General features: G+C 35.1%; 2 protein-coding genes across 2 annotated transcripts; both read right to left on the reverse strand.

The window, feature by feature from the left end:
- Window positions 1-23,243: 23,243 nt before the first annotated feature.
- Window positions 23,244-24,254, reverse strand: LOC149541058 (uncharacterized). Its single transcript, XM_089802782.1, has one exon. It carries the CDS (start codon window positions 24,252-24,254, stop codon window positions 23,664-23,666), a length of 591 nt encoding a protein of 196 aa, XP_089658908.1. The 3' UTR covers window positions 23,244-23,663.
- A 38,116-nt stretch (window positions 24,255-62,370) lies between these two features.
- Window positions 62,371-63,453, reverse strand: LOC149541059 (uncharacterized). Its single transcript, XM_089799791.1, has one exon. The coding sequence runs from the start codon at window positions 63,165-63,167 to the stop codon at window positions 62,580-62,582; it is 588 nt and encodes a 195-aa protein (XP_089655917.1). The 5' UTR covers window positions 63,168-63,453; the 3' UTR covers window positions 62,371-62,579.
- Window positions 63,454-72,089: the final 8,636 nt, after the last annotated feature.

Consider the following 72,089-nt stretch of genomic DNA (forward strand, 5'->3'; position numbering starts at 1 on the left):
GTGTAGTGCAATTTGAAATGATTTGAGGATCACAAACAAAATTTGATGTACCATTTGTTCATGCAAAGTTTCTTAAGTGAATTGAAGAGCAATTTGACAACAATTAAAGTGCGAAGCAAGTTTGTGAAATAAAAAGTTGCAAAAGACCTAAAATCATGAATTTGAGGTATTTTATAGAATATTGAATCTAGTTCCTTGAAGCATTTATAGTTATAAAGGAATGACTAGTCAAAGAGTGCATGATGTTAGTGACATACCAAGATACGAGTTCAAGAAACATCCATTTGTTTCTTTACTAGATGAACCTATATGTACATTTTCAAAAGTTCTAAAAAATGTGTTACATGTAGAGGATATAAGGAATTATATACATTGCAAAATTGAGAGTATAGGTGATAAAGAAGATTCACAAGGACTTGGAGTCATGTGTAATAATGAATTATCCCTAAAGTCTAAGAATGTGCACATTGAAGATTTGAATTTGGTGAAGTATATGTTCTACATAGGATTTGACAACCAATAAGTGGACCTAAATTGTATTGAGCAAAGTACATGATGATATGTTATGGTTAGGTGATGCATAGATTGTCATTGACAATGACCTAATTCACAAGGTCACATGATTTAGCAATGAAAGTTGTAATCCTATTAATGAGAAAAGTGTCAAGAAAATTGTGGAGACAAACCTAAAAACCAAGTTTCATGGAATAAATATGAGGGTGATATTATTTAGGATAAAGGAGTCAAATTGTTGACCAAAATTTTAGGGTACAAGTTGAAGCATGGATCAAGGGTAAACTCTATACCAACTGGTTTCCTTCATACAACATATGTGATGGCCGTTGAAAGGAGAAAAGTAAATTTGTGTGACATTGTCAGAGTGCATCTATTGAACAATATTGCAAAGATAAAGAAAACTAAGAGCATAGTATTTAGATTTGAGTCACTATTGGCTCATTTTTTCTTTTATGTTAGTAAGAAGTTTCCTAGAGTTATTAATTGGGATAACAGTGAGTGCACAATGAAGATTGTGACTCAAAGCTACAGATCTAAACCCGAGAATATCAGAGACATTGATATTGACAAGATGATGAAGAATTTTCTAGTCTAAGATGAAACTAGGATACCTCCCTCTATCATCGAGAAGTATAAGGATGATTTTAGCTTTATGGTGCAAACTGACAACACCTGCATGGAAGCAGTGATACCTAAAGTGAAGTTCATTAAGCCTACATGCTATGAGATGAGCACTGAACTTATTGAAGGGTATGCGAAGATCATACTTGAGTCTGAGTAGGACAAAGAATGTCCTAGATGGAAGACATATGATGAAAGGTTATGGATCATAGATTCTAAGCTCCACAATAAGGAGAGTAAAAAGAAAGTAGAGAAGGAGATAGATTCCATACTCAAGGAATCTGGCATGGCTAGGTAAGTTTAATGAGATAAAGGGAATTGCGCTAGAGATGAAGGCTAGTGGGTAGACAAAATTGTTGGCAACAACACCTATTATAGTAGCAGGACATTCAAAAGGAGTAATGGTGGCACAACCATGTGCACAAGCTCCCATTGCATCATATGTAATAGCTACACAAGTGCAACCTATAAGAGAATGCTATGAGCAAGAAAGAAGGTAGTTAGATGTGGAAGCACCTATTGCATAGAGGAAGTTAGGGAGATTGGTGAAGGTTAAGCAAGAGCCTGCACTTCAAGCAAAGAAAAGAGTAAAGCAAATCAGTAGTAGGCCTAGCAAAAGGAGGAAAACCATGCAAGTGAACAGTTCTAAAAGATCAAATGATAAGGATGATGATGAAGATAAACCTATTGAGCAAGATGCACAAGAAGCCAAGACAACCACAGCCAAGAAGGCATGAAAACCAAAGGTAGAGAATCTGAATATGCAGATTATAAATGATGACAATTTTGTTCAATAGAGTAAAATTTATAGCATGTATAGCAATATGGATAGGAGGCAATTAGAGAATTCCATAATAAGAAATATGACTCTAAGGAATAAGAGATTTGATATCATTCAAAAAAAGATTCCTAAAGACCTATACAATAGGTTGACCAATAGAAAGAGAAGGGTAGTATAAGAAGATCTGAATATGAAGATCACATCCATAAATAAGTTATGTGATGTTGGATTAAAAGAGGAATTCGAGATAATTTTGAAGGGTATTGCGTTGAGGAACAAAAGAGGAGCAATTCTTCTGATGGGAGGCAATTATGAGGAGGCAAGGTAAGAAACATAGGAGGTTATAGTGAAATATATGTTCTCAGTACCTAAGGAGAGTGCACAAGAAAAGAATGTTAGTCTAGTATATGTACAGGTAAATACACCTTCCAGTGAAGAGGAAGAGGCAAAAGGGACACAACAAGCACTATCTCCACCTCACATTGTTATGGGTACTGAATCCATGCAAGTGGATGGTACACACATAACTGTGGACACAAAGGAGAATCCATTTGTAGCATATGGGGAAAATAATGTTGGCAATATCACTGCCTATACTAGTTTTGATGATGAAGAGGAAGAGAAAAGAAAGAGTGAAGAAGAAGGAAAGAAGAGAAACGAACATGAAGAAAAGAAAAGGAAATAAGGTGAAGAAAAGAAGAGGAAAGAAGAAAAAGAGAAGAAGCAGAAAGAAGAAGAAGAAAAGAAAAAGATAGAAGAAGAAGAGAAGAAGAAGAAACAGGCTGAGGAAAAGAAGAATGCAAAGGAATAGATAAATACTATTGTACCTTTAGTAGTATTAGTAGCTAGAACATTAGTACCTATTCCATCTAATGATGAAGACCAAAAAGAGCTATTGGGCACCTTGAGCAATTTTTTTGAGAAAAAATAATTGTTATTTAGAAGATAGTTTCCACAACTGTAGCTAATCCAAACTTGCAAGCCAAGGCAAAAGAGTTGGTGAAGACATTTGATGGGGAATTCAAAACATTAGCTGAAGTAGTAGCAGGGAAAACACAAAATAATCATGATGCAACTCTATTCAACACATTGTGCACTAATGTGCACAATGATTTGAAGGCACTTGATGGAAACATCAAGGAATTGAGATAGTGTATTGCTGAAGGTAAGAAGTTGTATGGATAGTGTGCAATGTCCTATACTTACTTATTTAATTTTGATTAAAAGATTGAAGGCCATATGAGTGAGCTTCAGTCAATCACTACAAGATTGCAACAACCAGAGATCAGAATTAAAGATTCTGAGAATGAGATTGAGAAGATTTATGATGCTGTCAGAAGCATTGAATTTGACAAGGAGAAGGTAATAAGAAGATTCTCTTTTCTCAGAGAATATCTAGCACCCAAGGTCATAATTTTGTAGAAACAATTGGAGGAATGTCTTTCATCAAAGAATTCCTATGACAATTTTGCATTTACTGACTTGAGCACAATTGAAGTGGCATCCTATGCACTTTGCACACTCATCGGTATATTAGATACAATTGAAGGAAACTGGATGAAGGACTTTGACAGACTGAAGATTGATTTTTCATATTGTATATCTAGAATAATAATCTAATCAACAATAGGCAACAAGTTCTTTGTGATATAGTTTTTGACACCTTTGCCATTGATGTCAAAGGGGGAGTATTGTGTTATTATGTAGAGGAAAACTGCATAGATGTAAATGTATATGTAAGGGGGAGCTTATGTATGTATCAATGTAAAGGAAAGATAAGGAATGTAATGATCCATCAAAACATGAATAAAATTGTTATGTTTTGAAGGCAATTTATGTGTAGTTAATTTTTATTTGCTTTTGTTTTGTATGACATCATTTTGGGACTTAGCCAATTTTTCCAAGTGTTGCCATCAATGCCAAAGGGGGAGATTGTTGGAAATATAGTCAGTTAGATGTTTTGATGGTTGTCATTTATGAAAATATATAGTCAACATTTCATTTATGCATTCAAAGACATAAAATTGTCTAAGTATTAGACAGTTTGTAGGAGTACAGTAAATAGATCCTAATAGCATGGATAATGCGTAGAGAGTTAGCTTATGTATAGTTAAGAAAATATTTGTAACATTGTCATGATGATGTGTACCCATGTGCATGTGTGTACAATTAGTAAGACACAAGTTATAGTAAGTTTAACTATGTTGGTATTTACTAGTGTAGAATAGAGCATAGCATAAAACAAAGCTGTACAATTTTAGGAACTATTTTTGATTTCAAAATAATTACTAAGTCATGTTAAACTGACTATGTAGATATTATTTTATATTATGTTAAGTGTGTGGAGACATGAAAGCTAGATGAGCAACAATATGTAATGCACAAGATATAAGTAAAGATCTTATGTTGCACAGATAATGGGAAAAATTGTGTTGCACAGTGAATGTATGTAATGTGTAGATATTGTGGAAGTTGCATGATTAGATGTCGCATGCAAAATATCATGAGAATGGTTTACAAGCCTTGTGTGATGTGAAATCTGATGTAAGATTAGAGAAAGTGTGAGTTACAACATCAAGCAAGTATTGTATGTATATCTATTTTGTGAAAGAACTGAATTGCATAATTGCATTTAGGGTACTAGGCTCTTCTTGCATACATTGTAACTGATCTAAAAAATCCTAATAGGGTTGAGGCTTATAAAATGCCTAGTCCTCTAACAAGGACTCAAGACACTATATGTACTTCATAAACTCCTAACAGGGTCAATATCCTTAATAAGATCCTATTGTTTAGTGAATCATCTTGTGGGTATCATCCCCACTGGGGTTTTCCCTTGTCCAGGTTTCCTAGTTAACAAATAATGATGTTATGAGTTCTCTATGTGTATGTTTATATTTTCTATTCAAAATTGTTGGTTTACTTTGATATGCAAGTTATTAAGTAATTAACAATATTCAGTTGTGGCAAAAGATTGTAGAATACTGATTCACCCCCCCTAGTATTATCTCATTCTAACAAGACCAACCGGTCATGACACAAATGCATGAACTATATAGGAAATTGGAAGGCAAGGGTAGTGCCTTACTATGGGAGTACTTCAAGGGTTTCCAAAAGGAGATGACTAAAGAGAAAGGATACTCATGAGCTTAGTGGAAAGATTCAAAGATCGGGATTTCTTCTTGACAAGCACTAACAAGTGTATTGTGTGCATAGCTCAACCAAAAAATATATGTTTGACACCATTCTCTTATGAAGTAAAGGAGGAAAAGGCATGACCTCATATAGAATGACTTGTAGCATTAGAAGAAAGTTATATCTTGCTATGGCTTGAAACCTATACGAAATAGGCTTCTTGTAGAGAAGAAGACATGTAAGCCATTCACAACAAGATGCTATAAGGTGCTGAGCATTGAGGAAATTGAAGAAGAGATAGCCACTAGTTCCTTTCATATGGCTCAAGATGAGGAAGGAAAAGAGTCCCTGCAAGCTCAACCAAAGGTAGAAGAAATCAAATCAAAAGATAATGTAGTTGGAGAAACAATAATCATTGAAGCAACTGAGGAGAAAGAAGCAGGAGCATCAAAGACATCAATAAAAGGTAAGAAGAAATCCAAACCAATCCTACATTTTTTAAGACTCCTATGGTCTTGATAGAGCTCCCTTCTAATTGGATCACATCTCTAACCATTGGTTCATATTTGATACCCATGAGGTCAGCTACACACCTAGGCATTAGAAAGCTACTAGCCCCTGAATCTATCATACAATTATGGACTAGTTTATCTCCTAAGATTAAAGGGACATGGAAAAGAGGAGGCTTGATTTTCTTACTTTTTTCTCCTTTTTTGGTTGGTTGCACCAAGCTTGTTGCATTCTCCTCTCTAGGTGGCTGATATTTCACTTCTATGCTCTCTAGCTCTTGTTGTAGTAGCTTCTTCTATGATGGTATAGTAGCAATAACATCCCATATAGAGATATTGACATTATTCATTTTCATTTGATCTACCACATTAAAGGGAGGAGCACTGATTGCTTTGGCTAAAGCTTTGGGAGCTGTATGGATAAGTGGCTGAATTTGAGGAGGCTGAGGTCTAGTAGACTTCTGGTTGCTCATATCTTGTCTCTATTGAGGAGTAACATCAGATTGTACATTCATCACTGGAACATGAGGAGCAGCATCTAAAGATGAAGCTTAAGTTGGTGGAGGAATGTAATCCTCAATATCTCCTCTTACTTCTAGTGTTGTAAGCTATGTCATCATGATTAGTATGGTAGTATTCCTTTGAATGATGGTTCACGAAAGAACAATCACCTTGCTATTGTAGATGAGAAGCATTAGCAGGTTGATTAGCATTGTGTTGCTACCCTGGTACTTTCTCTTGTTTAGTTAGTGCTAAGTAAGATTCTTCCCTCTGGCACATGCAATGTCCATAGGAATAGTTACAAGAAGGGAAAAAATCTTGATCTTGACCAAGATTATTCTAAGGGACTAAAGCTCTATTTAGGTTGGTATTCATAGCATGGGAATTGTCGATAGGTCTATTATGATTGTAGGGGACATGAATATGGTTGGGGGATCTATTATGTATGGGACCTTGATATTGAATTTGGGGAGGTTTATTATTTTGAACTTGTTGCCTCTTCATAGTCACCAACTCATTACTCATTTTTTGCATCACTGCATTGTTGTGCTCCATCTTCTTTCCTTGATCTTCTAACTTGTTGTTTATATTTTGCATCAATGTTTGTATCATGGCCTCAATCTTACCAACTCCATTAAAATATGTTAAAGCTATTGGGACCATAGAAAGGGAATGAATTGTAGAGGAAGTAGGAATAGGGGCTATTGCAAGTTGATGATTGGGCATGTCAAGAAAGAAAGGCATTGGAGGCCTTGGAGCTAACTTCCCTCCTTGTATCAAGATATTTTATGCCCTTATGGATATCTCATAAGCATTTGGTAAAGTGTCCCCTCCCATAGATTGTAGAGTGATAGCAATATCACTATTAAAGACTCTGAGGCAATACAAGAATGCATTACAAAGGGAAGGCTTTATTGTAGTGGGTATTCTATCCCATATATTTTGAAACCTATAATAAAAATGTCATATATTCATGGGGTACTCTCTTGATGGTTGTTGGCTTCTCTAAAAGTGAAGGTGATCACTTTTATCATCAAAATGCTTACAAAGCTCTACTTGTAACCCATCCCAATCAGTAGTAGAGTTATGAGGCAAACCTCTACACCATTGTAATGCTTTTCCATTTAAGGATGAGGCTAGAAGCCTAACAACAACATAATCTTCTGTAATACCATGTATATTTTAGACATTTGAAATCTCTTAAACATGTTCTATAGGGGAGATGGAAATTTCACCAGTGAAATTAGGTATACTTTTGAGGGCTGACACTAGGCTATCATGTCTTTGAGCCAAAAGGAGAGGACTCTCACCATTAAAGGTGGCAAATGTATATGCTCTAAGCTATGCCATATGGAATAATGACCTATTTATATGAATAGATAGCAACCTAGGTTGTGATCTATCAATAGGAGGAGTAAAGAGAGATCTTGCAGTTGTATGCATTACTGTTGCACTCCTAACTAGTGATAGAGATAATCTATTTCTATTTCTCTAAGGGTTTGAAATGAGAGCTTAGTGTATTTCTAGAAGATTCCCTTGTGTGGGCCTTGGGCATGAATCACAACAACTTTGGTCTGGAAATCAGAATGTAGAGATGGAGTCACCAAGTGCTTGGAACTGAGCCTCTTGAAGGCCTAGAATATTGAGAGCAACACTATCTTCTCAACATATTTGGAACTTTTCTTCTTTGACACTAGTGTACTTATAATGCTTCAAGTGTTAGCCCCACTGGGTGTGCCAAAAACTGTTGACATAAAAGCTCGCACCCTTGCCTAAAGTCTTACCTAAAGGAAACCTCATGTAACATGGAAACAATCTCTAAAGTGTGGGACTCTGTGACTTGAGATTGATACTCTGGAGAAGGCCAACTTCCTTACTATTAGGATGCACGTAACTATTTATTGAGAGGAAAAGGGAGAAGGAATGCATGAAAGAAAACTACCTAATCTAATCTAAGAGGAGGTGATACACAAAATAGTATGTTCAACCTTATCTCTACCAAAGAATACATATCAAAAAGTATATAGATTTAATCCTTGCTTAATCCAACAACCATATGTAGATCAAAACCAAAAGAATGCTATAAGAGACTTTACTTTATATCATTCAAAAGCCAAGTAGATACAATCATACATTTGAGAAATGAAGACAATACATTAACATAAAGGCAATAAGGTATTGCATAGTATATTAATGGGAGAAAGAGATACAACAAAAGGATATATTAACTCAGAGGCAAAGGAAATTACAGTAGTAGAGCATAGACATACAATGCTATATAGTTAGAGAATAGATCGACCCTAAGAAGGGCTACAAAAGCTACTTTTATAGTGCAAGCATAACTCAAATAGCTTCTACCCTAAGGAAAAGCTCAACAACTGCATTCAAGATTGTAGAGAACAATCATTGTAAATCTAGGAAAGATATGATCATGGCACACATCTAGATGCAGGAAAATCACTTATTCACCACACAAAACCTTGAGAAAATGATGACCATTCTCATTCTGATTGATTAGATGGATCACTAGGTGGCGATGGAGTGTCCCTTTACATTTATCGGACCTGGGAACAATGGAAGTGGTTGAAGGAGATCAAAAAGATCATAATCGCCATTAGAGAGTTGCTTCCTTTGTTATCAACATGCCAAGTTATCCACGTCATCGGTCAACTATAGTCAATCCTCAAGCTTTTCCATGTGCACCAGTCATATTCTATCTTTCATGTTTGACCTCTGATTAAAATTGATCATGGCTTTGCAACCCTTTATCTTCATTAAATGTTTTACCTTGTGAAACTTTGAACAAACCATATCACTACTTCAAAACTTTTCCTTAATGTCTTCCCCTAACTACTGTGATCAAGAAACAATGTGAAACCAACATCATTAGATCTTGTGACTGTGTAGAATTGTGATCCAAACTACCAACACACCATTCATGCCATCATGGCATGAACCTTGACTTGACATGAAATACCCATGATTGTGCAAAAATGGACTTAACTACCATTGCTTTCTCTCCCTCCGAGATTATCTTTAACTCATTGCGACCATGCAAATAGGAAGAGACACATGATCACAATACTAACCATGGTTTAAGCCATACCTCCAACAAAGCTGTGATGATCATCTGGTCTACTCATTTCATGTTATTATTGTTTCATGGCTTGATTCTTTAACCCATCACTGAACCCAACAACCATGCACACAAGGTGATTCGTGACTTCTCCATCCTAACTATAGTTAACACTAAACTCTCTTCGATCATGCAAATGAGGAAGGGTCACGACATCACAACTTAAACCTTAAGTTAAGATCATAACCCTGCAATCAGGTGATAAAGATAGATCACTATGTTGCCACTCGTAACTGGATGTTATCCTTCTAAACTGTGAAGCCGCACTAACTATTGAAAATGTCATGTCACACATTCACATTTCCCTTGATAGTCAAGCCATAGACTATAGTGACTAGGCGATGAAGGATAGTTGCATGATCATGACTTGAGACTCCAAGGGGATAAATCATAAAAAGGCTTGAACTTAGGAAAATAAGGGATGAGCCAAAGTCTAAATATATCTTTTATAACATTTGATCATTTGAATATTTGAATAGATATGACTATTGGCCATGTTTGATAGGAAAACAACTCATTTTTTTGGTGGGAGGGAAAATATGGCTAACATAACACACATATTTTTGTATGTGGAAACCCTCGATGAGAGGATGAAAACCTTGGTGGCGATAATATATCCACTAGCCTTTTATTTGCAGATAAAAGTTTTCCTTGTTAAGAGCTAAAATGCATTTCTTCTAAGAAAAAATTCTATTAGGAATGTTTGTAATCTATTAGAAGTACAATCAACCTATTAAGGTTTCCTTGATAAAGAATTTGGGACTCTTTTTGAGAGGCACCTAGTTAAAGGAATCAACATATGCTTAGAACTGAAGTGTGCTCTACTAGGATCTTACAAATTTATTACAGTGATTAGAGAGAAATCAAGTATGATCTAAACATGTAACACTTTCCTTCTTAGTAGATCTCTAGTTAATACCTTTGAGATATCGTGATCTCTCTTTACCTAATAAGCATACTAAGTGATCTCCTTTGTCTCACTCTACCTTTCTCTCCTTTCCTTTCCCTCACAATATACTCAATTATTTCTAGTTAGGTGTGTATCTTTATTCTTCTACTCTTAATCTCTATTACTTAGTATTCTCCCTTTCTGCATACTTGTCCTCTCTCTCTCTCTCTCTCTCTCTCTCTCTCTCTCTCTCTCTCTCTCTCTACACTCTCTTTTCTATTTTCTCTCACACTCTATTTGGATATGTGAAGTCACCTATTGTTTATGGGTGACAAAACCATTTTGATAATGTCTTGCTCAAACTAGTGAATTCAAAATTCAAATTCAAATTGTTGATTAGTTCAAAAGTGACCTGTGACACCTACATTGTAGGGTATAGACTAGTAGCACTGTCAATCTAATGCAAGTCTTGTCTCAATTCATTTGTACTCTCTATGTTCCTTCATTCTTGTTATAATACAAACTTAATTTGAATTTTTTTTATACATGTTCTTCCATGTCACTATGATGACTCCTCATGCTAATAGGATTAGTCTTACCCTATTCTTATTATTCTATGTAGACCAGTGAAGATATCTACCAGTACTCAAGAGGTGAACATTCCTCAACCGGTTTCCAATCAGTGAAAACATACTTATGGCAACTATAATCCATAATTCCAATGCGATTGGTTGGTCAATCAACCTTGAAAATTGAAATGTAAAACATATAAGAAAAACAAGACAAATATAAGTATTCACCTTTCTTGAAGAAGCCTTTGTCAATAAGGATTTTGTAATGCTTGTGAGTTGTCAATGAAGGATGTAGGAAATCTCCATAAATATAATGGATCTACCAAAACTAAATCATGGAGCCATGGATGTAAATGTGCATCAATGAAGAAGATGATGAATGCTCCAATGTACATTTCCTCCCTTGATGGCCAACAAAATTCTAAATCTTGATGAGGAAACACTCACAAATAATTCTTGAATCTTGAATTCTTGAAATTCCATAGAAGATCTGCTAGCTTGAGTTCGTTAAGTTTCTTCTTGATGTCTTTTGGATGTATTGATTGTAAAAATGAGTTTCCTAGACTTCCCTTTATACTAGTTTTTGGGCTCAAAAATAAAGAAACCCGATAGGGTCACTTGATTATGAAAATAAAGCTTTGAGACAAAACTTTCCACAAGACTCAAAATCATCAAGGAATAGGTCAACCTAGTCAACCTATTCCAGAATAGGTTGAATTTAGGTTGATTTAATCCTCCCAAGCTGACCTATTCCCATGTTATCTCAAATAAAGAGAGTCTTTGGGGTCTCAAAAACTATGGTGAAAAAAATAGAAAACAAGAATCTAAATAGGAAAAAGAGTTGATTGAACATAAGTCCATCCATGTTCCATATGGCCACTAAGGGAAGGTAACTCAAAGGTCTAAAATTACGGGTGATTTTATTTTAATATGGTACAAAATCAAACAACTTAAAGTAAGAAAGGATATCATCTCATAAAATACACAACTAACCAAAGGGAGAAAATAGGTCCCTGAGATGTTAGCAATTGAAACAACAACCTTTTCCCCTAGGGGCGAAGACAAGGAATAAGAAAGACTATTATTTTGATCACAAGGTATATTTGCACCTAAAATTACACCACCATGAATGGCAATAAGCCCCTAAAGGATAGGTTATATATGTCATATAGTGAGGAGAACCATAATAGGAACTTAGACGTTATCCATAATGTTCAAGGAAAATGTATCATTCATTGTTATGTGTCATTTGAAACATAACATAATAAATGAGTTCTTTAATTTTACACATTAAATCATAAGATTCATTATTCTTATGACCATAAATTTGATGATACATACAAATGGAATGATTTTATTTCTTGTACTTTTTATTATTTTGTTTGTTTTTCAAGAGAATCCTAATAAGAATATATATATATTGATTTGAGAAATGTGAAGACTAGAAACCTAGATCTTGTTTGGAAGGTTGAGAATATTAAAAAGGTAAGAGTCACTAGTAGGTGGAATTAGATTAAAATTTAAGAGGCCCAATTAATATCCATATATGTGTCAAAATAAGGGGCTTGCATCTAAATTTCAAGGATTTTTTTTTAATGGAAGGTGGGTGTGAAGTCTAATGTTCCCCAATCACCACATTGAAGAGTTGAAGGTGTGATTGTTTGTATTGGAAAAAGAATCAAAGGAGGAGGACGAGATTGTATATGTATGGTATCAACTTGATTAGGATATTTATTTTCTAAGGGTTGATTTGTAAAAGGGAGATAATCAAGGATATTATCATCTTATTTCCATATATTTTCGTAAACAAGGGTTACTTTAGGTGAGGGGAAAACATCACTCATTAATGTCGCTTTGCTCTTGAAAATGCATTTAGTCATGTACTTTCTAAAACTTATCTTGACATGTACACCACCTCTTCATGTACACCAAAAGATGATAAATTATTGTTGTAGAAAGGGGCTTGTATTAGTCAAACCCCAGTTTGGAATCCACCTTGAAATAAAATAAAATAAAATAAAATAAATCATGATGTCATATAAACAAAGGCTAGATCTGATAATGAACTGAATTATACCTTGTTCATGAAAAAGAATCTTTGAATATGTTCAAGTATGTTGATGCAATAGATTTGACTTCACACTAAAACCCAAAAGAAGACCATCAAAGATAAAATCTTGTAATGAACATAATAGTTTTCCATCATGCTTGATTTGGGAGAGAGGGGGACATATGACTTAAAGAGTTTGACTTGGATATGTAACTTGAATGAATGTTTTCATAGTAATCTTCTTCCTTGATGGTGAACTCCTTTGCTTGGCCTTCAATGAGGGAAATATGGCTAATCCATGAAGAAGATTGCCTTGAAAACACTTTAGAATGCTTGAGATTTTTCTTAGATGGAAGATTGTAGAAGAGATCTTGAAATATTGATCATGGTTAACAAAATAAGGAGTGTTAAGTTTATTTTATACCTTCACAATAGTTCAGGGTTGAAAACTTGAAAAGGGTGAGATGAAATTAGAAATTTTTCTATATCAATGAGACATATCCTCAATTTCAATTTAAAGTAAAACATTGGGAGAAGAAGGTGTGATAGGCACCCTCTTCCCATCAACCATTTTTGAAATTGGAATCATAGGTCTCACACAACAAGGGGATACTGAATTCTGAGGTACAACTAATTGTGGATTTGAGAAAAGTACAAAGACGACAAATGAAGAGATAGGGCCTATGTGATTAAATAAATGTCTCAATTGGTGAAGCAATATGAAGTGCACCTAGAACTAAGGGCTCACATTTTTTTTTGGTGAATTTAAATTATCATGACTCATATTTGAATCTACGTGCTCATTAAGTACAACATAAAGTCATATTATCCTACTAAAATAGAAAGACACTAATGTGGGTGCTAAACAATAATGAAATTGTACACACCTCTAAAGTGCTTATAATTTATGATGGTACATAAACATCATGTAAGGTGATATCCCAATAGTGAAAACCACTATGTAGGATGATAGATTGGCAAGTGTGGAGGACATTCTTAACTTCAAAAGCAACTTTAAAATGTGGCCAATTATAGCAAAACTACTCTATAATAGTAGCATCAAACTTTTGCAAGAAAAAAAAATCAACCCTAAAGTGACCTAAGTTAATATTGGGTCAAGCATCAAAACTTGAAGACAAAATGTCAAAGAAGTTGTGTGGGAGGATGCTAAGTTTATGCTACTAGTTCAAAGTTGAAGGAATAAGAGAAAACTAATTTTCTTACTCTATAGAAATTCATTTTTTAATGTTCTTTTCCATTCTAATTTTGGATTCCTACCTTTTAGAGATTAGTGTACCTAGTAGGAGGCTACTAGTTTTTAGCTATAATGTTTCTATCATTTATTTATTGTATTGTTATTTCTTTTTCAATTACTAACTAAACAAACCCCTATTTTACTTCTTCTCATCAAAGATCACGAGATGTGATCTAAAATGTTTAAACAAAATTATGCACACAATTAATCCCCAAAAAAACTTACATTCCATTCTATATTACATTTAATAAAATACATTAAATACAAATGTATAGATTCTTCTACTTTTATTAATGACTTTCCTTATTAAAAAAACCAATGAATTAATAACATGATTATAAAAAATAACTCACTATGCTTCAAATTGTGTCAATATTTATAACTTTTAAGTTCATTAGTTTTAAAGGTAGATTTCTCACCATATTTTAATGGGATGTAAGCTTATATCTTTTCAAGAGAGTTTATATAAAATATTCTCAATTCTTTTATAAAAAAAAGCCCAACTTAGACCATTTCATATTTTCTAAATGTTAATTCAATGAGATAATTCCTCTTCGAATAATGTTTAACATGGGATAAAATAATGTATATCTTGGTCTATGAAATGATTAGATTTTGAAATATTTTCACGCTATGTATTAATTAAACATTTTTTGAAATTGTGATATTGCAATTTAACTATGTATTTTTTGAGTCAAACTCATTGGCCAATGTTTCATTAAAGATTCCCATGAACCCATCTCCCATGAGAATGATTGGAACAATTAGCATTCATTAGATCAAGGTGGTGCTCACAAAGGTGAAGCACTAGGACTTCTCGAAAGGTCACCCATCCTAGTACTACTCTAGCTCGAGCACACTTAAAGACAAAGTCTCCTCCATCGTTAAACCCATTTTGCTTGCAGCCCCTTTTGCAAAACCTTCAACAAATATTGTTCTTTCTGATGAATGGTTCGTAAGGCACAACGCTTGGTGAAGGTTTTGAGACCCAATTGCTTGCGCAATTACCCACCAATAATACTGCAAAAAGGGTGCCCATACACATGCAGTTGACATGTCATGTGTCAATGGTTTCTTTTTCACAAATAATGGTACATTTTATTCAATAATGAGTAGTCATCATTGTATTCATAACTCTAAGGTCACAACTACTGATATAATTTTAACAATTTTTTTGAAAATTATGTCAAAAGTATAGATATTAAATCTTTAAGTGTAGGTATCAAATTAACAACTCCTACTTATCAATAAAAAAAAGTTGAGAAAATATTTTCAGATTTGAAAGGTAGTTGCTCTTTATCCAAAGATCATTCCTTAGCTATAAAAATAGTTGTAATAAAATTTTGTATTTTCAAAAACTGGATGAACTCTATTAGGAAAAATATAATCCTATGATGGAGTGGTTTCTCATTGATGTGAAATTCACTATAAAATTCTGAAGCTTAGGGAGATAAGAGAACTTAAACCATGAATAAATCCAATTTTCAATGATTTTAGAACTAGTTGTATTCTTCATTACTTAAATATTTGTGACTAAAAGAGGGGTAAAATTTTTAATGAATATCAAAGAGAGCTAAACAACACAAGAAAGAAAGAGAACTACATAGTTTTATCCTGGTCCACAAGTTGATCCAGCATTTGAGATAAATCAAGGGGAAGCATCCTAGGATCAAGAATGTTCCAAGCCGGCCCCTGCTCAGAGGCCCATTCAGCCAGACAATCAACCACACCATTCCACTCATGAGGGATATGCATAAAGGACATAGAATCTAGAGAATTGTATAACTGAATGATCTACTGAATAACCAGAGCCAAATGCCAATCCACATGCACAAGGTTCCTATTATACAATAAGTTCACAACCACCTGCGAGTCAGTCTCATAGATGATTCTTTTCCAGCCACGTAGACAACACTGTTCCACTGCAACCAAGATAGCCAGGGCTTCCATGAGGTTATTAGTATGGTAACCCTTGTATATAGAAAACAAAAATTGGATATCACCAGAGCTATCACACCCAACTCCCCCAATACCAGCCAGACTAGGATTTCCCCAAGAAGAACCATCAGTGTTGATTTTAAGAGTGCCCGTTGTAGGAGGAGACCAACGTCCCTGACGATTAACACGCTGAGGGTGTTTCTTAGCTCTATTCCTAGAGCGGGTGTGGGGGATCGAAGGAGAGCAAACCTGAAGAGGAAAGGAGAGGCAAGAGTAAATACCAACATCAATAGGATCCAAACCCAAACCAATGTCACATTTAGCAAGGAGTATTTCCTGAAGAGAATTAACAATTTTCCCCCACAGGTGCCTAATCTCAAACTGCAAATCATGAAAGATCCTTCTATTCCTCTCAATCCAAACATGCCATAAAATAAGGGCCGATAGTCCAAGCAACTTGAAGAAAATAAGTCTTGGAAGAAGAATGGCCCAAACGGTCCCAGAATTTAGACAAAGAGGACACATGCCAGCATGTGCATCCCCACACACTCCACCAGAGGTGCCAAATCTATTTGGCAAAGGGGCACTGGAAAAAAAGGTGAGATATAGTCTCTTCACTATTGTGGCAGAGAACACAGATGGAAGGCCCCTGGAAGCCTTGCTTGCAGAGATTATCCCAAGTGAGACAACGATTGTAAACCAAAATCTAGAGGAAAAAGTTACACTTAGGCCATGAAAAACTATTCCAAACTTTCTTCCACCAAGAGACCTCCACCTCACCAAAAAATTGCTTTGTCAGTACAAGGTACCCAGAAGAAACAAAATACTTGCCAGAAGAAGCATCTCCCCAAGCCAAAACATCAGGTCCCTGCAATGAGCTGCACTCCCTAGAAGCAAATATCTGAGATAGTTCCAGCCGATCTCCGAGTGAGCCACCCAGAGGCCAATCAGAAGAAATATTCCATCTATAACCCACAGCAAGGCCCATGTTAAAAGCCTCCTTATAATGAGCCACCTTATTCCATCTAGCAGAAAGGAAAGAATCATAAAGAGCCTGCAAGTGAGGATGAGAGGAAAGGAGAGGAGGATGCCCATTCCAAGAATCACTCCAAAATAGAGCCTCAATGCCCCTGTTGCAGATTCAAAATAAAATTCACTTCACTAGGTGAGCACCAATCTTGAGGGTATTCCACACCATAGAGCCTCTTCCCTCAAGAGAAAATCGGGAAACTTCTGAAGGTTCAACACCAGGTAAATACTTGTGTGATAGGATACGGGCCCAAAGTTGAGACTAACTAGTACACCAACCCCAATAGAGCTTGGCAGTAAGAGCTTGACTGCACAAGATAGCAGACCGAAGGCCAAGGCCTCCTTCCTTTTTTGGCTGACAAACAGTATCCCAATTGATGAGGCTCCATTTGGTATGTTGCAAATTGCCACTCTAAATAAATTAGCGAGAGAGGGCATCAAATTCTTTAAGAAGATACACTGGGGCAGCCTGAACCATGCTTCTGTATATGGGAAGAGCTTGAATTACAGATTGAAGGAGTGTCACCCTACCAGTAGTAGAGAGCCACTTGTAAGTCCAATTATTGACCTGTTGTTGAAGTTTGTCAAGCAAGCTTTGCAAAAAATCCTAGGCTGTCTACCCACCACAATAGGGACCCCCAAGTAAGTCAGAGGGAGAGACGCAATCTGAAATCTCAAGATATTAGCAATCCTCCACTGGATCGGCTCAGGAGTGTTGAAGAAAAAAATAGACGACTTGTGGTCATTAATTTTCTACCCAGAGACAGCCAAATAAGTATCCAAGGTGAGCCGAAAGGCTTTAGCTTCCCCAATTCAAGCTCTCCCAGCAAGGGCAGTATCATCAACAAATTGAAGGTGAGAAAGAGCAGGCAAACCATTTCCCCATTGCCATCCTTGAATCAAATTTTGGGAAACATGAAACTTGATAAGTCTACCAAGTCCCTCAGCCATAATGATAAACAAATAAGGCGAGATGGGATCTCCCTGACGAAGACCTCTAGAAGCCCCAAAAAGCTCTGTCGGTTCACCTTTAAGAAGGACCGAGAAGGAAGGAGTAATAACACAGCTAAGAACCCATCTAACCCAATCTTGACTGAAGCCAAAAGCAAGAAGAACTTTTTGCAAGAAATCCCAATTGACTCTATCATAAGCCTTAGCCATATCAAGCTTAATAAACATAGCACGTTCCTTGGAAGTACACATAGAGTGAATAGCTTTAGAAGCAATAACCAACCCATCCAAAATTTGTTTTCTTGCCACAAAACCCCCTTGTTCCTCAGAGATAACCATGGGAAGGCAAAATTTAAGCCTCTTTGCTAGGAGCTTAGTGATGATTTTATAGACCACATTACAAAGAGCAATAGGCCTAAAAAAGTCCAGCTAATTAGCCTCTTCCTTCTTCGAAATAAGGACTAAGAAAGTAGCATTCAAGGCCCGAAGCATTTCTTTGTTGGAAAAGAACTCCTGAACCACATCCAAAAGGTCATGATTGATAATATCCCAAAATTCTTGAAAGAATTCAACAGGGAAACCATCCGGCCCCGAAGCTTTGCCCTTCCGCAAGCTAAAGACCACCCCCTCCAATTCAGACATACTAATTAGCCTCATAGGAGAATCATTCATCTCCCTGGTCACAACAGAGGGAATACAAGACAAGATAGTATTCTCCTCAATCTCTGTTGGAGGTAAATCATCTAAAAAAAGAGCAGAGTAAAACTGAATAGCTTCCCTGGAAATAGCTTGAGAAGAAGTCAGACGCATCCCATAAGAAGTAACAAGAGAAGAAATGTAACTCCCGTTACGTCGAGCTTGCACAGATTTATGGAAAAATGCAGTGTTCTTGTCCCCTTCCTAAAGCCAATCAACTCGAGCCTTTTGTTTCCAATAGATTTCTTCTCTAAGATCCCACTCGGCTAAATTAGCAAAAGCTTGGGATTCTGCAATGCCAAGAGCTTCTAAAAAACCCAGATCTCGAATTTGCCTGGTAATAACATCAAGACGATCCTGAGCCCTCTTCTTCATAATATGGAGATTGCCAAAACAATTCCTGTTCCAATGCTTCAACTTCCTTTTAACAAATTGAAGTTTTTTAGAGAAGGAGTACATAGTAGTGCCATAGGCAGGGCCTCCCTGTCTCCACCAGTGAGCCATTAAGTCATGAAGAGAAGAGTCTCGAAGCCACATCAGCTGGAACTTAAAGGGAGGGTTCTTGAGGACAACAACATAACTAGCTGTGAGCTTAATAGGCCAGTGGTCAGAACCTCTCCAATCAAGAATTTCAGAAGAGAGCGAAAGAGAACCAAAATTCCAAAAGCAAGAAACAAGGAACCTATCCAAGCATTCTGAGATAGCATCATTTCCAACTCTTCGATTGTTCCAAGTGAAGAGCCCATTGAGAGGTTTGACATCAGAGAGATGTAAAAGATCAATATTTTGTTGAAGAAGCTCATAAGAAGGACCCAAGCAAGCTAGCCCACCCCTCTTCTCCTCTAAACTGAGAACAAAGTTGAAGTCTCCAGCCACAATCCAAGGCAAGAAAGGATGACAGCTTTTGACATGCTAAATATGATCCCAAAGCTTAGACTTGCCAAGGAGATCAATAGGAGCATACACATTAGTAGCAAGAATCATCTCGCCAGTCTCTACAGAGGAAGCAACTATTGAAAGAGCCGAGAGGTAAGAGACCCAGTAAAGTGGCGTAACTTTCCTACGATCCCAGCTGATGGCAAGACCACCAGAGCTCCCCAAAGCACCAATACACTGACATTGGCCTAGAAACCAAATGTTAGGAGCACATCTAAACATGGAGTCCACTGAAAGCTTGGTCTTCTAGATACAAAGGATATCTGGAGAATGCTCAACCACAAGATCATGAATAGCTTTTTGTCTGGGGATACTATTCAACCCCCTCACATTCCATGAGAGAATAATCATTGAGTAGAGTGGGGAAAATGCTCATCCAAGGTCTTGACAACCCCAAACTCTACCAATAAATCTCCTGTAAGTTTAATTTTTTCTTGATCCTGCTTTCGCCCAACTCTTGAGGGAGTAGTAGAAGAGACTTTCTGATGCAGGAGCATCTTACATGAGAAAATTATTGAAAAAAAAAAAAAAATTGTGGAGGAGAGAGAAAGTGACGAAAATTAGAGGAGAAATAATTAAAAAAAAAAAATAAAAAAAGGAGAAAAAGGAGAAAAGAAAGGAAAAGGAGAAATTTCTATTTTCGAGGTGCATAGGTGGCATAATAGAAAATAAATAAAAAAATAATGGTTGTCATTCCATTTATCGAGGTGTGTGGGTAGAATTCTAGAAAGTTATGAATATTGTAGAAAGTTATGAATATTGTAGAAGGTTATAGAAGTTGTAGAAGGTTGTGGAGGAATTCTAGAAGGTTGTGGATAAGTCATGTATTGGGTGGTAAGTGCCTATTTAAGCAAAGCATGTGAGCATTTCTAAAGCAAGCTTGGAGAAGCTCGAGAAGAAGGTGAAAGCTCAAGGAGAAGCTTGAGAAGTGAAAGCTCAAGGAGAAGCTTGAGAAGGAGTAGCTTGGGAAGTAGAAGCTTTGGAAGGAAAGCTTGGAAAAGTAGAAGTTGTGGAAGGTGAAGCTTGGAAAGCTTGGAAGGCTTCAAGGTGTGAAAAGGAGGAAGTGAAGAGTGAGTTTTCTTGAGTCTGTGGACAGAGCGCCGAATGTGAGGCAGTTTACAACAGGATTGTGATGGAATTGTGAGTGTGTAGACAGAGCGCCGAATGTGAGGCAGTTTACACTTGGATCTTGGATTAGGTTTGTGAGAAGAGCTAGTGACTACGGTTTAAAAACTAGGAGGTTGCTTGGTGGCTTACGAGCACAAGTTGAGATCTCAGAGGTTTCTACCAGAGTGTGGATCTAGGCTAGCTTGGGTTTGGATTGGATCTTGAGAGATCTTGTTGCATTCTTTGTCATGAGTTGGTAAGGGTGGTGTGGCCCTTTGTCAGTGGTATCAGAGCGTACCTTCATCAAGTGGTATCAGAGTCGTACCTCTATCACTTTCTTAAATGGTCTTTGCATCAGGCCCAAAGCAAGAGAAGATCCCTTTCCTTTACCAGAGGCAAACACATCTTTAACCAAATCTGCTAGAAGAACATCGTCCTTTTCCTGTGGAGCAGGAGAAACCACAAGGGCACCAGACTCAAGGCCAATAGAAGTCTCCGGCATATGCTGAACTACAACATCCTGGTTGCCACTAAGAGCAGAATTCCTCCCCTCTAAACCAGTAGCTGCACCCTGAGCCTCTACAGGAATACCTTCTTCTGTAACCATATTGTCAAGAACCTCAAAATGATTAAACCCTGAGTCCACTTGCCAATCTAGATGAGATTGTTTTTTACCCCGCCCCTTAGCATGGTTTCAAGCCAGGATAAAACCATCCTTATCAGGACCAGTAGAACTGGATGGCCCTAGCCCCTGACTTGAAGTGTTCATACGAGCTTTCCCTTTACCTGCACTATCAGACTGAGCATTTCCTTTTCCACTAACATTTTGACCATTCCCCTTTCCATCATTAGCCATCCTTGGGCCAAAAAATCCAACAGGGGTACCATTTCCTTTGGAGGCTTGAGGGCATTGACACTATAAATGACCATACACATGACAAAGGCGACAATGAAAGGGAATAGATTCATAGTCTAGCTGTTGGATCCAAGAAGAAGAACCAAGAAAAATTTCTAGAGAATCTGGCAAAGGATTATTTAAATCAATTTCAACACAAATACGGGCATAGAAAATAACCTTTTTGTCCAGAGATTGGTGGGCTATAGCAGTCGGCTTTCCGAGCACAACGACAATTTGTCGCAAGATATCCTCATGCCAAAACTCCACAGGAAGTCGCGGCAGGCGAACCCAAACAGGAACTCTCGAAGGAAGATCCTCAGCGGAATTGAACCCCGGATGCCAGGGTTTGACAAAAAGGCCTACTCTGTCATAAAAATATGGGCCTCCCTCAAAGACCCGGTTTCGATCTGACATGCAAGAGAAATTCACCAAAAAGTAGCTATTCCCAGCCAACATAATGTCCATATCACCTTCCACTTGCCATGAACGACGAATCCAAGCTTCCGGAGTTGCCAGGGAAATTCGAATACCAAGAAACTTGCATATCAATGCATGTGTGGCCAAATAGTCCACATCCTCCATTACTGCTTCTGGAGGAATAACCAACACAGGCCGATCCTGGCTACGCGGAAAACAACCATTAACTTTATTTAACTTTTGGCGCTCGCTAACATAAAATGGCTCCTTCTCCTGTGACTGCGCCCCAAGAGAAGATCCATCACAACCAGAGGCTCTAGCAAGAATGAGACTTGTGAAAACCCCACTCGTAGCCATAATAGCCAGGCAGACAAACTTTGAAAAAAAGCTCTTAAAATTTGTTGTGCACAAAAAACATAAATCTTGCACAACAATAATCATCCAATATTGAATCTACAAAAGGTCTCACTAGATAGAAGAGAAATGGGGCGCTCTCCATATGCATGCACAACCCAGCGGCAACAAAACAAGCTTCCGAAACCCTTACACATAGCCGCTTCCAGTTCCTATCCTCCTTTCATCCTTCCTCATCACATCCGACTTATATGATGCTATGTAACAGTTCATTACTTAAATATTTGTGAAAGCCATATAGATGAGATAATATTATCCTATACAAAGATGAAAGTTGGCACAACTTTCCACCCTTATCTTAAATCAATTCAGAACAGATTGGCTCTATCTTTAATCCATTACATACCATAAAAGCTATTGAACATGTTCTTTGTATCTTTAATCAATTACAAAATCATGAAAGCTATTTCTCACAGTCATCTATCAAATGTAAGTGATTGCAGAGGAAATAGTATTTTTTCCAGTTCTTGTGTATAATGTAAATTTGGAGAAATAAATATTTTTCAATTCTCAATTCTTAATTAAAGATATTTCAATCTAAAGATTTAGCTCTTATATTGAATTGGTAAAAAAAGTTTGAAAATATAAACTTCTTTATGCATACATACATGTATTTAACTTTGTAATCTGATTTTAAAAATCATCAATAAAATTACCAAAAAATTAAATAAAAAATAAATGTACTTCATGCCGAAGAACCTTTATTCTTTATGACTTAAAACGCCAAATAAAGATCACATACAAAAAAAAATCTAAACATAAGATCTCATTTATATTTTTGAATAGATAAGCAACAAGAGATTGTTGGCACCTGAGACAATAGAAACTAGATCTCAATAGAAACTAGATCTCATCCATGTTAGTGATATAACTACCAAGAAAATATCTGCACTTTATTTCTTATCATTTTAGGGATTTAATGATAGTGTACACAACACTCTGACAACTAATTTTTATTACTCATTCATGGCAGAATATGAAATCATGACATTATTGATATTGTCAACAAAGACTTACTGAGCTTTTGCTGAACATACACATGACCTTGCATTCCTGCAAAGCCCATTGTAGTCATGGCCTTGCAAAATGCCCATAGATTTGAACCAGTAATGCTAATGCATTAATGCCAGGGGTTATTCATGTCAGAACAAACTCGTTAATGACAATCTCAACTAATGATTATTGTTCAAATGCAGAGTGTTTTTCAAGAGCTCTTTCAGTTTAAAAATTACTTATCATCATCTCTGCTATGTGATTCCTTTCCACGAATTTCTTATAACCAATTTTACATGTTACAGAAAAACAATCTCTGTCACACCCTGAGCCTTTCAGCTTCTCTAATGGTTTCTAACCTTGGCTTCCAAGATCTACACCTACTTAATTTCACATATATCCCGAAACCCATTTGCAATTCAGATAGATCTTCAATATTCAACTTTGGCAAATCAGCATTTTTCACATCATTGGGCACATGATGTAATTCTCCAGCCAAATGGCCAAATTCTTGCAGGCAAATTCCTCCTCCATTATCAGTTGGCCTTAGACCCACAAACCCTGGAAGATTCTTCACACCATTTCTTGAGCTCTTTTTCATGGCAGAGTTAGCCCTGAATGCAATGGCGGCCATTTCTGAGGCAGAAAGCGCACTATTCAATTTTGACATTGGGAGAACCAAATAAAGATGACCCATTTCCAAATCATCATCTGCCGACAGAGGATTTATTCGCCTCCCGACTTCTAGAGAATCCGAGTGACACACAAAATGCTGAGGATTTTCCAACATGAGCTCTGCAACCTTCATCTCTGTATGAAATTCCTGCAGACCGCCATTAAAAACCAGAACTTTGATGGTGTTATACGGCACAACGGAGGAATAAGAAGCACAGGATAGATAACTTCCCATTTCATGGATATGCAATGCATTGAGATTTTCTCTGGTGGGGAGGATTTTTATAATGGATTGTTATTACTGCAAGGAGACGTTCTGAAGTGGGTTCCACGCGGAATTCGACAATTAAATTTGACCTTGATTTGTGCAATGCCAGAATGTCAGAGTTTGGCAGGAAGTAATCCGAACGTTTCTGACCTTCGAAAAGCTGGTGGCGCCATAAATTCAAAAACTGGAAGTCATTAAACTATTCTTCAGCTTCATGATATGTATTTGACATGTTTGTTAATGGAGTCGGTGGCAGTGATTATCGCAGTTGATTGTTGACGTTTTGTTGATTCTTCCATTTGCGAAGATAATACAGACTTGATTCTATGACAGTAGGATTCACATTAGTTTTTGTTGGTGGGTGTAGGTAGACGACTTCATTGTAGAAGATTTGGGTTTGTTCTTAGAAGGTGATATCCCTTCCTCCTACTTAACTTTGATTGGGCCGAACATCTGATGAATGGAGGACGCTGCAGTGACAGCGGCTAGTAAGGGGAGTTATATAGAAGTCATATATTTGGAAGGTCTATTTTAGTCAATTGAATTTAGGTACTTTTGGTTTAGATTGCGTATGTATTTTTGGTATCAATATTTTTATGATCAATACAAAATGATTGTTTTAGTCAATTTTAATTATGGTAAGTTTGATAAATTGAATCTCTCTTTGTTTAGTCAAAAGAGACGTGTAATTTAGATGTATGTTTACTAGAATCGTTGTAATCTTTTATTTTAAGATAGCTCACATCTTTGTATACGAACATGTTGCATAAAAAAAATCAGTATGAAACAAGACATTTCTAATGGTTGTAAATCAATTTTAGCTAATGTATAACCAAATAGGATTATTAAATATATAACAAAGAAATATGGAATAAAAGAACAAATGCACACAACACATTTTTGGGAGATGATGAGACATTTATAGTGGTCATTAGGGAGGGTGGGGTCTATAATGACATTGTTATGAGTGTGGAGATTAGAAATACACTTTAAAAAAGAAAATGATTAGATAAGTGAGAGCTTATTAAAAGAATCTATTACAAACAACCATAAGCTCGAATTGAGACATTAAAGATCACAAAGACATATATCTAACCTACACCACACCTAACAAGAAATAGTATGAACAAAAACACATCTACCAATAATCCTAAACAACAACAAAACATTTAAGAGAGAGCCTAACATATTTAGTCGTCGTTTTCTTGATTAAATATGTTGATACATTAAGGTAAAATCTTAGTGACAAGTTTTCCTGTAATAGTTTTTCAAATTCTAATTTCATTTTCTTGTTCAAATATTGTAACAAATGAAGGCGATTGATCATAAGATAGAAATTTGAATCCAATTATATTTTTAACTTAATTAATGCACAATTAAATAGAGATTGCAAGAAAGTAAATGAGTAAAAAAGAAATATAGAACAAAAGAACAAACACATAACACATTGTTTACATAGATAAGTTCTTTCCAAAGCAAATCCACAAAAAAAAACTTTATATCAATATTATCTTGAAGAATAAATAAATGTCATATACATCCTTTGTTTTCTCATTTTCAGTGTTGCAATTTGACTTTTTACTCCAACTCATAATGTTAGAAATCTACAACTATAACTCATCGTTTTATGGCATTTTCATGCTCTAGATGAGGCATCAAGCACGATACCATATACAAACTCCCCTCTTCAATAAACCCAAGCATTTAATACATCAAAATTTAGGTTGTAACTCCATTTCTCACCTCTTACACATGAGTAACTAATTTGTTTAATTTTTCATACCTATTAAATTGTTTTTCAATATGCATTTTAAGTGAACTTAAAATTTTGATCATGTTTAAATATATATATTATATGTATTATTGTCAACTTTAGTTTTATAGATTGATACATCAATATTCTATTTTTTAGATGACCTCATATGATATTATCTTTACAAAATAATTTTACTTGTCTTCTCCAAATTTTTACATTAAAGACTATCCATAAGTCTTAGTTTTCCTCCAATGGGTTGTTAAAAACAAATTTAAGATATTTTATGACTTTGTTGATTTCCTTGAATAACATGTTCAAGCATTTTTGACCCTACATTATCTTTCAATTTCATTTTTGTTAACTTGGTCGCCTAACTTTTCCAAGAATAATCAATAAGACCTATTGCCTTTATGAGAACATGACTAAACAACAAACTATTGCACCTCTACAATCAATTTTTTAAATTGATATTTATTTAATACTATGGTGTACTATTTATTTGGTTTGGTGAAAGAATCTTCTAAAGTGTATGTCCCTTATCCTTGTGTAAATATCATCTTACAAATCTTAGTTCACTTCTCTCGTCCAAATACTTTCATTTTATTGTCCAAAATATTAACTTGTCTCCAATTCAATGTTGACAACAAACTCAAGATGATTTGTATGGATCCATTGATTGCCTTGAATAACTCCCATATCATATGTTCATACAATTTGTGGCATTTCTTCTCTTTTATTTTCATGTTTTTTACCTTGGTAAAGTAAGTTTTCCAAGAATGATTAACAAGACTTAGATTTATCTATGAGAGTGTGACTTAGCAACAAGTTGTCACACCTTTACGATCAATTTTCTAATTGATTTTTATTTCAACCTCTACCATTTGCTTGGTTTGGTATAACCATATTTAAAAGTGTATGTTCTTTATTCTAATGTGAATATCATCTTCAAATTTTATATTTTACTTAAATTTTATCTAGAAATGCTTTCAATTTGTTGTCCAAAAACCTTTTTGCCTCCAATATTCAATTGCCAAAAAATTGAGATGATTTTTATGGCTCTGTTTATTACCTTGAACCGTTGTCATGTCTTATGTTTATGTTATTAGTATCCTATATATACCTTCTCTTTTGGTATCATGTGTGTTTCCTTGGTCGAGTTATCTTTCCAAAAATTATTAACAAGACTTGTGTGTTTGTGAGAAGATATCTTTAGCAACAAACTATTGGACCTCTATAAATCAATTTTTTCAATTTTTAGCTTTGTTTCATACAATATCCGAGCATTTATTTGGTTTAGTATACTTCAATCATCCACAATGTGTTTCTCTTATCTCTATGTGAAACTTATCGTTACCTGAGTCAATCTTGATTAAGAAATCATGGAGAACTAGTTCATATGTCTAAATATGGTCAATATTGTTTCCTTAGTCTATACACATACATTACTATATTTTGTTGACTTACTTGTTGTTGACAACGATTTAATCAAATTCTATCTATCATTTTAGTGATCAAGTACTATTGATACACATTTAAAGATTGACCTAGTGAGTTCAATGCCCACATCTCAATCTACTAATTTAGTCCATGCTATTAACTAGTTTGTACCCAACTCAAGTTTCTGTTTTCCGAAAAAGATGATGATGTGTCAAATGTTACTAGGCCTAGCCATAAAATGACTTGAGTTGTGATTGTTGATTAGAATTTTATTTAAGGTTGTGCATGAGTTATTCTACAACTTTGAGATGTTGATTACTTATAAAGAGTTCCTAGTTTAAGATAAGTTGATGAATTCAATTGAATTTCAAATGAACATTATTTGATTGTAGACTAGTAAAATAATTTAGTTATGGTGAATTTTGGTAAGTTGTAGAGATTTTATAATGTTGCAACTTACCATGGAGAGTTCTAAGGTTGTCATTGATAAGATTCGACTATAATTGATTTAGATGATAAATCAGAAGCCCATTACTTTTTAAATAATTCATTAGATTTTATATGATCAGAACAAGTGTTTTCATGGGACTACTGGACACATTAAATGACAACTAAAATAAAAGCGATGTCTTCAAAAGTACTTAGAGGCACTGCAAAAACCTATAAGCAATTGAGTATTGATCTCTACTACTACAAGCCATAAATGTTATCTACTTATATATATGTATGTATGTATGTATAAAGTCTAACAATGTGAGTGACATATTAACTTATAATTTATAGTGATGATCAATATGAAGATGTCATTTATCATATAAAGTACATGGTATGTTAGTATTTCGGTATGGTCATGACATGGTTTCCTAATTATAGACCTTTTATATAGTAGTTTAATAGTTAAATGGTTCATATTAAAAAAATATTTTATGTACCAAATTTTTTGAGATTAATAAATTAAATTGAAGCAATATTAACATACTTTACTCTTGGTAGATTGAAGTAGCTAATTACAAATCTATTCAAGTCTCCACCTTGATCACCAAGCAATGTAGTGATACTAGAGGAGATATCCAAATTAGTTGTCAAGACCTCTATTGGAAACCTTGTTGGTTTGTGGTGACTGATTAGGGAAGTACTGTACATACTTCATAATTCTTTGGGGTTTAGGCCCTATTTTATCAGGATTTTAGGCCAACATGTATTAATTAATTATAAAGTGGCAAAAATACTTTTATAAAAGAGCTTAGGGTTAGGGATTTTCATATTGTGTGATGCAAAAATTGCTTCTTATGACAGTATTGAGCTGTAAGGGATTATGGAGTAATCAAGTTGTAATCACTGGATCGTAATAATATTGGACTTGTCGTTTGGTAGACATAGCCCAGGGATTGGGTGAAGCACGTTAAATCTTGGTGCCTTGTGTTTTTTTCTATGCAATTTATTATTTTCTGATATTGTTTATATTTGCATGTAATTGTTATCTATTTCTATGGTTAATCCTAACAAGTGGTATCCAAACCTAGTTGTTTTTCAGTTATCCTCTATAGGAAAGTCTCATAGTTGAGTGGGAGTGTCATGGTTGAGTGGGAGTAATTGTAGACGAGGGTAAGCTAAAGGTGGAGAAGTTTAATGGCCAAAACTTTCAGTTATGGAAGATGCAAATGGAAGACTATCTTTATCAGAAGGATTTATGGAAGTCATTGGAAGGAAAATTCAAGAAACAAGGATCTATGACAAATGAGGACTAGGAGATTTTAGATAGAAAGGCACTTGGAAGTATTTGGTTATACTTGGCACCATCGGTGGCATTTAACATTACAAAAGTGAAGAGAGTGAAAGAGTTGATGAAAACCCTAGCGAAATTTTATGAAAAGCCCTCTACTTCAAACAAGTTATTTCTCATGAAGCATTTATTTAATATGAAGATGGCAGAAGGTGGATTTGTTGCAGATCATTTAAATGAGTTTAATACTATTACTAGTCAGTTATCTTCTATGGGTATTAATTTTGATGAAGAAATTAGGGATCTCTTGATTTTATGTTCTTTGCCTAAAAGATGGAATGGCTTGGCAATGCTTGTGAGTGTTGGGCCCATTTACTGTTGCACCAAAAGCCATGACTGTTAGTGAACATGGAACACCACATAATTAACCACCTGTGGGCAGGGGAGCGCGTCGCATCACCCAACAATCTCCCCCTCGACGCGCATACCAGGTGCTTACACGGGTCGGGAAGGCACCGGGGAGATTTGAACCCATGACCAAGCCAAAACCAGGCTCTGATACCAATTGTTGGGCCCATTTACCGTTGCACCAAAAGCCATGACTGTTAGTGAACATGGAACACCACATAATTAACCACCTGTGGGCAGGGGAGCGCGTCGCATCACCCAACAGTGAGTAATTCTATTTCTGGATCTAATACCCTAAAATTCGATGATGTGATTGGTGTTATTTTGAGTGAGGAAACTCATAGGAAAACCTTAGGTGGATAGACATCAAGAAGTGATTTGAATGCACAAAGAAGAGGCAGAACGACTAAGAGAGCAAATAATTCTAGAAATCATGGGACATAAGGAGGAAAGTCAAAGGGAAAGAGGTCTCAATCTAAAGGATCAAGAGATTGCTAGTAATGTGGTAAACCAGGGCATAAGAAGAAAGACTGTTGAACTTGAAAGAACAATGAAGGAGATAAACCAAAAGGGAACAAGGAGGCAAATGTGGTAAGTAACAAATTTGAAGAGGATGCTTTGCTTCTTTCTTTAGAAAGTGTTGATGATTCATGGGTTTAGATTTTGGTGCTTCATTTCATGGTACACCTCATAGAGGTTATTTTATTGATTATGCCCAAGGGGATTTTGGGCTTGTTTATTTGGGGCTAATGAACCATGTCATATTTTTGGAAAGGAAAAAGTTAAGATTAAGTTGTAGAATGAGAATCATTGGCCACTACATGAGGTAAGACATGTTCTAAGGCTGAGTAGGAATTTAATTTCAGCAAGAAAACTTGGTGATGAGGGTTGTGTAGTTACTTTTAATGATAAAAATTGGAATGTTTCAAAGGGTTCCCTTGTAGTAGAAAATAATGTGAAAGTAGGCAGCTTATATCTTTGTACAAGCCATATTGTTCCTTCTACTTTGATTGTTTCAAAGAAAAATGAATGTTCAAGAACAATTGTTATAGTTGAGCAAGGAGAACAAATGATTGTTGTAGATTCAAAGACAACGCTATGGCACAACAGACTTGGGCACATGAGTGAGAAATGTATGAAAGTACTTCATTCAAAGAAAGTTTTACCAGGTTTGAAATGTGTTAATATGGATTTCTATGAAAGTTGTGTGTATGGAAAACAAAAGAGGGTGAGTTTTGTGAAGATTGGGAAGGAATAAAAAAGTGAGAGATTAGAGCTTGTGCATACAAATGTATGGGGACCATCTCAAGTATCTTCCATTGGTGGCTTTCATTATTATGTTACATTTATTGATGATGCAACTAGAAAAGTATGGATTTATTTCTTTAGAAATTTGATGTATTTCAAACTCTTAGGAAATGGAAATGCTTGGTTGAAAATGTGACTGGTAAGAAATTAAAGGGTATGTGTAGGACCATGGTGTGCCAAAAAGTGGCGATGTGAAAAAAATAGAGTTTGAAAATGTCTAAAAGCATTTCAAAATCCGCTCTGACTTTTTTCCACCCATCCTAATACTAAAGCTAAAAAGTTAGGACCAAGCCTTATCGGGTATCTAATTTCATATCGGAGACCTAATAATATCGAGTATCCGGTATGAAATTGGATACCGATACTTGTAACATTGATTTAAAAAAAAAAAGCCGAGCACTATTTTCACATTGCGTTTGGTGTGTGTGTGAGTGCTCCCTCTTTCCGGTATCTGATCTTAGAATGGGTATACGATATTAGTAAGCATTTTTTGTTTGTTTTTAAATGTTTTGAATGAATCATATTGTAAATTAGTTATTTTAAATTGAATTTGTTAAAAATTAGGTTTTTTAATAGAATTTGTTGAAATTTAGGTTGTTTTTAATAGAAATTATGTTTTGCAAATTGATAGGTATGGCTGACCGAAATGATGCCACTGAGGCAAGAAATAATGTTCCTCATAACCCTCCACCAAATGATCTAGTGCCCCCTCAAAATTGTCCACCAAATGATCCCCTGCCTCCTCAAAACCCTCCTCAAATCGAATATTTGATATTTGAAAATCTCACCAAATTGAGGGTTTTGTGAACCACATATAATACTATACCCACATTGGCTCCTATGTTATCCATAGTAAACACCATAGTGGATAATATTAAAACACTTACCAATGAACAAAATGTTGTTCTTTGTTGGTGTGACGAAATGCATGCCACATTTGATGATGGGTTGGACTATGATGAGGTTGCAGCCTTAAATATAAGTAAAGATGATTTGGTTGCCCTTTTTATGGACCCAAAAACTGGTAAACAAGTTGACCACACAAAGCCTGAACTATCAATTAAATGGTGCATAAATGATGCTATACATGCAAATGTTTGGAATCGTTGGTGGATGGTTTTTGACATCCCTCCACACAACAATTTAGAGGTTCCATTTTATTTCCTTAGAAAATTGTACGTAGGATTTGTGTTGGGCCTCAAGGTGAACCATTGGAGCATGAAGCCCAACATGGGTGTAGGAGGAGGAGCTCTTCAGGATAGACTCTTTGCCCAGTGGAAGAAAGCTGGTACTTTTGTACCCCTTACTGATGTCTCCCCCTCTCCTTGAGTGCAACATCTTGATATCATTATAGAGGCTAGCTCTCAGACTATTAGAGTTATCCATAGATTGAGTAGCCTATTTATATCCCAGGCTAGGTCAAGTGTTGCCTCCCCATGTTGATGATGCTGGCGCAAGTTCATCATTAGTGAGCTCATCACATGTTTGTGGGCCCCATACTTGCATAACATGCAAGAATATTTTTTTGGGTCCCATAGGTGATCTTTCTGAGTATCCGTTTGTATTTGACAAGGATACACCAAATGCGCGTACAGAGGCTACACACCCTGACACAAGAGAGGAGGGGCATGGACTCCTTTTGTGTCGGTATGTGTATACTTTTATTTTATTTTATGACATATGAAATTTAAAGTTAATCTTTATAATAGAGTAATTTTAATTTTTAACCCATACTGACTTATAGATGTATGTGATCTTCATTCATGTTTAGTTGATGATTGAGGAGGAGCTCAAACAGGTTGATAATGTCACGCTCTTGGCTATTTCATTTGGCCTTGAGACATCTACAATACATTATGTTGTGTTCTCATTTTTTTCCTATTTGATATTGTAGCATATATGATTTCTAATCTTTCTTTTTTCTTGCAGGTATCACCTGTTAGTGGAGGATAGAGTGCAGAGGATGAGGCGAGACGCATTGAAAAGGGAAAGGTAATTAGGTGCTTTCTATTTGATTACATATCGATGCATTCTTGTAAAATATTTGTGGTAATGAAATTTAATTACATTCTTTATTATATAGGGCATGGCTACTGGTGATGAGTCCATGCAGATTCCACATCGTAGATGCTCTAACATTTCCATTCACACTAAGAGCCCCATTGTCTGTATAAGTAGCATTTATTTTTTATTTTCCTTATTTTTATAAATAAATTCAAAACTAAATTTTGTGATATTAGCAACTAGTATTTTGTATCTCATAGGAAACACCTAGTGCATAGGAGATTGGATGACAAAGTTTTGTATCTTTGCTAATGCAGCCATTATATCCTGAGGAGGAGTCGACATAGGTAAGTTGTAGTTTGAATTCTTGATTATATGTTATAAATTTAGCATGCTATGAATTATAATGTTATAGTTTAAGTTGTAGATTCATCTGACAAGCATACTTGAACATACACAGGCCACAATCGGTGAGGTTCAAACATTGTCGAGGACATATGAGAGGAATCCTGACCGACGCAGGAGGTCGACGAGAGAGGTATTTATGATGAAAGTTTAATACTATAAATATTCATTAAAAAAATATCATTATGCAATTGAGTAATTCAATGTTAGATACATAGAACCATATAAATTTAGTAGTCTAACTTTGGGTTTTCCTTTTTTGTTTATGTAGGAGGCATCTGATCTACCTAGTGTAGCGAAGAGGCTGCATTTTGATCATCCACTAGTAGCCTAGAATAGTATAGTTGTCATAGGATGCGTCATGAGATATTTTGAGATGACATATGCCACATTGTTTATAGAAACATTGATATTATACACATTCTGATGGCATGATCAACCACATTTTGTCTATGGATCTATGTATTTAGAAATATATCTGTGTAATTTGTCTATGGATATATGAAATTTAATATATATTTGTGTAATTTGTCTATGGATAGATGTATTTTGATATATATTTTTGTCATTTATGTGCACAATGATATACATATTAATTTAGTATAGTATTGTTCAATTTATCGTGGATCATGTTTATTGTTCATGTTTATGGAATATCATTCATTTAGATCATGTTTGTTATATTTGATTCAAATGCAATAATTTGTGAATAATATTTTAACAACCTTTATTATCAAATTTTTATGCAATGTTTAATTTGAAATGATATCATAAATGTTTAATTTAAAATAATATCTGCAATCCACCTCCTTCACCCTGGTACATCAACTTTACAAAGAAAAATGAGAACAAGTGCTATTATGAGACTTTACTACACATTTGTCTTACTAATTCCACATGAAATTTTGGCAATGCAAGAAAGATTCAAGGCTTCCATCAGCATCATGACATTGATATGTATGAGTTTGGATCAACCAACAACTCTACAATAACTAAAAATCAATATCTCAAACAAATTTCAACTAGATGTTGTTGTCAGCACATTAAAATCATAGTCATAGCAAGGTCATTTCACACCTTATATAGGTGTTTCCAACCTTGTATGGTCATGCTCAAACCCATAACTAACTCTTTGCACTCATTTTCAACTTTGCAAGAAAAAGTTGCAAAAGTTGCAACTTTTACAATTTTGAGCAATTTTTGCTATAACTTGTAATTCTTAATTAGACTAGTTCACCAAACTAGATAAGGGGTCCTATTAGGTTTATTTAGACATTCTAAGATGGTTTTTGACCCTTGGTCAACTTTTCTACCACTTTGGTCAACCTAACCCCTATTGAGCAACTTATAGACACAACAACAACCTAGGAGTAAAAACCCACTTAGCAACTAAGTTAACCTTACCTAAGGACCTAATAGGTCTTATTAAAACACTAGTGATGTGGCTAGCATAACTACAAGCCAAAATGACAAGAAAGAAGCACTAGGTACAAACTAGACTACCTAGGTGCTCTTGCACTAAGGTGGCCGCAGATGATGGAGGCTCTCAATGGCTAGAACAAGGGTGTCAATAGGGTTCACCTACCCATCTAGAGCTAATGGAAATGACAATTTGATGCCAAGATCAACAGTTTCAAAGTTATGCTGTGATGCACCTATGAACTGAGGCACACTGCGAGTTTTGGCATCAAGCAAGATCGTTGTGACAAATCCAAATGGAATGTGATCTCTCAAAAATGAGATAGGTTATTTTAGGCCTCAAAATGAAAATCATGTAGTATTTTATGTTTCATCAATAGCCCTCATGAGCTCTGAGTTACAACCCTCATAAGATTGACCTCGACACACACTTAGGGCACCTTGGAGACTCTTCGGTACGGGGTGGCTGCAGATGATGGAAGCTCTTTGCAGCCAGAAAAAGGGTGCCACTAGGGTTCACCCACCCATCCAGAGCTAATGGCACTGACGATTCGATGCCAAGATCAATGGTTTCAAAGTTACGTTGTGATGCACCTATGAATTGAGGCACACTGAGAGTTTTGGCATTAAGCGAGATTGCTATGCTGAATCCAAATAGAATGTGATATCTCAAAAATGAGATAGGTTATTTTAGGCCTCGGCATGACCATCATGTAGCATTCAAAGTTTCATTGATAGCCCTCATGAGCTATAAAGTTACGACCTTTGAAAGGTCGGCCTCGACACACACTTAGAGCACCTTGAAGGCTCTTTAATACGAGGTGGCTGTGGATAATGGAGGCTCTTCGTGACCTGAACAAGGGTTTCATTAGGGTTCACCTACCCATCCAGAGCTAATGGCACTAATTATTTGATGCCAAGATCAACGGTTTCAAAGTGACACTGTGATGCACCTATGAATTGAGGCACACTACAAGTTTTAGCATCAAGCGAGATCACTGTACCGAATCCAAACAAAATGTGTTCTCTTGACAATGAGATAGGTTATTTTAAGCCTTGGCATGAATATCATGCAACATTCAATGTTTCATCGATAGTCCTCACGAGCTCCAAGTTACGACCCTCGAAAGATCGACCTCAACACACACTTAGAGCACTTTGGAGACTCTTCGGTATGAGGTGACTGTGGATGATGGAGGCTCTTTGCTGCAAGAACAAGGGTGTCACTAGGGTTTACCCACCCATCCAGAGCTAATGGCACTGATGATTCGATGCCAAGATCAACAGTTTCAAAGTTACGTTGTGATGCACCTATGAACTGAGGCACACTACGAGTTTTGGCATTGAGCCTGATTGTTGTGCTGAATCCAAATGGAATGTGACCTCTAAAAAATGAGATAGGTTATTTTAAGCCTCAACATGATTGTCATGTAACATTTGACATTTTCATTGATAGCCCTCACGAGCTCTAAGTTATGACCCTCAGAAGATTGGCCTCGACACACACTTAGAGCACCTTGGAGACTCTTCAGTATGGGGTGGCCGCGGATGATGGAGGCTCTCCATGGACAAAACAAGGGTGTCACTAGGGTTCACCCACCCATCTGGAGCTAATGACATTGACGATTCAATGTCAAGATTAGCAGTTTCAAAGTTACGCTGTGATGCATCTATGAACTGAGGCACACTGCGAGTTTTGGCATCGAGAGAGACCGTTGTGCCAAATCCAAATGAAATGTGATCTCTAAAAAATGAGATAGGTTATTTTAGGCCTCGACATGATCGTCATGTAGCATTTGACATTTCATTGATAGCCCTCACGAGCTCTGAGTTACGACCCTTGGAAGATCGGCCTTGACATGCACTTAGAGCACCTTGGAGACTCTTTGGTATGGGGTGGCCACGGATGTTGGAGGCTCTCCATGGCTAGAACAAGGGTCACCCATCCAAAGCTAATGGTGTTGATGATTCGATGCCAAGTTCAGCAGTTTCAAAGTTACGCCGTGATGCACCTATGAACTGAGGCACACTACGAGTTTTGGCATCAAACGAGATCATTGTGCCGAATCTAAACAGAATGTGATCACTCAAAAATGAGATAGGTTATTTTAGGCCTTGCCATGACCATCCTATAGAATTTAATTTTTTATCGATAGCCCCCATGAGCTTTGAATTAAGACCCTCAAAAGATCGACCTCGACATGCACTTAGAGCACCTTGGAGACTCTTTGGTACGGGGTGGTTGCGGATGATGAAGGCTCTCCACAGTTGGAACAAGGGTGTCACTAGGGTTAGTATTAAGTAAAAACATTATTTTTTACCTCTCTCAAGTTTTTGGCATTGGGCACAGTGCAAGTTTGGTGTTAGTATGTATTAAAATCATCATTTTTTAGGTCCAACCACATAAATTGCATTAAGTAAAATCATCTTTGTTTCTTACATTAAATCAACAAGTTTACATATCTCAAATGTTTCATCATTATTACATCAATACACAACTACCAAAAATTGTAGTGTCCAAAATAGTAGTGTAAAAAATAGAATAGATTTTTCTTCATTCAGCTCCTTATTTAGTTTTTATCTTCATGCATAGCTACTCTTCATGATGTACATGAATCTTCAATTTTTTATTGACACGAATCTCCAAATTTTCATTGAAACGAATCTTCAATTTGGACAGCATAGGTCTCATCTTTTGCATCTTTAATAAGTGCATAAAAAGTTGACATTGCTCCACCATCATCTTGTTGTCAAAAAACATCTTATATAACCTTGAAGCCCATAACCGAATGGTTCTTTCTAATTTTTTCCCTTCCAAATTGGCAATAATCGTTTCATCCATTTCAATTATCCATTTTGGTGTTCTATAACCTTCATGTCGATTATAATTAGGAGATATGTAACGTTCTCGTGCATTGTCATTTTCGACATGGTCAATCATGCAATTTACATTATGACTTGGTAGCATTTCATTCTCTAAATTTTCAATCCTGACATTATCATTATGAATTGGTACATTTTCATTCCCCAACTGCACATATTCATTATCTGACTCTATGATTTCACCTTCGATCAATTCATCGTCAACTTGACTCACATTTAACATACCTTGTCTCTTCGTTCGGTGATTTAGCTTGTCCCTTTTCATATGCTGCAATGTCTTCATTCGATACCTTTCTTTTGTGTTTAACCTTTCAACGACTACTACTCCCCATTCAAAAAAAATATTGGACACCTAATTATATATTATTGAACCTTTTTCGATCGTATGGGCCCCAAAAAGTCACTATTCTCCAAATCCATGAAAATGGCTTGCAAAAAATGTGATTGTCGAGTCCACAGTGACACAGAATATGTTGGGAAAAGCATTCCAGTATTTTAGGTACCCGATCTCATATCGGGTATCTAGTATCAAATCAAATACCCGATATGAGATTGGGTACTCGAAATTGATTCCCAAATTTTGGAGGGAAGTGAACAAATTTTGTTGGCAATGTGAAAAAATTTGGTTATTATATATGATTATTATTTGCCATTGTATAATAATCATATATAAATATATATGATTATTATATATGATTAATATATATGATTATTATTTGCTATTGTGTAATAATCATATATAATTGAAATAATTAATCACAACAAATAATTAACCTTGGCTTCGGCCTCTTACGAATCATATATATATATATATATATATATATATATATATATATATATATATATATATATATATATATATATATATATATATATATATATATATATATATATATATATATATATAATTATATATATATATGATTATTATATTAGATTATTATCAAATATAATATTATAATATATATTATTATTATAACGACTTATAAATATAATACATATATTTATATATATATATGTGTGTGTGTGTGATTATTATATTATATTATTATTATTTTTACTATTATTATTAAATATAATATATATATATATATATATATATATATATGTTTATTATATTATATTATTATGAATTTTACTATAATTATTAAATAAAGTATAGTAATATATATATATATATATATATATTATTGTTATTATTATTATTATTATTATGACCTATGATCCATTTGGTTGGTTTGAATGTGTCGAAAGAGGTCGTAGGTTTGCATTTCATGACAACATATGTCCCTAGGGACCCTAGGACTCGCAGGGACCGATTTGGTTGGTTCAAATGTGTTGAAAGGGGTCATAGGTTAACTTATGACCCCTCTCCACACATTTCATGACAACAATGTCCCTAGGAACCCATTCAGTTGGTTCAAATGCATCAAAAGGGGTTGAGGCATTTCATGACAACATATGTCCCTAGGGGCCCTAGGGCCCCAGGGACTCATTCAGTTGGTTCCAATGTGTCGAAAGGGATCATAAGTTAACCTATGACCCCTCTCGACGCATTTCATGACAAAATATGTCCCTAGGGGCCCTAGGGCCCCAAGGACCCATTCAATTGGTTCCAATGTGTCGAAAGGGGTCATAGGTTAACCTATGGCTCCTCTCGATGCATTTCATTACAACATATGTCCCTTGGGGCCCTAGGGCCCCCAGGGACCCATTCAGTTGGTTCCAATTTGTCGAAAGGGGTCATAGGTTAACCTATGACCCATCTCGATGCATTTCATGACAACATATGTCTCTAGGGGCCCTAGGACACGAGGGATCCATTCGATTGGTTCCAAAGCATCAAAATGGGTCATAGCTTAATCTATGACCTCTCTCGATGCATTTCATGACAACATAGGGCCCCTAGGGACCTATTTGGTTGGTTCTAATGTGTCAAAAGGGGTCATAGGTTAACTTATGGCCCCTCTCGATGCATTTTATGCCAACATATGTCGGCCCCTAGGGACCCATTCGGTTGGTTCTAATGTATCGAAAGTGGTTATGTCCCTAGGTGCCCTAAGGTCCCTAGGGATCCATTCGGTTGGTTACAATGCGTCGAAAGGGATCATGGGGTTAACCTATGACCCCTCTCGATGCATCTCATGACAACATATGTCCCTAGGGCCCCTAGGGACCCATTCGGTTAGTTCCAATGCGTCGAAAGGGGTCATAGATTAACCTATGACTCGTCTTACAACATATGTCCCTAGGGACCAATTCGATTGGTTCCAATGCGTCAAAAGAGGTCATAGGTTAACCTATGACCTATCTCGACACATTTCATGACAACTATGTCCCTAGGGGTCCTAGGGCCCCTAGGGACTCATCTGGTTGGTTCCAATGCCTCGAAAGGTGTCATAGGTTAACCTATGACCTGTCTTGATACATTTCATGACAACATATATCCCTAGGGGCCCTAGGGCCCCTAGGGACCCATTCAGTTGGTTCTAATGTGTTGAAAGGGGTCATAGGTCCCTTTCAACACATTTCATGACAACATATGTCCCTAGGGGCTCTAGGGCCCATAGGGACCCATTCAGTTGGTTCCAAGGCCTCGAAAGGGGTCATAGGTCCCTCTTGACGCATTTCATGACAACATATGTCCCTAGGGACCCATTTGGTTGGTTCCAATGCCTTGAAACCCCTTGATGCATTTCATGACAACATATGTCCCTAGGGGCCCTAAGGCCCCTAGGGACCCATTCAGTTGGTTCCAATGCCTTGAAAGGTGTCATAGGTTAACCAATGACCCCTCTCAATGTATTTAATGACAACATATGTCCCTAGGGGCCCTAGGACCCCTAGGGACCCATTTGGTTGGTTCCAATGTGTCGACAGGGGTCATAGGTTAACCTATGACCCCTCTCGACGCATTTCATGACAACATATGTCCTTAGGGGAGGGCCGCTAGGGACCGATTTGATTGGTTCAAATGTATCAAAAGGGGTCATAGGCTCCTCTCGACGCATTTCATGACAACATATGTCCCTAGGGGTCCTAGACCCATTTGGTTGGTTCCAATGCATCGAACCTATGACCCCTCTCGATGCATTTCATGACAACATGTCCCTAGGGGCCCTAGGACTTGTAGGGACCCATTTGGTTGGTTCCAATGTGTTGAAAGGGACCTATGACCCCTCTCAACACATTTCATGACAAATATGTCCCTAGGGGCCCTAGGGCCCTTAGAGACCCATTTGGTTGGTTCCAATGCATCGAAAGGGGTCATAGGTCTTGATGCATTTAATGACAACATATGTCCCTAGGAGCCCTAGGGCTCTAGGGACCCATTCGGTTGGTTACTGTTAATGCATTTCATGACAACATATGTCCCTATGGGCCCTAGGACCCCTAGGGACCCATTCAATTGGTTCCAATGAATTGAATGGGGTCATAGGTTAACCTGTGACCCCTCTTGACGCATTTCATGACAAAATATGTCCCTAGGGGCCCTAGGAACCCTAGGGACCCATTCAGTTGGTTCAAATGAGTCGAAAGGGGTCATAGGTTAACCTATGACCCCTCTTGATGCATTTCATGACAACATATGTCCCTAGAGGCCCTAGGGCCCCTAGGCAACCATTCAATGCATCGAGAGGGGTCATAGGTTAACCTATGACTCCTTTTGATGCATTTCATGACAATATTATATTTAATAATAATATAATACTATATATTTTAATATAATAATAATATGTTACTATATAATATAACAATAATAATCATTTATATTACTACATTACATTTAATAATAATAACCATGTATATTACTATATATAATAATAATAATAATATAATATTACTATATATATTTAATAATAATAATATTTATCATATATATTACTATATTAAATTTAGTTATAATAATAATTATATATAAACAATATTATATTTAGTAATAATCATACATATTAGTATATACAATAATTATAATTATAATCATATATAATAATATAGTTAATAATAATAATAATCATATGTAATAATAATACCCACATTTCCTAAATTTTTGTTTCCCACCAAAATTTCCAATGTGGGTGGTTTGCCTCCAAAGTTTTCGAAATTGAAAATTGGAACTTTTCAGGTACCCAATTTCATATCGGGTATCTAATCTATAATCAGATACCTAATTTCATATCGGGTACCCGATTAGGCTTGGTATATACCAAACCTGTTTGGTCAACTCAAAAAATGTGTTTGAGAAGGGTTTCACTGACATTCAAACTTCAAGTAGCTAGTTGACAATATTATTTTCATCGAAATTCAATGAAACGAAAAGGATTTTTTTGTAACACTCTCAAGATTCCATCGATATAATTATTGTCAAATTTTGAGTTCGATAAGTATTTATTAGTTAATTTTTAATGACGATGATTATAAAGTGATGATTGAAATACTAATTAAAAAATAGCTATAACTTTCAAGTGGTATAACATTTTTGAAATCCAAAAGTTGCATTTCATTGTATGCTTCACCTAGTATAAGGGAAATTTTTTTGGGTGAAGTTTTCAATTAGTTAAGGTGGTCAAACACATGAGTTTTTTTATTTTGAAAAAAGTTATAGCAGAAAATTCATATTTAATTATTTATTTGGAATAAAAATGCCCAAAAATATGCATCACATCTGGACATGAGTCTACTTTTTATATCTATAATTATATTTAAAAACATTATGATTTGGTTTTGATTAAGGTGGTCAAACATACACCTACTTTTTATTTTCACCCTGAAATTTTATAGTATTACATTAAAATCTAAACTTTTGACCAATCAAATATTTTTTTCTCTAGAGAAGGCCTAGTAGTTTAGAAACTATATTCAATTTCCTATAGATTATTTTCTTACAACTTTTTGATATAAAGTGCAAAACCACTTTAAAATTATGTGTCAAGCTGACCTTACCTTGATTTGTTGGTTTTTCAATGCCACTTAAGGCCATAGTTTGGTTGACCATGATCCTACACATATCCTAAAATATCTCAAATCTAATAATGGTGGTGAGTATTGCAGTCATGAATTTGAAGATTATTTCTCCACTAATGGTATTCGTAGAGAGAAAATTATTCGAAGGACTCCATAGGAAAACGGAGTGGTTGAACGCATGAACAAGACTATAATGGAACATGCAAGGAGCATGATGTTGCATGCAAGGTTTCCCTTAAACATGTGGGTGGAGGTTGTCAATACTAGTGTATATCTGATTAATAGAAGTCCCACTACTCCTTTGGGTTGTGGTATTCTAGAGGAAGCATCGAGTGGTAAGAAGGTGAGTTATTCTTTTCTCAAAACCTTTGGTTGTGAAGCATTTTCTCATATATATTCTAAAAATAGAACGAAGCTGGAAGCTAAGTCAAAGAAATGTGTATTTATTGGATATTTCATTGATGAATTTCATTATAGGCTTTGGAATTTTGAAAATCATAAAATTGTAAGAAGTAGGGATGTCATATTCAATGAGAAAGTGTTGTACAAAGATCTGTTGCAGCAACATGAGAAGAAAGAAGATGATTATGTAGTGTTGGATGATAGTCCAAAAGATGATGTTCTAGCAAGTCCTCATGATTTGGAACATCTACAACAAAAAATACCACACACACCAGTGAATGTTAGATGGTAAAAAAGGCTAAGTAAACTTATAAAAAGATTGACCCTTCTTTGTATTCTATTTTATTTATTGATGGTGGTGAACCTGAATGTTATGATGAAGTTGTGTAGGTGGACACAAAGATTTAGCGGGAGTCTGCAATGACAGACAAAATGGACTCCTTGCTGAAAAATAAGACTTGGGATTTATGCAAGTTGCCTATAGGTAAACAGGCTTTACATAATAAATGGGTTTATAGGTTGAAAGAAGAGGATGGAGGTAAGAAAAGATTTTAAGCTAGGCTAATTGTAAAAGGATTTGCATGGAAAAGGGCATTGATTTGATGATATATTCTCTCCTATTGTAAAAATGACTTCTATTTGCATTGTTTTAAGTATTGTGGCTACTAAAGATTTGTATTTGGAGCAACTTGATGCTAAAAAAACCTTCCTTCATGGTGATTTGGATGAAGAGATATATATGGCACAACCATAGTGATTTGAGGTCAAAGGTAAGTAGGACTTATGTGTAGATTGAAGAAACATTTATATGGCTTAAAGCAAGCACCTTGGCAATTGTATCTAAAATTTGACAGTTTTATGCATGGCATGGATATAGTAGGTGCCATTTATATCATTGTATTTATTTTAAAAGGTTGGATAATGATAGCTGCAATATTTTATGTTTATATGTTGATGATATGCTTGTAGCTAGGTCTAACATGGATCACATTAAGGGGCTGAAATGCTAGTTAACAGACTCATTTTATATGAAAGATTTGGGGGCAACAAAACAAATCCTTGGTATGAAAATTTGTAGAGATAGGAAGAACATGAAATCGACATTATCTCAGGCTAATTATACTGCAAAGGTGTTGCAATGTTTCTCTATGGATAATGCTAAAGTTGTTAGCACACCTTTACCTCATCATTTGAAGTTGACTAAGGAGATGTGTCCAAAGGCACAAGAAGAGGAGGATAAGATGTCCAAGGTACTTTATGCTTTAGCTATAGGAAGCTTGATGTGTGTTATGGTATGTACAAAGCTAGATATTGCACATGTAGTGGGAGTGGTTAGCAGGCATATGAGTCATTCAGGAATCGAGCATTGGAAAATGTAGTCAAATGGATTCTCAGATATTTGGGATGAACATCCTATAAGTGTTTCATTTTGGGGGCTCTATTACTAATTTATAGGGATATGTTGACTCAAATTTGGTTGGAGATATTGATACCAGGCAGAGTAATACATGTTATGAATTTATTGTTGGTGGGGCAGCTATGAATTAGGTTTCTCAGTTTCATAAGTTTAATGCTTTATCCACTACAAAGGCAGAGTATGTTGCTGCTATAAAGGAAACCAAGGAGATGATATGGCTTTAATTCTTCCTAGAAGAATTGAGACACCCTTAGAAGGATAATTATTTGTTTACAAATAGTCAAATTTTTATTCATCTTGCAAAGGATTTTGCTCTACATTCAAAGACAAAACACATACAATTGTGGTACCATTTCATTTGGTTAGTTTTGGATGATGGACATTTAAATTTGGACAAGATACATACAGATGAAAATCCAACGAATATGTTTACAAAGGTAGTGACAAGGGAGAAGTTGAGCTCTTCTTCAGCTTTGGTTGGTCTTCTAGACTAAACAAAATAAAAGAACAATAGAGTCTAGGGTGGTTTGATCCAGTGGGAGCCTCATGAAGTAGCAACATAGCTACAAGATCAGTCTCCAAGTGGGATATTGGTGTTAGAGCTAGATGTGGAGCATGATCAGTCCACAAGTGGGAGATTGTTAGTTTGTTGTGATTTATCAAGGAAGTACTGTGCATACTTCATACTTCATGGAACTTTAGGAGACTAAGTAGTCCCCAAGGCGTCAATAATCTTTGTGATGAATTTTAACATTGACATGCTCCATTTGTACATGATCCTTTAGAGGATTCTTATGTGGTTCGGGTTGGCAACTTCTTGGGATGTAAATCATGCATGCATGGAATAATACTTACTATTTATATGTCATACTTACCATTTTGTGTTCTTTCTCCTATAAATTACTTTGGTATACATACTTTTGGGGTTCATATTAGGTTAAGATTATTTTTTCTTCTACTCGGATTGTATTGGATTTGATTTTTTCTAGTAGTTTTGGGTTGGTTTTAGCCTACCATTTTGGTTCTTTCATGTTTCCAATTAATCCCTTAGAAGTATACTTTGATAGTTTAGTGGTATTTGCCAATATTCCTTGGCTTCAAATTTAGTTTGATTTTTTGAAACCTTATCTCATATTTTTTTAAATCTTTATATTTTAGAGTAATATATAGGCTTCACATATTATGTTAAAAAAAATCTAAAAAAATAATATCTACTTGCGACAAGAAGTCAAAATGGTTGACCAAAGTTTCTCTATGATTACTAATAAGCTTTGGTTAGGCTCTTCCTTTTATAATGTGAAGGCTATGGGGTGATTCGAGAGGAATTGAAACTACATAGAACCCAAATAAGACACAAGATGAGATTTACATTCTTTCTCAAGATTAATTGGATGTGATCTTCATGCTTAGAGATTGAAATAACCACTTTTTCAATATTTATGCCCCCATGTACTAATGCTAGTTGGAGATTGGTGTGGCATAAAGTTACTAATTGTATTATAGAAGATCAAAATGTTCACTATATGATAGGTAGGGACTCTAAGACATCCATGTTCCTTTTAATGTTCCCTAGCAAAGGTAGCATGCATGACATATCCCCATTAGAATAGTAACTTATTTATTAGCAAGATCAGTGTGATTGGTTGGGCCATCAGGTGATGGATGGGTTCTTCATTCCCCAAATTCATCTCTTTCTATTCTGGCATCAATGGATCAAAGTCATGAAACATCTATTGATTGATTCAACAGGTGGTAGTTATAGCACAACTTCGATTCATTAGTGGTGTTTCAGAATGGTGGGGCACCCTACTATTCTAAGGGACAACTAGTATTGATTTGGTATGGGGGTGCCCTATTATTCTAAGGGCCAACTGATATTGATCTTGTATGGGGGCACCCTACTATTCTAAGGACCAACTGATATTGATCTGGTATGTAATGCCTATGCTTCCCATAGAATTGTAGGGCAACACAATGAACGCTGGGAGCCTCAACATCCAAAGAAAAATGTGGATCCCTCTTGGACTACACTAATAGCATGGGTGATTTAGTCAAATTTATCAGTATGTTTGGTCTTTCTGATATGGAGCTCCAAGTTATTTCCTTAAGCTGGTCAGACAATAGGAAAGGAAACTATTGTCACAAAAGTTTGCACTCTCCTCCAAAGTTTTTACGTAAGGACAACCTTGTGAAACATGGAAACAACCTCCAAGCTATGGACTTGAATTGTGAGGTTGAGTCTCCAAAGAAGGTTAGATTCCTTTACTATAAGGATGCACCTAATTAATCTTGGAGAGGAAAAGGGAGAAGGAATGCATGAAAGAAAACTACCTAATCTATCCTAAGGGGTGATGCACCAAAATAGAGTGTTTGATCTTGTCTTTGCCCATAAATGCACACTTAACCAATTATAATCTCAAAGAATACCGATTCAAACCTTGCTTAATCTAACAACCACATGTAGATCAGTCAACAAAAAAATGCTATAGGAAGAAACTTCACTATATATCATTCAAATGCCAAAAATAGATACAATCATGCAAATTGTAGAATATAAACAAGAACATTAACCAAAGGAAAATAAGTCTTACACAATGTGTTAATGGCTGAAAGAGTTATAATAGAGAATTACAATGGCTCATAGGCACAAGAAGTTATAGTAGTATGCACATGAAGCAACACTAGATAATCAGAGAAAGATCAACACTTAAGAAAGGATTACAACTTTGCTTTTATAGTTTAAACATAATTGGGATATTTCTTACTGAAGTTACTTTGCAACCATTGTCATTAAGTGCTCAGAGAATAATTAATAAAAATCTTGAAGATCATATCTTGGAACAAATTTAGATGTAGGAAATCACATATTTTGGCTAAAAGAACAACCTTGAGAAGATAGTGATCCGGAGTATATTTTCACTAAAATTTGAAGTATCTCGAAAACTCCAATAATCAATACCATATTGAAGTCCTCACAATTCTGACTCCAATGCAACTTGAATGGGCAAAATTGGAGTTTAGACGATAAAGTTATGACCAGTCAAAGTTTGGTCAAACTGGGACCAAAAGCCATAAAAAGGTGAAAAAAATCTCAAAAATGGTCAACAATAGATTTCAAATGAAAGAGCTTGTCAAAAGCTTTCCAATGGCATTTGTTTCATAAAAAATGGAGATCGAATGTGAAAGTTATGATGGTTTGAAGTTAAGGTAAAAGTGTGGATTCTAATGACATCAACATGACACCATAAAATCTTAAAGAGAGGGATAAAAATTCAAATTGAAATTAAAATAAGTATTTAATTTGAATTAAAGGAATTAGATGATGGGAGTTGCACTCCCAACCATTGCCCTCCTAAAATTAAGGCCAACCAATGGGCTATTTACGACATATTTTATTTTAGAGGAAGAGTTGTTATATATCCATAACAAATCCACCCAATCTTATTTAAATAAGGTTTATTGTTAATTTGTTATTATTTTTAACCTCAAACTTGCTAAGGGAGAAAACTATAAAATGGAAAAAGGGGGTTAGACGAGAAGTAAATGGTTATAGGGCCTATTTATGTATTTTTTTGTTTTAGCCTATATTAGGCAAATTTGATGTATAAAAGGGGCGTAGGAGATCATTTTGAGAACATGAAGATTATGAAAATTATTGTGATTATTTAGTCTTTGAGAGAAATCAGAAGGATGACCTATTGCTGAGGAGGAGAGAGAAAATTCTAGAGGACATATTTTTAGTCTCGAACATGGGAGCAGTGTAATGCTGATGTTCTCAAAGGGGTTGATTCGTAACACATTGTAATTGATTTTGGAGTTAATCGGATCGGTCCACCAGTTGAAGCTAGACCCGAAGACGTAGTCCTGACAGGGCAAACTCCAAGATCAAATTGTGTTGTGCCTCTTATCTCTCATTACTTTCTATCATCTTGTTATGTGTTGTTCTTTACTGCATTTTTAGTTACATTAATTTGCTTCAATAAAGGCATTAATTAACTTTACTGCATGGATCGAGAATTTATATCTGATTGTTAGGATTAAGTCATAATCTTATTGAGCTTAAATCAGATTAAGTTTGGTATCAGAGCCTATTTTTGTAGAGAAATTGCAGGTGGTGAATGTTAACCAAGTTGAAGTTGAAACAAAGAAAAGGTGAACTTGCAGAGTTCAATCCAGAGATTGGAAAGAGAAGAACTTTTTTGCAAGTCATGACATTTGAACAAAATCCTTCCGAGTTTGATGCAAAAGCCTTCTAGAGAGCTTTTGTGGAGTTGAAAGCTTTGGTGCAGATTCTTCTTCAAGGGAGGCATGAATGATAGTTGAGAAAGGTGGACAAGGCTAAGAAGAAGGAAGAAGCTAAATCTTCATCAAAAGATGACAAAGGAAAATGAGTCGGAGCTGGTAATGGCCATCCTGAACCTCCATCCCCATCTTCTTCATCTTCTTCATCATCATCTTCTTCTCTATCTACTTCTTCTAAAAAGAAACATTCTATGAAGACACCCTTGTTAAAGCTTGATGTAAAGTTTGATTTGCCTGTATATAATGGTGAATTGGATGCTGAAAAATTGGATAATTGGCTTAAGCAGATCGAAGTGTAGTGCAGGGTTCAAAATATTTTGGATGATTCTTCTAAAATCTAGCTAGTTACTCTTAGAATGGGAGGCATTGCATTAGTCTGGTGGGAGAAAAAGATCCAAGATGATCTTGCTACACATGGTAAAATCATTTCATCTTGGTGTGAATTTATTTCTGCTTTGAAGAGACAATTTTATCCTTTGGGTTACTTGCAACAAGCCATTATGGATTGGAAAAACCTTAGGCAAGGTAAAGGGAAGTCTGTGCAAGAGTATACATAGGTGTTTAGGAAGAAGGCATTAACTCTTGGAATTCCTCTTTATACTCAAGATACTTTATTAAAGTATATAGGTGGAATGTATTCATATTTGAAGCATACAATATTGATGTTTAGTCTTTCTAACTTTGATGAAGTGTGTGTTCAAGCAACCCATATTGAAGCAGGTGGAGGAAACACAAGTTTCAATTCAAAGAAGGAATTTATTCCTCCTAAAGGACACAAGAAGGGCAAGAAAGCAACCACAGTGAAGAAAGAGGAAGGTGACAAGCCTACTTGTTCACATTGTTAGAAGAAAGGACATACAAAATAAAAGTGTTGGAAATTGCATCCAGAATTGAAACCAAAGTGGTTTAAGAAGGATCAAAAGGGAAAGCAAAAGTCTATAGTTGTTGTTCAAGATCTTAGATCAGATTCTGGTGATGAAGTAACAATATCAGCTATGGGTTTGAAAGGTAAAGCTTTTTTTGATTCTACCACTAATGTTTCATATGCTTCCACTTCAAAAAGTCATGTTGTTTGTGAATATAGTAAAAGGTGTGAACTTTTTCATATAAGGGTGATTTCTAGGAACACTAGAATTGACACATTGAAAGATAGTGAGTCCCAAGTTAATCTAATTTTAGAAGAAGTTGTTAAACAGTTGGGATTAGAAATTAAGCCACATAAGAGACCTTATCCATTAGGCTGGGTGTGCAATGATAACAGATTGTGAGTCACTAAGCAATGTAAGTTAAGATTTGCAATAACATCTAAGTTCATAGATGAGGTTGAATTTGATGTGGTTCCACTTGATATTAATGGCATTGTGTTGGGTAGCCCATATTTATATGATAGGAAAGCTATCTTCTACAGGGAACATAACAGGTATCACTTGTTTGAAAATGGAATTGAATACATTATAAGAGCTCATCATATGAAGAATGAAGGATCAATTGTAAATATAGGGCATTTGAAAATTATTGTAAATGCAAGCAGTAGACTAACACTCATGTCTTCCACAACTAATGAGGATCAGGTCCAAGCATAATCAAGTCTTCAACCAGTGATGGTAAAAGAGGATTTGAAAGGTTCATTTTCTAATGATGTTTCTGTATGAGAGGTCCAAAATGTTGATACTTTTTCCATTTCATCAGTTATTTCAGTTTTGTTGCTTCTATTTCTACTAGTTGGTACCATGTGGGTGATGGATGTAACAATGAACACTGGTGGATATATGGTCGACTGTATTAGCAGTGTTATGTCATTCTTCATAATGTGTGTAATGGTTCAGATATTCAAAATTCTAGCAGTTTGTACAAGTGATACTGGACAAGTGAGGCAAACATGCCTTCATTTTCATTATATGTAAAAATAAACTTTTAGAGCTTTGAAAGCTCTTTTTCAGTGGGGAGGCTTGATCCAGAGGATATTTTCACTGAAATTTGAAGTATCTCCAAAACTCCAATGATCAATACCATATTGAAGTCTTCACAATTCTGACTCAAACGCAACTTGAATGGGAAAAATTGGAGTTTAGATGACAAAGTTATGACTAGTCATAGTTTGGTCAAACTGGGACCAAAGGCCATAAAAAAGTGAAAAAAATAATAATCTAAAAAATGGTCACTTGTCAAAAGCTTTCCAATGGCATTCGTTTCATCAAAAATGGAGATCAAATGTGAAAGTTATGATAGTTTGAAGTTCAGGTAAAAGTGTGGATTCTGATGACATCATAAAATCTTAAAGAGAGGGAAAAAATTCAAATTCAAATTTAAATGATTATTTAATTTGAATTAAAAGAATTAGATGATGGGAGCTAAAATCCAAACCATTGCCCTCCTAAAAGTAAGGCCAACCAATGGGCTATTTATAACATATTTGATTTTAGAGGAAGAGTTGTTATATATCCATAACAAATCCACCCAACCTTATTTAAATAAGGTTTATTGTTAATTTGTTATTTTTTTAAACCTCAAACTTGCTAAGGGACAAAACTATAAAATGGAAAAAGGGGGTTAGACGAGATGTAAATGGTTATAGGGCCTATTTATGTATTTTTTTTGTTTTAGCCTATTTTAGGCAAATTTGATGTATAAAAGGGGCGTAGGAGGTCATTTTGAGGACATGAAGATTATGCAAATTATTGTGATTAATTAGTTTTTGAGAGGAATCAGAAGGATGAACTATTGCTAAGGAGGAGAGAGAAAATTTTGGAGGACATATTTTCAGTCCTGAACATCGGAGTAGTGTCATGTTGATGTTCTCGAAGGGGTTGATTTGTAACACATTGTAATTGATTTTGGAGTTAATCGGATCAGTCAACCAGTTGGAGTTGGACCCGAGGACGTAGTCTTGACAGGGTGAACTCCGAGATCAAATTGTCTTGTGCCTCTTATCTCTCATTACTTTTTGTCATCTTGTTATGTGTTGTTCTTTACTGCATTTTTAGTTACATTAATTTGCTTCAGTAAAGGCATTAATTAACTTTACATAATTGGTCAGAATTCCTCTGTATCAATCCTTAATTCTTCTTCTCTGTAATTTCAATGGTTTAAGATACATAACCACACATTTACTGCATGGATAAGGAATTTACATCTGATTGTTAGGATTAAGTCATAATCTTATTGATCCTACATGAGATCAGATAGGAATGACGACCATTGAATGCGTAGCTGGGTAAATGGATAACCAGACAATGAATGAGTTCTCCTTTGCATTTATTAGGCATATGAGGTAGTTGAAAGAACCAGTAATGGATCAAGTGGATTAGATTTGTATTCAAACAACTTTTTATTCTTTGTTATCAGCACACAATTCAAAAATATCAACAAGTCAACCATATTCAAGCTATGTGCATATCTTTCCTACAACTCTATTGGTCGAAAACCCTTTTCTTTTCTAGCTTGGACAAGTGAAACACCTTCCTAGTTAACTCAAAGTCCTACAATTCTATGATTGTCAAATGAGGTCAAAACCCTTATATCATCTTCAGCTTAGTGCCTAGCCTTACGATCTTATGATCTCCGATGTATCTCATGGTCAAAGGCACCCTCTATAACCTCTACGATCTTACAATTATCAACTTATCTTAACATTGGGCCCTCCTTTTACCCTTCTTACGATCTTATGACACACTAGTATTTTGTAGCATCAGAAGCCTACCAATCTACCCCTATAATCCTATGATCGTGGTTAACTTAACCCTTTTTCGTGACTTCGATGGTCTCATCATTTGCACCTACAATCTTATGACATTTCTTCATTGTAAGATCGAAACAAATCATCTTACTGCCTTTTGTCCTTAATCACGACTGCTAACTATATTATTACCTTCCAAAATGGGCCCACCATGTACACGTGTTGAGACTTCACTTTTTTGCATGAATTAACTACCTTTCTATTTTTCAAAGTGACATAGCAACAACCATGGATCATAATCCATTTGACGGTGGAGATCAAACCCTGAAGTTGCATGTAGATTTAATCCCCTAGCCAATAGGAATGAGCCACGTGTATAACCTCTGACATATCCAAAACTTGTCAAAGCTCACCAAAGAGGAACAAACCCATCGTGCTAGGTGTCAACTAGTCACTTTCTCACATTCTCTAAAGTTCATGGTTCTTGGCAAAGAGAGATTGCGATGACAGTAGATCTAGGAAGATTTGATAGTAGGGAAATTTGCAGGCCTATGAAAATAAACATAGATTCATATCAAAATATAATAAGGTTTTTAATTCACTTCTTTCATATTTCTATTGGCATTTAATATTTAAATGTGGAAGTGAAAGTTGGGCAGGCTTTGACATTTAAATTCAATTTTTTGGTAGGGAGGCATTTTTGGTTAACATTTCTGGTGACTTAGAGGGGTTACAAGCCTACTATGCATAGACCAATAGCCTATACATTCATTGGGAAATAGAGTCATAAAATACACGAAGATCCACCTAGTAAAACCCTAAAATTGCAGAACATCATGCCCCAAGAAACCTTGAAGCTACCATCTGCAACTGTAAAATAGGAAAACACACCTCTGCAACCTTTGCAAGATTTCAAAACTTGGTTATCTCATAGAGCAACAACCTATGCTTGACACTTCTTGGAATATAAGAAAGAATTGAAAGCAAACTACTCTAACTATGTACATGAGCACTCATCTCTTTCAGAAACATGGTTTGGGATATATTCCATTGACTAGAATAGGCAAGATTTCACCATTAGGAATGCTTAATTGAAAAGCATTGGCCTATTTGTAACTGACTATCACATTAGGACCACTCCATAGTGCATCAAATTTTGAGTTCCTCCCTGGTTTTTCCTTGTCTACATCCCATTTCAACACAATATCATCCTCTTTGAAAATTTTGAACCTAGCCTTCTTATCAAAGCTTTTCTTCACCTGTTGCTAATGTGTTTCTAGGGTCTATATTGCTTGATGTCTCTTCTACTCCAACTCCATCAATTCTGCTATCCTATTGTCCTAGCATCATTTTCAATTAGTTCCAATTGATGGGCTAATTCTAGGGATGGAAATTTCAATGAGATAGGAAGCCTTGTTTCTTTGCCATACACCAACATGAAAGGTGAGTTTCCAAGAGCCCTTTTAGGTGTTATTCTATCAGCCCAAAGGGATGTTCTCAATCTTTGTTACCAACACCTTTGATTATCTTCAATACTTATTTTCATTATCCTAATTAGATTCTTGTTGGATGACTCAACCAAGCCATTACCTTAGGGGTAGTAATTGGAAGAAGTGCTCAGCTATATACCATGATAATCACCCATGCACAAATATGAGCTCCTACAAATGATTTTACATTGTTTGAAATTATGGTGGAAGGGGCACCAAACCTTGTAACAAGTTCATCTAAGAATTCAACAACTCAATTCTTAGTAGCATATTTTAATGCGATTTCCTCTGTCCACCTAGTAAAGTAATATATGTAGCAGCTAGAATCCATTTATGACCAAAGCTAGAAGACGGATTGAATGGGCCTATGAAATCTAATCCCCACTAAGAAAAAGGTTGATCAAATTGGATAGGATGAAGTGGAAGGGCTGAAAACCTCTGCTTACTTGAAAAGAAAGCACATTTCCCACACCTTCTAACATATCTATGGCAATCATTGAACAAGGATGGCCAATAATAATCAGCTCTCATGATCTTCATTGTAGTTGTTCTTGCTAAAGAGCGGCCACCATCAAGACCATCATGTAATTATTTGATCATTCTATCAGCTTGATCTGTATCAATATATCTTAGCAAAGCTCCATTGAAATCCCTTCTAAAAAGGATACCATCAACTATGTCATAAGGAAGTGATTGTAACCTATAGCATCTTCTTTTAGCTCTATCCAATCCTTGAGGATATCCATTGCCTGACAAGAAGGTCACCATATCATCCATGCAGTTCCTTGGATTATCATTCCCTGCTTCTTGTTTTTCTATTACTACCATAGCAACTTCCTCATCTGATTTCTAAGATGAGATCATCTGTTTGTACAATTCTTTCCCTCCTACCAACTTGGTGATTTGGATGTCAACATCATACTCCATTACCTTAGTGATCCAACCTTCTATTTTGTCACTAATATCTTTGCTTAAAATGAAATCCTTCACACTGGCATGGGGCACTAGCAAATGGATCTTGTTGTGTGATAGAAGGTGCCTAAATTTCTTCAAAGCTCTTATGACTGCAAGGGCTTTCTTCTCTACATAACTATATTTATCTTCATATTCCTTAAGTCCTTCACTAAAGAAGACAATGAGTTGCTCCTCATTCTTACCATTTGCTTGAGTCAAGACAATAGAGACACTTGACTCACCACCTAAGGTATAAAGAATGAAATCCTTTCAAAATTTGGATTGACAGGAGTGAGGGCTGAGGCTATGGCTGCCTTGATCTCTTCAAAACTTGCTTTCCCTTTCTTGGTCCATGAAAAGACAATGTACTTTTTGAGCATGGTTGTAAGAGGTTTAACCATGGTAGAAAGATTAGGAATAAATCTTCTTACAAAGTTTATCCTACCAAGGAAACTTTGTAGCCCTCTCTTTGTGACTAGGAAGAGAGGGAGAATCTCTCTGGATCAATGGTCAGACCATCCTTAGATACAATGTGTCCTAACAATCTTCCTTGATTAGTAGCAAAGCCACACTTTCTTGGATTTAGGGATACTCCTACTTGCCTAAGATGGCCTAAATGATCTGATACGTCCTTTGAATATCCTATGATATCATCAAGGTATACCAACACAAACCTTTCAATCATGTTCTTGAAAGCCACCTCCATTGCCTTTTGAAATGTGGCACCTGCATTTGTTAGCCTGAATTGCATCTTACTGTAAGCATAAGTGCCCCATTTGGTGGTGAACACAGTCTTGTATCTATCAGCCTCCTTAACCAGCACTTGGTTATAACTTGATAATCCATCAAGAAATGAGAACCTCTTTGAACGACTAACCTCTTTGAACTTTGGTCAAGCTGCAATTGTTGAGCACTTGCCTTTAGATCTTCATCAATCTTAGATAATTTATCTTTTATTTCCTTTGTAAAACTTGAAATATCACATAATTTACCAAAATGTAAAGTTACTTTTGTACAAGAAGTTTCAAGAGAACTCAAAATAGTAGATAACTCTACTTGGTAAATGACAATCTTTTGAGAAATAAGTTCTAAGACCTTATTCTCAAACTTCTTCTCTACTTTCTGTAATAATTTATCTTGTCCATCTTGATCTTCATTATACTTTTGGACTACTTCTACCAATTGATACAAAACTGGCCAAGTAGAATCAATCTCTATACCTATAGCCTCTGCCAAAATATTCTTTGCATCTTTAATGATTTTAAATTCTTTATCTCTTTCCTCTCTTAGTCTTTACTGGTTGGCTTTATTTTGGAGTAATTCTCTAAAGGTTTACATTTGATCAGGATTGAGCTTTGAAATATCCCAATTAGGAATCACAATTCCTCATCAAGATCAACATCCTCCTTTTCTTTTCCTTTTCCCAAAATTTTTGTGCTCGGTTGAGGCTTGGTCTCAACTTTCCTTGCACTTATTGCTTGTGTAATTGGAATGGAAACAATAATAGAAATAGTGGGGCTTGCAAAAAAAATTGATACTGCACTTATTGTAGAAATGTTAGCAGAAGTACCTGTTAAAGCCAAAATTGATGTATCCAAAACTGTTGAAGAGGGAAGAGTTTGTAACTTGGTAGATGAAGTAGTTGACACTTTAGTCAATGATGTGCTAAGCTAGACTGGTGCAAGGATTGATTGGATGCTTAAGCTTTTAGTGCTAGACATAATCAATCTTGCAGAGGTTGTCTTCATGCTTGATGTTGTCACTATTTTGCTTGGAGAGTGAGGAAGTGAGGCAATAACTGCTAGTTGCTGCCATCTTCACTCGGTAGGGTTTGAAAGAATTCAAAAAAAATTGGCGTCAATTTGTTCAAATAGCTTGAATGCCCTTGAAGATTTCTTTGCTCAATTTTCTCTCAAAAATTCATAGTGAAAATGACTTCGATTCATTTCTTTTATCAAATTTTGCCATAAATGCCTAGTATGAAAGTTAGACAAATTTGACAAAATATCATCCACTTTGCTTGCATTGATTATTTAGTAAAGTCTTTCATCAATTGGTAACCACATGTAAAACTTAGTTACTCCCGACCTCATTCGGTAGAGTCTGTGACCCGACCTTACTTGGTAAGGAAGATAACTCAGTAGTAACTGGTACCTTTTACTCAGTGATCCCTTTCACATCTTGAATGATGATATGGATCTTTTGTCCTGATAGCTGGAACTTATTTAGATGTCTTCTTTGGTAGCCTAGTTCCAATTCTCCTTCTGAGAAATCAAGTTGAAATGGTGGAATCACCCAATTCTTGAGTGACTTGAACATCATTGCTCAGACTTGTATTCTTAGTAGATTTTGGAACCCATTGTTGTCTCATTTGTGTTTTGATGTTGTTAGCTTTTGCCTTCTTTTCATCTTCTATTCTTCCAGTATTCATATAGTTCTTGGCAAGGTGGCCAAGTTCTATACAAATGAAACATCTTTTGGTAATATCTCTTTTCCTCATGTGATGTTTTGCATAGTTCATACCAATGTGTCCAAATTCTCCACAGTAATGACATCTGCACCAGGTGTTATAGTCCTAACCAAATATAGCTTTCACAATTTGTTCTACTAGATTCAATATCTTGGTTTTGCATTATGATGATTTTTGCCCATGCTTCTTACATTTGTGACATTTGCCTTCAAACTTTGGTTTCTCTTTGCATTCATTTTCTCTACGACCATGTTGATTACAATTGTAGCATTTTCCATTGAATTTTGTTTTCCCATTGCTCCAACATTGTTTGAAGTATGACATGTCTTACCATAGTGATTGCAAGTAAGTTTTTGGTTCCTTTGAACTCCTTGCTTGGATGATTCTCCTTCTTTTGTATATCCAATTCCCGCTTTTCCCTTTTGTCTAAAGTGACTTTGTTCTATCAACTGATTCACTCTGCTTGGGATTTCAACATTCTTTCATTGGTTTTCCTTTTAATATGTAGATCATTCTACAATCTTTCATTCTCTGATCTTAGGTTCATGATTTCTTCATTTGCATTGGTGAGCTGATCAATGAAGTCTGCTTGTTGAAGGGATAGGTGTTGGATTTCATTGTTCTTTCCTTCTATCTCTTCTCTTATCTTGTTTTTCTCTTCCATTATTTCACACAATCTTATTGTCTGAATTTCTTATTCTCTTCTTAGTTTTCTTACTTCTTCTTGGAGAGTGTTATTCTTTTCTAGTAGTTCTTTGATTGCTTCATCAGCTTCATCTAAATTTCTTGGAATGATGTCTTCAATGTAGAGTGAATTATTCATCTAGATTGCAAGATCTTTTCTTCTTTTCAGGGATTGGGAGAGTTGCTCTTTTGCTTTCATGAGTTGTCCAATGGCCAATTCCAAATCTAGCTTCTCATTGTCAATAGCCTTGTTAAGTTTGAATACCTTCATTACCTTTGATCTTTGCTCAAGTTGTTAAACTTTTCACTAAGAAACACAAAGCTCTAATACCAATTGTTGGAAATATTATGACAAGCTAAGTTACTGAGAGGGGAGGGGTGAATTAGTAACTTCTAAAACTTTTATCCTAATTAGCAATTAATCCTTTATATGAATTTTGATCTAACTTCATGCATGAGAAACTGAGAAAACATGAAAGTATACATAACACTTTGACACAAGTTTTTGTGACCTAGAAAGCTTCCAAATAGAAAGTAAAACTGGGGTGGGGATGATACCCACAAGCTTTAGTATTGCAGTATAAATTTGGCTTGTTAAGGCTTACATTGATCACTTCTGATGATCTACCCTGTTAGGAGCAATAAGGACTGCTAGGTCCACCTTGTGAAAGGATTTACAAACATACAATAAAGTATGCACTCGGTAAAGAGATTTACATAAGACTGTTAGGTCTACCTTGTTAAAGGATTTGACTGATCCACCTGTTAGGATGAAATAGTGGCTGATCTCTGATCTGCAACTTGGTTTGTTGAATGATATTCCTCTGAGTGTGCAAATCACCTTGCTGTGATAGATGAATCTTTGTTGTTCCTTATACTGTTGTAGCCTTTGTAATTTGCTCTTCTGCTCTTCTCTAATGATTACATTACTTCCTCTTCAATTCCGTGCATTCATTGGATGTGATACAATACATTACATATATATCAATCCAATTACATAATTACAAAGTTAGCTAGAATACAAGTTTACACACAATATTACAAAGTCGGCCAGAGTTAGAAACTTGGGCTCTGAAGATTGACTCGGTGAGGTTTTGATACTCGACATCCACTGTCACTACTCGGCATCGTGATGCACTCAGTAGACATAGAAGCTCAGTCCATACTAATCACTTCCAAGTAGTCTTGAACTCTACACTGGTGACTTGGCAAATACTGTGAAACTCGGCATATAAACTGAATCACTTGATTCATACTATATAGCTGGGTAAACATTGTCACCTTGAGCTCAGTATAAACTGAGTCTCTTGGTTAACATCGAGTAGATCGGTCAACACTGGACTCGCATCACATCAACTGCGAATTCAGTAACCACTGCACAACTCAGTTTACATTGGTAAACTTGGCATACACTGTAATGCTTGCGTTACACTGCTGATCTTCAACTCTGTAGTAACTGCTCGATTCAAACTGAAATCTGTCCATGGAACTCAGTAGCAACTGAAATGCTTGGTGAACACTATTAACTGTACAATATGCTTGGTATGAACTCACAATCTGAATAAGTGTATGTCACTAATAACAAACATGACCAGAACGCTAATAGTTGCTTCATGTCAATGCATTACCTAGAGTGAAAGAAGCCTCTATTTTCTTTAACACTCATGCTGCTATGTAGTCTAAGATTCTTAGCATTACAAATTGTCAAACTGCTAGGATACTAGAGACTTACTTGGGCCTTTCTCTTGATCTTGAAGATGTGACCCCAACCTTATGGAATACCTTCCTTTAAATAATATAGAATAAACTCGCTAGTTGGAAAGGAAAGTTCTTAAGAAATGTTGGGAAGCTCCAACTTATAGTCACCCACCTCTAAGGAATCACAATTTACTTCCTCTCTTTATTCAAATTTTTTGGCTCTATGGAAGAAAAACTTGAGAAGATTTAGAGAATCTTCCTCTAAATTGGTATGGAAGAAAAAACCTCTTATCATTAGTGAATTGGCACATTGTGTTCCCATAGAAGGCTATTGGGGGTTTGGGAATTAGAAAGATAAATAACTTGAATAAAGCCCTAATTACTAGAACTAGGTGAAACCTAAGTTGATTGGTGTAAAATCATCTATGATAAGTACTTGCATTGGGAGCACTTCTACAACAATATGAATTCTAATTGCCTTCTAACTCCCTCCAAAAAATGAAATAACAATCTCAAATATAGACCATCGTTAGAGAGGAATTAGAGTGGTAGATGGAGAATGGCAGAAGGGTTAGATTTTGGGAGGATAGGTGGATTGAGGAAATACCCTTGGTGGATAGTCATTTTTGTTAGCTAGTGAACACCTTGAAAATTTGGGTTAGTGACTTTGTTGCGGATTATACTGACCTAGGCAGAAGAAAATGGAAATGCATTACTTTGTATTTTGATGATTTTGTCAACCTCAACCCCAAAGCTCTGGAACTTCAAGCCCTTCTTCATAATTTGAAAATCCTACTATCAAGCTACGATGATAGATTTATTTGGAAGGAGACCCAATTTGGGGAGTTGACTATAAAGTTTACTAACACACAATTATTGAATTCTACTAGAGATACTTGTGAAGTAAAACTTCACAGTGTCACAAAACAAAATTCACTAAATAGTGGAAGTCAAAGGTGTACTAGTGGATGCCACCACTTCTCAAGATGACGTGTCTTTGCAGAGTCATTCTCCCCATAGTTCTATGGGAAACCTATGGATATGCCACATTGTTGTTCGAATGACTCAAATCATTTATTAACTATATAAATCATATATATATATATATATATATATTATGAGTGTGAGCTAAAATAGAAGGAAATTTTCTACACAACCATATAAATTGCTCACATACTTAACTTGCTTTCCTCTAAAAATCATTTAACCACAAAATTATAAGCTATTTACAAGAAAGATGTGATATTCAATTTGCATTATTCCATCCAATTCTAGGAAAAACTCTCATATGTAGTGTTCTTTGTTTTAAACTACAAAGAACAAGAATATATCATTTATTTAGAAGAGAGATGTGACACTCAAGTTGTTATTATCTAGTATCTCTTTTAGTTGTGACTTATTTGGTATCAGTGGTACTCTATACACTCGGTATGCATATAATCAATTCAATTATTAGATGATTTACTATTCATCATGAAAGAAAACATGTAACTTCAAATTTGTTCTAGTTTAGACTTATTATATATATTTAGCCAAAAAATAAATTGAACTAATTATGATAGATTTGAAATTGTGACATTAGATTTTGTCAACCATTTTTAATAATTAAATTGATAAATACAAAAATAAATATACTTAAATTGATTATTTCTAATAAAAGTTTATACAAAACCATAAGAAGAACTATTACCAAACTCATTAGAAAACTACTTATAATCTTAATCTTGGAAGGTAGTTTCCACCATACATATTAACATTATTAAACTAAATTTACTAATTTACATGCAATTTTTTTAAATCAAAACATATTCTATTTGTATTCTTATAATAGATCATATAATCCAAAAATACCTAACTAATTGATAATTTTGACATCAAATTCAAAGATGTGATATTCAATTTGCATTGTTCTATATACTTCTAGTGAAAACTCTCATACATAGTTTGCTTTGTTTTAATATACAAATAATAATAAGAAGAAAATATTAGTTATTTAGAAGATAGATGTGACACCCAAATTGTCATGTATAATTGTGACTAATTTGGTATCTATAGTACTACTTTATTCACTAGGTATGCATATAATCAATTCAATAATTGTATGATTCATGTCAATTCAAATTTGTTATATTCTAGAATGGCTATGTCTGTTTCGCCAAAAATGAGTTTTAACCAATTATAGTAGATCTAAAATAAACATTGGAATATTGAATTTGTCTTCCATCATTTTTAATAATTAAATTATTTATTTATAATAAGAATTTAAATTAAACCATAGGAAAACTTGAATATGAAACTCAACTCTAAAATATTTGAGAATTCTTCATAATCTTGATGCTAACAGATAGTTTATATTATATATATTAACATTATTAAACCGAATTTATTAATTTACTTACAAAATTATAAATCAAAACATATATTCTATCTTTATTCGGCTGATAGATCATTGAACAGTACCAGAAATGTTGATTAAACAAATATTTACAGAAAAATATAATTTTAAAAAAGGCCAAACTGCTTGATGAATTTGACTTTAAATTTGAATTTACAGAGATAAATGAAACAAACTTCAAACTGTTTGTACAAATTATGCTTCTGCAAGGAAAATTTATAGATATGAATCTGATGGCCTGAATTAAATATATCGCCAAACTAAAAAACAGTATTTGCAGAGATAAATAAATTATGAAATGCAAACACTAATCATTCCATTTCAGTCAATTTCTATGGCCTGAGCTCTGTATATTTCCAAACTAAAACAAAGAATTTGCAGAGATAAATTAAATAAACAAGTTTCTCCTGTGTACGAGACGCAAATAGAAATGCATCTGAAACCACTGAAATGAAAAGTGGGGCGTGAAATTTGCATACTCAATACAAAAGTATGGTTATGCCCTGAGCCTTTCCACTTCTCTTATGGTCTCCAAATTAGGTTTCCAAGATCTGCAACTGCCCAATCTATATTTCCCCAAACCCATATGCAGATCTGAAAGCCCTTCAACATCCATCTTTGGCACTGCAACAATCTTTAAATCACACTCCAAATCTTCCCCCAAATCATGATCAACATCATCTCCTTGCTCATAATTTGTTGTTCCTCCCCTGAAGAAAAGCCCCAATTCTCCCAACATTGGGAAAATTCTGACGGAGCTCTTGGAGCTTGCTTTAATGGCGGATTTGGCCTTGGCTGCAATTGAGGCCAGGTCTGAGCGGGAAACAAAACCCTGCAATTTTGACATGGGAAGAACGAGATAAAGATGCCCTAATTCCAAATCCTCGTCTGCCGGCAGGGGATTTATTCTGCGGCCCACATGTAAAGCGGCTGCCTCGCATACAAAATGCTGCGGATTTTCCAACATAATTTCTGCCGCCTTTACTTGCTTCTCGAATTCCTGCAACCTTCCGTCCACAAATACCAATTTAATTGCGTTGGATGACATTAAATGCGAACAGACACAAGAAAGATAAGCGCCCATTGCAGTAATTTCTTGGCAGAGATTAGAGATTTCTGTTTACTTGCAGAGATGTAACATAAAAAAGTACGGCTCCGAGACAAATTTATGGAAGTTCGTGGCCGTGTGGACTACTAATCTGGATGAAATTTCCCGGCTACTTAACTTCGATGAATAATTTTACTTTACGTTTGCAGTTTGACCAGTCTATCATAGTTTTCCTATACTTTTCCTTCCCTCTTGATTGTGCGTAATTTGTGGACCAAATAATAGTTCCTTGTGTTGGGGTTCTCATTGAATTGTGTTGGGGGAATTCAGTGACCTCGAACTTGCAAATAAATATCTCACTTGCACTTTCCCACAACCTTCAATGCTTCCAAGCCCTCTTCAATTCTTTGGAAGATGGTATACAACTACTAATCAATTCCCAGTCAACACGGATCGTCCACATCAGGGAGAGAGTGTGTGTTTATTGAGAAGGTTGTGTGTTTACATTGGGCAGAATGGTCTTCACATAACATGAATATTTATGAAAATCCATCTATTCATCTATTTATTGTTAAGTGTATGTTCACATTAGGGAGAGAGTGTTTATTGAGAAGGTTTAGTGTATTTACATTGGGGAGAATGGTCGTCACATAATATGAATATTTATGAAAATCTATCCATTCATCTATTTATTGTAAGTGTATGTTCACATTAGAGAGAGAGAGAGAGTGTTTATTGAGAAGGTTTAGTGTATTTACATTGAGGAGAATGGTCGTCACATAATATGAATATTTATGAAAATATACCCATTCATCTATTTATTGTAAGTGTATTTTATATTTATATTTTTGAGGTGGGTGCTTTTTGATAGTGTTGTCTACAATGTCACTAGAATGCACCTTCTCACAATGTAAATATAACACACTTAAACTAAAAACACAAGAAACGAGTGCATTTAAGTTGCTCTATAGTAGTAGTCATTTTGGTGGCCTTATAGACATTACACTAGATAACACATTATTTTTGTAAAAGAAAGGGTTAGGTATGAAATAATTAGGTTATAGAAAGGTGATGATAAGATTGATTTGGTAGATCACATATCAAGCTTTAGCATTTAAGAGGTCTTATCAAAGAACATAATGATCATTAGTACATAACATCAAAGTACTTACATTCAAGGAATGGGTGAAACTTTGGTTCTTAATTGTGTTGATTAAGTTTTTGGAGCAGTAAATGTATTTAGAAGAAAAATAAAAATTGTTTGGTGCAATTTTTTATAAACATATTTGGTATACGTAGATTTTGTTTCTCTTTAAGTTGTTAGTTGAAGTTGCAATCAAATAAGAAGATGAGTTCAAGATGGGTGTTTACATGGTGATAAAGGTTTATGGACATAGCAAAGATTTAAATATTTATAAAAATCGTGATAGACATATCTTCCAACTTTTCCTTATAGATTTTGATGACGATCTAACTACTAATGCTAATGACATGTGGAATTTAGAGTTCAAGGAAGTGGTTCAAGATTATTTGGTCCACATCCCTTGGCGAATAAGAGTTAATTTAGTGTGGACTATAAATAGAACATGTACATTGACAACAACAACACTAATATGACAGGTATTGATGGATTTGTGTCCAAACCTAAAAAGATTAATCAAATTATTTCTCGCTTTGATGTTGATTGCAATGTATGCATTAATATATTAAACTTGTCAAATAATTTGTTTTGTCATAATGTAAGATAAATAAGTCTCTAAATTCTTCCCAAAATATTTAGGAATTTATTAGGGAGCTTAAACATTAGGATACGACGATGCATGATTAATATATTGTCTAAGATTTCTTAATATGATTGATACTCTTGGGGTTACATTTGTTAATGTCAATAAAATTTATAATGGCCATATGGCTCTAGCATTACTAAAAATGAATAATATAAGCTATAAAAGGTCATCTTATGAGATATTTTGACTAGCTTCTATAAGGAAGAATCAAACTTTAGTATTTAGGAGGTCTTTTCAAAGAACATTATGACCATTAGTACAAAAAACAAATAAATTACATTTTAAGAATGGATAAGAATTATGTTCTTAATTGCATGGATTAAATTTTTCAAAGTGATAAATGTGTTAAGGAAAATATGAATTGTAATTTGCGTGATTTATTTTTAAAGATAAATGGCATACACTAAAGTTATTTAAGCTATTAGTTGAAATTGCAACCAGATAAGATTGTAAGTTTAATATGAGCGTTTATATGGGAATTGATGTTTACTAAAATAATGAAAATTTAAACACGTAATTGGAATATATTAGAGAATGTATACCAATCGTATCGATGTAGTTGTACTTGAATTCTAGGTGGCATACATATATGATAATTATGGTGATAACCATACTTGACAACTTTACCTCATATATTTTGATGAGGATCTACCCATGGATGTCAATGACATTATATGTCTTGGAGTTTAAGTGGGTGGATTTAGTTAATTTAGCCCCAATCTTTATGTATGTAATAGTTGATTTTTTGAGGGATATAAATAATATATTTACTACTACATCAATACTACATATATTATCATAAATAATAATAAAATTATATAATTGAAAAAATAGTAATTAAATTATTTCTCTTTGATGTTAATCGACATGTTTAAATTTATTTCTTAGATATATCAATTCATAAAGTTTCATGATCTAAGGCATAGAAATATTTAACATTTCCTAAGTCATTAAGGGACATGTGAGGGAGCTAAAACATTAGAAAATGACTTGATGTGATTTGCACATGTTCAATGTTCAATGATTTTTTATTAGTTCGTGCCTTTGGAAGAAACTAATGGAATCATTAGATTCCATATTAGTTGTATAAATCTAAAAATTCGAAGATATACTAATGTTTGCAAAAGCTATATTAATTTAAATTTTTTGTAAAATTAAAAAATACAATTTTTTGAAAATTGTATTGGCCCATGATAAAAAAGGCAATGAAAAAAATTAATTTTCTTTAACAAAAATACAAATATTTTCTAACAACTCTATTAATGAAAGCATTAATTACAACTTTCTCTTTTCCACATTTGTGACAAGTGGATTAACTTTTTTTCTATTAGATATAAGAGTTTTAGAACAAAAAGAGCAACCAAAGTACCACCACAAAAATCAACAAGGAGGCCAAGCCTCACTAAGGAAGAACAGATTCAGCTGCACAACATAACAAAAAGAGGAGAAAGACTAGCTAACTAAGAACATCATAGTAATTGACCACCCAGGCAGTCCAACCTAAGGGACCCTCCATCCAAACGACGCTTTTACATTCTTGAATCTGCATCAGCCTGAATAAATCATCCTTTCTAGCATTCACTTTCTTACAGATTTCTCTATTTAGCCCAATGCAAGCTTGCTCAAAAGCTTGCAGATCATCCAAGGTTCTACGCCATTGGTATCCATGCTTAAAAGCAGCATGCCCATCATGAAGGAACCATCTCATCTTGTCTCGCTCGATCAACATAGCAGCTTGCACCTGCAAATTTTTTTTAAAATAAGTGAGCTTTCGAAAAAATTCAATAAGGTCCCTTGGCTTACCTTGGTATCTTTCCTCGTTCCTACATTTCTAGATCTGCTAGAGAATGTTAGATGACAATATATTCCAAAATAAATTGGTATCTTTAGGAAGACCATTAATATGACCAGTGATAATATCAAGAATATTAACATCAATAGGATAAACAATGCCAAACATTCTCCATATTTCTTTAGCAAAAGTACAATCTAAAAGAATATGTCTACCAGTTTTAGGAACTCTGCATAAATTACAAAAATCAGAATTAGATAAATCTCTCTTAATAGGTAGCTTGTCCAACATGACTAACCATCTGAAGCATCTAATTTTAGGCTCAACAGAATTCTTCCACAAGATATCAAAGTATTTTTTCCAAACATCAGCATCATAAGAAGAGTACCAAACAACATTGACATGATCAATAATATTAGTATTACAATCTAGGATTCTGTATATATTCTTGGCCTTAAGCAGATTCGTGACCACTCCACCAGGCCATTTACACTTTAGGTGCCTTTGAGAATCAACATGGCATATAGTGTGCAGACCATTAACAACTTGCACAATCATGTTATAAGTTCTTTTATGGGAATCAGGGATATCATATTTATCTTTAAGCTCATCCCAAGGAGTGATTTGGTTTTGCTCAAAGAGATCTATGAACTGTTTAATACCTTTCTTAGCCCACAATCTGGCAGAACACCCTTGGGTAAGGGCCAAAGGTTTACCATTTAGGTGAAGATTCCACCAAATTGATCTTTCACCATGGAGTTGATCATTACAATGAAAATCCTTGTTAGTGATGAATTTCCTAACATGGTCCCAAGCCTTCCAAATAGATCTAAAAACTATGGAACCTTGGATCATGATAGGAAAGTTACCAATAATGAGGTCGCCAAAGGGGAGATTAGTCCAAGATTTGGCTTTCTTAGGCACACCCCTTTCAATGTTATTTCTAACTAACACTTTCCAAGGACAATCACCCTCAATGGATTGAAAAATCCATTTGGCAGATAGGGCAATACCTTGAATTCTTAAGTCCTTCAGCCCAAGACCCCCAAGGGCCTTGTCAGTGTGGCACCAAGCCCACCTAACAGAATGAATTTTATTATTACCCTTTCCATCAGACCAAAGAAATTGTCTGATGGACTTCTGAATTTCAGCAATCTGATAATTGTTAAAAAACCATGCAGAGGAATAGTAAATGGTGTAGGAGGACAACATCTTTTGGCAAACTTGAATTCTGCCTGTCAGAGATAATGCCCTATTATGCCATTTGTTAAGTTTCTTATCAATCTTCTCTTTAACCCATGACCACATGTCCTTGATGGCAAGATCCACTGAGAAAGGGATACCAAGATATCTAGTGATCTTATTGGGGCCTCCCCAAAGAAAATTGTATTGAGGAAACCAATCCAGGGGCTGCACATCCCACCCCAAACAAACTGATTTGGCTTGAGATATTTTAGCCCCAGATATAGAACAAAAGAAACTAAGTTTATATTGCAAAGCCTTAAAATTGCTTTTTGAAAGCTCAAAGAACAACGCGGTATCATTCACAAACTGGCAATTGATGAGCTCTTCATCATTAGGCAAATAGATACCTCTGACATCAGGAGATAAAGAATTATCTCTGAGAATATAGAAGAGAGCCTTCGAAGCAATCACAAAAAGAGATGGTGCCAGAGGGCACCCTTGTCTAATGGATCTCCCTGGAGAAAAAGGAGCAGAAAGAACACCGTTAACTTCAACTTGAGCACAAGCATCACTAAGAAGCACCTGCACAGTATTACAAAAGGAGGGAGGGAAACCGAAGGCCTCTAACATCATTAGAATAAACCTCCATTCAACCCTATCATAAGCCTTTTCAAAATCCAAAAGAAGCATGGCCGAGTTTTGGTGTGAGCATTTAGACCACTCCATGGCTTCCCAACTAGTTATGAGATTCTCGAGAATATATCTACCCTTGATGAAACCAATTTGGGTAGAGTTAACAAATTTAGGAAGAATATTGACTAACCTAAGAGCCATAATTTTAGCTAAAATCTTATATGACACATTAAGAAGGGTAATCGGCCTCCAATTCCTAATGAGGGTCTTATCTCCATCCTTGGGGAGGAGCTTAATGATCCCTCTATTAACATCCTGTCCCAAGGAGCCAATAGACAAAGCTTCAGAGTATAAGTCATGGAGATCCTTACAGATCCAACTGATATTGGATTTATAGAGCTCAACAAGAAAACCACCAGGGCCCGGGGCCTTATCATTATTGAGAGCCTTGATAGCTCCCTCAATCTCCTCAATAGAGATATCTTTAGCAAGCACAACAATATCCTCCGAATCCAACTTTTTAGGAATACAAGTGGATTAACTTTAAAAAAAAACAATCATTTTTATCTTCCACTTCAGAAATGAATGTCTAATCAATATTAATTATCCCTATCTATTTTTCTTACCAAGTTCAAATATAAATATTTTAATCAAATATAGAGTTAAATATTTTATATTTCTTATTTTAAATATATTTATTATTTAAGATAGTTTATGAAAAAGAAGTCATATGAAATTATAGAGTTAAATGTTTTTTAAGTTGTATAATTTAGATATTTTAATCAAATATAGAGTTAAATATTTTATATTTCTTATTTTAAATATATTTATTATTAGTTTACAGTGATGTTTATTTTTGTAATTTGTAAAATGTTATTTCTTTAAGTTTACACTATATTTTACTAGCTATCTTACCAAGTTCAAATATAGAGTTAAATGTTTTTTTTTTCTTATTTTATATATATTTCTTATTAGTTTTACATTGATGTTTATTTTTGACAATTGTAAAATGTTATTTTGTTAAACTTTACACTATGTTTTACTAGCTACTATTTTAAAATTTTGTTCAATTTTTTTAATACCATTAATACTACCCCTCAAACTTACTACATATTTTGGTACTTTGATTTAAGTAATCAACAATTTTATTTTATTTTATTTAAGTAGCTCAAAATTTTTATCGTGAACAAGTTTTTGCTAAAAATTGTAACTAATTTAATTTCCCCTTCATGTAATACTGCTTCAGTCAACCATAAAAACATGAAGGCAGGAACTTTGGTGCATGTGCCCCTTGTTTTTAACACTTCTAATGTATTTTTTTGTTAATATATATGATATGGATAATAGTTGTTTCGCCTACAACTCTACATTTGGATGATATTATGTTCTACACATTTTTATATATTGCCTAAGGATTAAAAAAATATGAAATCAAACAATATGAAATATCTTTGGAATATTTTTAAGTTTGTAATAAAATATACAATATTTGTGATGAAATAAAAATTCCTATTCCATTTCCTTCTTGTGTGAGCTCATAGTGCCTAATTGTCATTTATGTATCACTATTGTACTTTCCCATAACCTTCAATTCTTCCAAACCCTCTTCAATTATTTGGAGAATGATATACAACTACTAATTAAGGCCTAGTCAACATGGTTTGTTCACATTAGGGAGATAAAGTGTGTTTCCAATGGAGAAAGTTTAGTTTGTTTACATTGTGGAGAATGATTGACAACATAACATGAATATTTATAAAAATTCATCCATCCATTACTTGGATTGTAAGTATATTCATCCACCCATTACTTACTTTGTAAGTGTACTTTATATTTATATTCTCTAAGTGGGTGCAATTTGGTAGCACTCCCTATGGTGCCATGAAAATGCACCTTCTCATAGTGTAAATATAACACACTTAAACTAAGAACACCAAGAATGGGTGCATTTAAGTTGTCCCTTTGCTAACAACCATTTGGTGGCCTCATATACATTGTACCAGATAACATGTTATGTGTTATAATCATTATTATTGTGAAAGAAAGAGTAGGATTGAAAAGTTGGAAAATACTAATTATTAGGGATGAGTAATGTAGGTTAGAGAAAGGTGATGATATGATTGATTTGGTAGAGAAATGATCAATATTTAGCATTTAGGAGGTATTATCAAAGAACATAATGACGATTAGTATTTAACATCAATGTAATTATGTTCAAGTATGGATGCATATTTCTTTTTAATTGTGTTGATTAAGATGTTGGAGCACGATAAAGGTATTTAGTTTAGACATAAAATTTATTTTTTGTGATTTATTTATATAAACATATTTTCTATAAGTATATATTTTTTCTCTTTAAGTTGTTAGGAGAAGATACCTAGTGTAGAACCAGAATCAGTATGCAAAGAACATTAACAAATAAAGTAAACATTCACAAACCAAAAACTAAATTCACATATATGCTTAGACAAAGGAAGAAAACAAGAAGTGCAAACCTCACAAGAAAAAGCACTCCATGCTTTCTTGATTCTGTAGATGTGTCCTTTTGCTGTGGATGTATGCTCAAGATGCTCAAAAGCTTGCTTCAATGAAGATGGGTAATGGCAAATTGGTAGCTTTGTGAGCTCTCAATTTGGCATTATAAGGGTAATATTGATGGCTTTGGTTCTCAAAATAGCATGGTAACTTTAGCTCAAAGATTGTTGATGAAATGGCTTGGGATGGGATTCAATTTATAGGCTAAGGGGTAGAGAGATGGAGGGCTTAGATGCAAGGATGGATGAAGGCTTAAGGAGGGCTAAGATGCACTCAAAGGGGAGCACATGGATTGTGCTTGTTTAGCACCAATGGGAAGGTGACACTTGTCACAAGGAGGATGAGTGTGAGAGGGTAGGGTAAAGGGTTGGTTAAAGTCATGATGAGTGGGGTTGAGTATGTAAGAGGGATGTAAGAGGAATGAGTGTGGAAGAGGGAAGAGTATGGAAGCTGGGTGTAAGAGTCATGAGTGGGCTTGTAAGAGTCTTTATGTTTTGTAAGAGCACTCATGACTTAGTGGTTGGGTTTTTTGAGGGGAGACTTTGGTTTGGATTAGGAAAGTCTTAAACTTGTTTAAGGAATGTGACAACATTAGGGGGTGGATTAGGCTTGGGTTTAGGATTAGATTAGGGATGTTAGAGATGTGCAAGTGGATGACATTAATGAGGGTGGGTAAGTTAGTGGCTAAGCTTGGTTAGTATGGGTGGATGGGGTGGATTAGGCTAAATGGAGGATTAGAGATAGGTTAGGGGTTTTTGAATTTGAGGATTTCATTTATCAAATAGATTTATTTAATAAATGGGGATTTTTGGAATTAGATAGGAGAAAAGGATTTAATTGATAAATAATAGATTATTTGATTTATCAATCAGGGCTATAGTTGATTAATTTAATTAATCAACTAGGGGATGACAAAGGATTAATTAAATAGAAATTTAATTAATAATGCCTTTTTAGATAACTAAATAGGATTACTAAAATAGTGTAATCAAATTTAGGTGTCTACACCTAGTAGTGGCTAGAGCT

The sequence above is a fragment of the Cupressus sempervirens genome, chromosome 9 (assembly GCF_028749045.1).
Source record: "Cupressus sempervirens isolate cs-2001-9-10 chromosome 9, ASM2874904v1, whole genome shotgun sequence".
Classification (NCBI taxonomy): Eukaryota; Viridiplantae; Streptophyta; class Pinopsida; order Cupressales; family Cupressaceae; genus Cupressus; species Cupressus sempervirens.

Coding starts and splice junctions, on each gene's coding strand:
- LOC149541059 (XM_089799791.1), bottom strand. CDS start 63,167: ATGGGCGCTTATCTTTCTTGTGTCTGTTCGCATTTAATGTCATCCAAC.
- LOC149541058 (XM_089802782.1), bottom strand. CDS start 24,254: ATGGGAAGTTATCTATCCTGTGCTTCTTATTCCTCCGTTGTGCCGTAT.